The sequence below is a fragment of the Chiloscyllium punctatum genome, chromosome 18, assembly GCF_047496795.1.
Source record: "Chiloscyllium punctatum isolate Juve2018m chromosome 18, sChiPun1.3, whole genome shotgun sequence".
Taxonomy (NCBI): domain Eukaryota; kingdom Metazoa; phylum Chordata; class Chondrichthyes; order Orectolobiformes; family Hemiscylliidae; genus Chiloscyllium; species Chiloscyllium punctatum.
This window is the reverse complement of record NC_092756.1, coordinates 18,611,980-18,682,094: the sequence shown is the minus strand read 5'-3', so window position 1 is coordinate 18,682,094 and position 70,115 is coordinate 18,611,980. Positions and strand designations below refer to the sequence as shown.

The 70,115-nt window shown below is 45.8% G+C and overlaps 16 non-coding genes across 16 annotated transcripts; all 16 read left to right on the top strand.

The window, feature by feature from the left end:
* Positions 1-8,842: 8,842 nt before the first annotated feature.
* On the top strand, positions 8,843-8,915 carry trnav-cac (transfer RNA valine (anticodon CAC)). Its single transcript has one exon. It is a non-coding gene; the product is annotated as a tRNA-Val (tRNA).
* A 5,788-nt stretch (positions 8,916-14,703) lies between these two features.
* trnav-cac (transfer RNA valine (anticodon CAC)) lies at positions 14,704-14,776 on the top strand. Its single transcript has one exon. It is a non-coding gene; the product is annotated as a tRNA-Val (tRNA).
* Positions 14,777-17,637: 2,861 nt separating this feature from the next.
* trnav-cac (transfer RNA valine (anticodon CAC)) lies at positions 17,638-17,710 on the top strand. The gene has a single exon. It is a non-coding gene; the product is annotated as a tRNA-Val (tRNA).
* A 5,794-nt stretch (positions 17,711-23,504) lies between these two features.
* Positions 23,505-23,577, top strand: trnav-cac (transfer RNA valine (anticodon CAC)). The gene has a single exon. It is a non-coding gene; the product is annotated as a tRNA-Val (tRNA).
* Positions 23,578-26,438: 2,861 nt separating this feature from the next.
* trnav-cac (transfer RNA valine (anticodon CAC)) lies at positions 26,439-26,511 on the top strand. Its single transcript has one exon. It is a non-coding gene; the product is annotated as a tRNA-Val (tRNA).
* A 2,861-nt stretch (positions 26,512-29,372) lies between these two features.
* trnav-cac (transfer RNA valine (anticodon CAC)) lies at positions 29,373-29,445 on the top strand. The gene has a single exon. It is a non-coding gene; the product is annotated as a tRNA-Val (tRNA).
* Positions 29,446-32,306: 2,861 nt separating this feature from the next.
* On the top strand, positions 32,307-32,379 carry trnav-cac (transfer RNA valine (anticodon CAC)). Its single transcript has one exon. It is a non-coding gene; the product is annotated as a tRNA-Val (tRNA).
* Positions 32,380-35,238: 2,859 nt separating this feature from the next.
* Positions 35,239-35,311, top strand: trnav-cac (transfer RNA valine (anticodon CAC)). The gene has a single exon. It is a non-coding gene; the product is annotated as a tRNA-Val (tRNA).
* A 2,859-nt stretch (positions 35,312-38,170) lies between these two features.
* trnav-cac (transfer RNA valine (anticodon CAC)) lies at positions 38,171-38,243 on the top strand. The gene has a single exon. It is a non-coding gene; the product is annotated as a tRNA-Val (tRNA).
* Positions 38,244-49,898: 11,655 nt separating this feature from the next.
* On the top strand, positions 49,899-49,971 carry trnaa-ugc (transfer RNA alanine (anticodon UGC)). The gene has a single exon. It is a non-coding gene; the product is annotated as a tRNA-Ala (tRNA).
* Positions 49,972-52,831: 2,860 nt separating this feature from the next.
* trnav-cac (transfer RNA valine (anticodon CAC)) lies at positions 52,832-52,904 on the top strand. Its single transcript has one exon. It is a non-coding gene; the product is annotated as a tRNA-Val (tRNA).
* Positions 52,905-55,744: 2,840 nt separating this feature from the next.
* On the top strand, positions 55,745-55,817 carry trnaa-ugc (transfer RNA alanine (anticodon UGC)). The gene has a single exon. It is a non-coding gene; the product is annotated as a tRNA-Ala (tRNA).
* Positions 55,818-58,677: 2,860 nt separating this feature from the next.
* trnav-cac (transfer RNA valine (anticodon CAC)) lies at positions 58,678-58,750 on the top strand. Its single transcript has one exon. It is a non-coding gene; the product is annotated as a tRNA-Val (tRNA).
* Positions 58,751-61,610: 2,860 nt separating this feature from the next.
* Positions 61,611-61,683, top strand: trnaa-ugc (transfer RNA alanine (anticodon UGC)). Its single transcript has one exon. It is a non-coding gene; the product is annotated as a tRNA-Ala (tRNA).
* A 2,860-nt stretch (positions 61,684-64,543) lies between these two features.
* trnaa-ugc (transfer RNA alanine (anticodon UGC)) lies at positions 64,544-64,616 on the top strand. Its single transcript has one exon. It is a non-coding gene; the product is annotated as a tRNA-Ala (tRNA).
* Positions 64,617-67,476: 2,860 nt separating this feature from the next.
* Positions 67,477-67,549, top strand: trnav-cac (transfer RNA valine (anticodon CAC)). The gene has a single exon. It is a non-coding gene; the product is annotated as a tRNA-Val (tRNA).
* The last annotated feature ends 2,566 nt before the right edge of the window (positions 67,550-70,115 follow it).

Genomic DNA, 70,115 nt, shown 5'->3' with positions numbered 1-70,115 from the left:
GGGTTGCACATGAGTATCTTAACCTAACACTTCACACAATGATCTGATCAGTAAGTCAAACAGTGACTCGGAATTGGAACCGCAGAAAAATTCTCCAATGAAACGAACCTTTCATTCTTTCACAAATTTCTGCTGTGTGTGAATCATACAACGAACCATCATCCAGCGTTATCACTGACTTGCCAATTGTATAAGGTCAATCAACGTTCTTCAGCATTCACTGCTTCTGTACACAGCCACCTGTGCGGTGCCCAGTGTCATTTGTTATACCCAGGTCACAGTACATTTCGTCTTCCTGAGTTTATGAACTTTTTCCTGATCTGTCTGATCTCTTTAATAAACGTTTTCTATCACTTCATCCCATCCCCCCACAATTCTGAACTTATGAATAAAATAATGAGTGAGACAAAATGTTAAAAAAGTGGGAGTTTGCCACTCAGCCCATGGAGTCTGCCCCAACATTCAACGAACTCATGGTTGATCTGATAATCTTAAACTCCTTTCTGCTCACTTTCCAAGAAAAATTTTCATTATATTTCTGATTAACTATCTGGCACAGTTTAAAAACACCCAACAACACTGATGGCACAGAATTTTTGGCCACTGAGCAAAGAGATGACTTCTCATTTCTGAATTAGATGGACACTATCTAATTCTGAGATTATGTCCTCTGGTGCTCTCCTCACAGCATGGGGCAAACCACCTGCCTGAATCTACCCTGTCAAGATTCCACGAATATTGAAAGTTTATGATTGGTGTTACATAATGAGAGAGTACCCCTCCACCTCCATTGTGTCGAGGAGAATAGACCCAGCCTAACCAATCATTCCATGAAGGTCCATTTTATACAGAGTTGGCAACATCCTCGTAAATCACTGCTGTCCCCTGCAGCGTCCTTACTTATTATAAAGACAGGTGGAGAAATTTCGGTGATGAAATGGGCTGAAATTTCAGGCGCAGACGGGAATTGGAACTCGAAATCAGAAAGTGATTGGAATCGGATTGATCCACAGAAGGACCAAATACAGCGATGATAACTCTGACAAATGAGAATCTAATCATATTCGATTGACATTCAAAGGCTTCATTGTAACTGAAGTTCTCCGTGTAATCCGCCTGGGAGCGAGTATTTAGGAGAAATGGAACCTGATCACGCATATAAGAAGTTGACGACAAAAACATGTCCGTCGGTCAACTTTGTTTGATTATTAACTCAACTCTTATCTCCGTGAAGCCTACATCGTCCGCAACGCACAAATTAGATGTTGAACAGAACTCTCTCCATTTGCCTAGGTGAGTGCAGCTTCAATATCACTGAAGGAACTGGACACCCTCCACGACAATGCAGTCACTTAACTGTACATTGCTCAACGTCTGAATATTTATTCCCTTAACTGCTCAGGCACAATTTCAGCAGAGTGCACCACATAGAAGATTCACTGGAGTAAGTCAACCAGGCTTTGTTGACAGAATCTTCAAAGCTCAAAGACTGTACCGACCATAAGGACAAAGTTGAAGATGCACTGAAACGTCACCATTTATGAATTACCCTCCAAGGCACATACCAGCATGACTTGGAGAGGAAGCAGTGATAAATTCATTGAGTGGTGAAGCGGTCTTGATGGCAAAAGAGTTAGACTCGAGCCCTTCACATTTTATTTTAAAATTTTGAAAAATGTTGATTATCGCATTGACCAGACTTGTGCTCATTCCTTTAGTTGTTTCCGAAACTGGCGTTTGCTAAAAATCGAATATCATTTTCAGACTGAGGTTAACAAAGAGTCTCTCGTACTACTGATCTCCCTGTTCAACAATCTTCAGAGATCTGTGAATATCTACTCCAAAATCTCTTTGTTCCTGTACACCGCTCAGAATCCTCACTGTTATTGTTTCAATTCTCCAAATTCCTTACCACGTATTGGTCTGGATTCAAATCCATTCGTCGTTTTTCCATTCCACCTGATTGATACATCACTGCAATCCCTGATATTATTCATCACAGTCACCGACACGACCAATTGTTGCATCGTCTGTAAACATCTAAAAGTGACTCCGACAACTAAGTTTGAATTATTGATCTACATCAGGAAACAGTGGTACTCCACTGGAAACAGGCATCCAAGCATGGTTCATTGCTGGATGGGATGAACACCTGCAATAACAACAGAATCGGGCCTTTGCTATCATTCGTAAACCTGAAGGCAACTCTGCAGGATGGTTTCCTGACTGATTCCTTCTCACATAGGGGAGTGGTGAATGACCTGTCCACATTCTGACTGAGGAAGTGAGTTTACATTTCAGCGGGTAATTGAATCCCTTCCTGCAGACCCAGCCCCCATGGACCTGACTTCATGGAGGCGTCGGTATCCTTGTGTCTATATAGTTTGGATAATCAGCTGAATTTGAGACCACGCTGACACGATTCCCAATTTTCCCCATCATCCATGCATCTTTTATATCCTTCCTTATTCTCCCACGGAGTGTGGCCATCATAGTCTGAACAACAGTTGTTTTTCATCCTTAAATCTCCTTGAACTGATCCAGAAGGAATTTATGGGTAAATCGTACTATTGTTGATCTGAAGTTATATGTTGGCAAGTCTCGTTAAGGACAGCAGATTCCCCTTTTGAAGGGTCATGACTGCAAAGGCTTTCAGCAAAGTAAAACTTTTTTGTCACTCGTCCTCTGAGCGGGTTTATATTCCAGATTTTATTCATCGAATCTAATTACCAGTAGCTGCCATGCTCCAGTCTCCAAGTGTTGCTGGCCCAAATATTGCCATTACCTTTGCAGATGAAACGAAGATTGGTGGAGTAGCAGAAAGCATAGGGGACTGTCAAAGAATGAAGGAGAATATAGATAGGGCAATTGAGCGGAGAAGTGGCAGATGGAGTTGTATCCAGACAAATGTGAGTTGATGCATTTTGGGAAGTCTTATTCTAGAGCCAAGTATACAGTAAACAGAAGAGTCTTGGGTAAAATTGCTGAGAAGGTTAATGTGGGAGTTCAGGTTCTTTGTACCTGAAGGTGGCTGCACAGGTGCATCGAGTGGACAAGAAGGCATATGGCATGCTTGCTTTCATCGGTCCAGGCATTGAGTGTAAGAGCTGGAAGGTCATGCTAAAATTGTACAAGATTTTGGTTCAACCACACTTAGAATGCTGTGTACAGTTCTGGTTGCCAAATTACCAAAAACGACGTGGACGTTTAGGAGAGGGTGCAGAGAAGAATAATGAGGATGTTGCCTGGTATGGAAGATGCTAGCTCTGAAGAAAGGTTGAGTAGGTTACGTTTGTTTTCATTAGAAAAAACGAGATTGAGGGGGACCTGATTGACGTCTTCAAAATCATGAAGGGTATAGACAGTGTGGATAGAGATAAGCTTTTTCCCAAGGTGAGGGATTCAATAATGAGAGGTCACACGTTCAAGGTGAAAGTTGAAAAGTTTAAGACAGATAGTCATTGGAAGTATTTTACACCGAGGGTGATAGGTGCCTAGAACGTGTTGCCAGCAGATGTAGTAGAGGCAAGCACTGTAGATTCATTTCAGGTGCGCCTGGACAGATGCATAAGTAGGAAGTGTGCAGAGGTATACAGATGCTTTGGAATTGGGTGATAGGTTTAGACAATGGATTTGGATCAGCTCAGGCTTCGACATCCAAAGGGCGTGTTCCTGGGCTGTAAATTTTCTCTGTTATTTTTTCTTCTTTGTTCACAACTCTGTCAACTTCATGCTACATTACTGCATTTCAGAGAATGATATTCTCAATTCTAATTATTACAGAGGGAATGAGAATATGACATGTGGCTGTGTCGGAATGAAAGTGATTTACGCTGGTCTGGAGTTTTTACTGGGAGCAAGACGCTGATGCGGAGACGATGTGATCAAAAACAGCTTACTGTCAACGTAACAAAACAGCGCATTGTTCAGGAAAATTTCAGAGAATGCTTTCAATTAACCGACCTCTCGCTGAAGGCTCCAGCACGCTTCAGCTGAGCCAATCTGTCGTGCGGGTTAATGCTGGTGTTGTATCCTAATACAACAATTATGCTCTTCGTCCCCGCCTTTGACCAGGAGCACTCCCAACTTTGGCATTTCTTGCGCCTCTGTGCCGTCATAGAAGAACCATGTGATCACCTTCAAGCCAATCAATCCATTTCGATACTATGGTTGTGAGATCAATTCTCATGTAACAGCTTTTACCACATGGACCAGAGATTATTAGAAAACCAGGCTCTGGAAAAGGACACAGGGCAGCACTGAGGAAAAGAAAATTTATTCGAAAATACTTCTGTCTGTGGAATTCTACATCATTTATTTCACTTGCTCATTCAGCTCTGTCTTGTCTATTGTGTGCAGTTCTGCAATTCGCATTATAGAACGGATATGATAGCACTGGAAATGATGCAGGAGAGATTTACCAGGATATTGTCTGGGTAGAAGAGTTTCAGTTGTGAAGAGAAATTGGACAGGCTGGAATTGTTTTTCTTAGACTCGAAGAGATTGAGAGGAAACATCATTGAAATGCATAAAATAATCAGGAATATGGATGGCATAGACTGAAATCAATGTTTCTCTTTGATGGTGAGATCGATCACGGGAGGTGGGGAAGGGTGGCATAGATTTAAGGATAGAAGAGGAAAGATTTGAGTGAATGTGCAGACAAATGTCTTGAAACAGCCGTGGGTTGAAATCTGGAACTCAGCGCATGCAAAGGTTGCAGAGGCAGAAATCCGCATAACTTTCAGAAGTTTTCAGATGTGAATTTGTGATGCCAACACGTACAAGGCAATAGGCCAAGTAATTTTAAAAAGTGTTCCGATAGTTAAGCGAATGTTAATTTCCAGTATTAGCAAATAGGCTTATTTTTGCATAGAAATCCTGGGTAGTCCCACGCCTGTCACTGCGTGAGGTCGGGTTCAATTTGCTTCCAGGACAGGCGCTTTCATATTGGGAGGGCTAAGTGGGTAGAACTGCGCCATTCAGCGTCAGAACCCCGCCTTCGATTCAAGTCTTGTGTGACTGACTGTGTGGAATTTACACACTCCTGCTCTCTCTCTCTCCCGTGTGAGATTCCTCTGGCTGCTCCGATTGCTTCCCACAATGCAAATGTGTGCAATTCAGGCGAATGGCAAATGGCAAACAAAATCTGAATGGACTGTAAGTGCTGTAAATAAGAGACAAAATCAGAATTGCGGCTCGGGGAAAACAGATTGCTGAAATTCACTTTTTATGGCCCATTCTTATTATGTTCTTTCTTTGTCTCTTTGCAGCATTGTCTGGGAAGTGGTGGTGCACTCAGGCTCCAGTCTGTTTGAAAGAGTAGTTTGGAATTGCCCTGTTGTTAGTTGTGTGATTACTTTATGGTTCATGCCCCCCGACACTCTCACATTTAGCATTCATGCTCGCTGTGTCTGAAAATGCATTTGGTTTTCCAGTTTTGTTTGTGTTCCGTGTTAAATGCTTTCTGTTTTGCGATTCGCTCAATACATTACGAATTAACAGGATTTCTGAGGTAACTTCCAGCTGCAAAAATCCTCAACTGAGAATCTGGGAAACTTTCACGGAGTATGGTCAGTCGGAGCAAAAGTAAGGAAGTCGTTCGTTTCTGCAGTGTTTCACAATGCTACCTTTCCCGTGAGCAGTCGAACAGACTAAATGATTTTGCCAGACTGCGACGGTAAGCTCCGCAAAAACGTAATTCTTTAAAGCAGGTGTAAGCAACACAACGTTATTGGGGTACACCGTGTGGAAACAGATACTTCGGTGTATCTCGTCCATGCTCACCACATAGCCAAAATTAAACAAGTCCCATTAAACAACGAGCTAAAGGAAACAGAAAGGTGAAAGGTTGAATTGCTTCAACTTTCAGTGCTGGATGCCACTGAGCTGCAGCGCGGCCGACTGCGGCTTGTTTCTGTAGTGTAGTGGTCATCACGTTCGCCTTACCCGCGAACGGTCCCCAGTTCGAAACTGGGCAAAGACTGTCTTGCTCTTCAACTGCAGCCTTTGACATCGACAAATACGGAGCTTTCTTGCTTGCTTTCCCACGTGCAAACCTGCCTTCGAGTTTGCTTGAATAAATCTTCTCTCGTAGTGCAATGCAATTCCATTTAATTACTGTGCAAAGCATTGTAAAGTTTTTCTCCAACATCGTTCTGATCATATGCCATTCTGTTTGAGAGTGTAGTTACCCCCTTCTGATCCTTCCACGAAAAGCATTACCGCATTCGCATTCCTTGCGCAGGCGGCCCGGTTCAAAGACAGGGAAGAAGCTGATGTGCTGGTGTCACAGTGCACCACGGATTCTTCAACTAGTCTGTCTGTCAAATGTATCCCAAAGTCGTCTCTGAAAGACCTCATTTGGAAGGTGTCTGTCGTTATTCAACGTGCGAGAATTGGCACCAGAGGTCCTGAATCATGTTTTGGAGCAGTTCACACGTTAGTGGCTCATTCAATCAGCAACAGCAATGAAAGAAATTACACTCTCAGAGGAACCTCTGGACCTGTGCTTTCATAGCGTCGCTAGTATTAAGGTGCGCCCCGAGATCTAAGCCACGTTGGAACTGAAACGGAGGAATCGACAGAGAGGCTACAGAATGACATCGCATCCATTTGGTTTTCTTTAAATCACTGACGAGCAGGAAAATGTAAACGGGGAAGGCGAGTGGGGAAGTGAGGCAGTTGCAGCTCTGGAGAAAGTCCTTCTTTGTGATTCACTCAGCAACCAGAGACGTGACGGTGACTCAGGCGTGAGAGCTCTTCACATCATGAACAAACAGCAATCAAGGGCAGTTAGCACCTCTTCCGGAGTGGGGGTGGGGTGAGGTAATTACCTTTTGACTTCTGTTACTATGTTCAGAAACTGCCTTTTGGATTGAGGTGAACAGAAACTGCATTTCTAAAAAGCACCATGGAACTTGTTAAAATTTATTGAGTCGCTTTTTTCTCATCGATTCCCACACAGGTTTCCAACTCAGTTGGTATCCATGAGGCTCATGTCCAGGTGTGATAATCTCTGCAGCAAATTGCACGGTTAAGGTAAAAGGCAAGGAAAGTGACATCTCGAACCGGCCCCGAGGTCAGACCTTCCTTACAATGTAATCTGTCGTTCTCGGATTGTAATACTACCTCCGGTTTTAGGATGGAACATTCTTTGGGAACCTTATTCTGCAAAACAGACACAGTGCCTGAAACTATGCTGCACGGTATGATTTGGGACACGGCCTGCTCAGCTTTGTGCATTTTCCCTGTAGTCCAGTGTGTTTCATGTTCCGTGTAAACGTGTAAGTTGTCCTGTTTCGAGCAATGGGTGAAATCATTTAGCAAAGCAAGAATCGAAATTGCAGTAATGTCAAGTAGCTCATGGTAATTTGACCCAATCATAACCGATCATATATTCTCACGCACTCACAGATACATTTGTTTCTGAATCCAGTCTGAGAAGATAGACTCAGCTTACCAGTGATTTTTGTCTGGATTGATGGGCTATCGTTAACTGCTGAGAAATTGATATTGTAGACGGGCACATCCCAGCAGCTGTGCGAGTCGGAGAGGGATCATGGAACCTTTTTCACTTGAGTTTACATCTGTTGTTATGCAGGAACACAATTGGAAGTGCAAGAAAATGGACTCGCGCGCGTGTTGCTAGTGTGGCCGAGCGGTCTAAGGCGCTGGATTAAGGCTCCCGTCTCGCCCGAGGGGTCGGTTCGAATCCCACCGCTGCCGTTTCTGCGGAGCTGCTGGTTTAAATGCTGTTTCATTCCCCTGCTGCATTTGTGTTTGAAACAGAAGCAAAATGAGTTTGCTTCCCGGGGAATTTCCTGCGGTGTGGGAAAGTGCCGAATTTTCCAAAGTGTCTGTGCTGTCATGATCGTTTTCGCCTCCCGCGCGGAAAATCGCCAGCGGCTCCACTGTTGCTTTCTGTTCCAGGCAAGTTGAGCTTTTACTGGAACCGAATGGAGACTGTTGTTGCGAAACAGAGTCCTACGGTGACTCGACTCGTCGTTATTTGGTTTTCTGGCCAATGAGAAAATCGTTCCAATGTATTTCGATGTCATATGTTATTGAATTTCTCCCACTTCCTCCTTTTCCGTCCTGGAGTCATCGGAAGGGAAAGGTAATCTAATCGAGACTGTGATTGGTGAAATTCACTTTTTATGGCCCATTCTTATTATGTTCTTTCTTTGTCTCTTTGCAGCATTGTCTGGGCAGTGGTGGTGCACTCAGGCTCCAGTATGTTTGAAAGAGTAGTTTGGAATTGCCCTGTTGTTATTTGTGTGATAACTTTATGGCTCATGCCCCCGGACTGTCTCACATTTAGCATTCATGCTCGCTGTGTCTGAAAATGCATTTGGTTTTCCAGTTTTGTTTGTGTTCCGTGTTAAATGCTTTCTGTTTTGCGATTCGCTCAATACATTACGAATTAACAGGGTTTCTGAGGTAACTTCCAGCTGCAAAAATCCTCAACTGAGAATCTGGGAAACTTTCACGGAGTATGGTCAGTCGGAGCAAAAGTAAGGAAGTCGTTCGTTTCTGCAGTGTTTCACAATGCTACCTTTCCCGTGAGCCGTCGAACAGACTAAATGATTTTGCCACAGACTGCGACGGTAAGCTCCGCAAAAACGTAATTCTTTAAAGCAGGTGTAAGCAACACAACGTTACCGGGTTACACCGCGTGGAAACAGATACTTCGGTGTATCTCGTCCATGCTCACCACATAGCCAAAATTAAACAAGTCCCATGAAACAACGAGTTTACGGAAACAGAAAGGCGAAAGGTAGAATGGCTTCAACTTTCTGTGTTGGATGCCACTGAGCTGCAGCGGCGGCGACCGCGGCTTGTTTCTGTAGTGTAGTGGTCATCACGTTCGCCTCACACGCGAAAGGTCCCCAGTTCGAAACTGGGCAGAAACTGCTTTGCTCTTCAACTGCAGCCTTTCACATCGACAAGAACGGAGCTTTCTTGCTTGCTTTCCCATGTGCAAACCTGCCTTCGAATTTGCTTGAATAAATCTTCTCTCGTCGTGCAATGCAATGCGATTCCATTTAATTACCGTGCAAAGCATTGTAAAGTTTTTCTCCAACATCGTTCTGATCATATGCCATTCTGTTTGAGAGTGTAGTTACCCCCTTCTGATCCTTCCACGAAAAGCATTACCGCATTCGCATTCCTTGCGCAGGCGGCCCGGTTCAAAGACAGGGAAGAAGCTGATGTGCTGGTGTCACAGTGCACCACGGATTCTTCAACTAGTCTGTCTGTCAAATGTATCCCAAAGTCGTCTCTGAAAGACCTCATTTGGAAGGTGTCTGTCGTTATTCAAAGTGCGAGAATTGGCACCAGAGGTCCTGAATCATGTTTTGGAGCAGTTCACACGTTAGTGGCTCATTCAATCAGCAACAGCAATGAAAGAAATTACACTCTCAGAGGAACATCTGGACCTGTGCTTTCATAGCGTCGCTAGTATTAAGGTGCGCCCCGAGATCGAAGCCACGTTGGAACTGAAACGGAGGAATCGACAGAGAGGCTACAGAATGACATCGCATCCATTTGGTTTTCTTTAAATCACTGACGAGCAGGAAAATGTAAACGGGGAAGGCGAGTGGGGAAGTGAGGCAGTTGCAGCTCTGGAGAAAGTCCTTCTTTGTGATTCACTCAGCAACCAGAGACGTGACGGTGACTCAGGCGTGAGAGCTCTTCACATCATGAACAAACAGCAATCAAGGGCAGTTAGCACCTCTTCCGGACTGGGGGTGGGGTGAGGTAATTACCTTTTGACTTCTGTTACTACGTTCAGTAACTGCCTTTTGGATTGAGGTGAACAGAAACTGCATTTCTAAAAAGCACCATGGAACTTGTTAAAATTTATTGAGTCGCTTTTTTCTCATCGATTCCCACACAGGTTTCCAACTCAGTTGGTATCGATGAGGCTCATGTCCAGGTGTGATAATCTCTGCAGCAAATTGCACGGTTAAGGTAAAAGGCAAGGAAAGTGGCATCTCGAACCGGCCCCGAGGTCAGACCTTCCTCACAATGTAATCTGTCGTTCTCGGATTGTAATACTACCTCCGGTTTTAGGATGGAACATTCTTTGGGAACCTTATTCTGCAAAACAGACACAGTGCCTGAAACTATGCTGCACGGTATGATTTGGGACACGGCCTGCTCAGCTTTGTGCATTTTCCCTGTAGTCCGGTGTGTTTCATGTTCCGTGTAAACGTGTAAGTTGTCCTGTTTCGAGCAATGGGTGAAATCATTTAGCAAAGCAAGAATCGAAATTGCAGTAATGTCAAGTAGCTCATGGTAATTTGACCCAATCATAACCGATCATATATTCTCACGCACTCACAGATACATTTGTCGCTGAATCCAGTCTGAGAAGATAGACTCAGCTTACCAGTGATTTTTTTCGGGATTGATGGGCTATCGTTAACTGCTGAGAAATTGATATTGTAGACGGGCACATCCCAGCAGCTGTGCGAGTCGGAGAGGGATCATGGAACCTTTTTCACTTGAGTTGACATCTGTTGTTATGCAGGAACACAATTGGAAGTGCAAGAAAATGGACTCGCGGGCGTGTTGCTAGTGTGGCCGAGCGGTCTTAGGCGCTGGATTAAGGCTACCATCTCGCCCGAGGAGTGGGTTCGAATCCCACCGCTGCCGTTTCTGCGGAGCTGCTGATTTAAATGCTGTTTCATTCCCCTGCTGCATTTCTGTTTAAAGCAGAAGCAAAATCAGTTTGCTTCCCGGGGAACTGACTGCGGTGTGGGAAAGTGCCGAATTTTCCAAAGTGTCTGTGCTGTCATGATCGTGTTCGCCTCCCGCGCGGAAAATCGCCAGCGGCTCCACTGTTGCTTTCTGTTCCAGGCAAGTTGAGCTTTTACTGGAACCGAATGGAGACTGTTGTTGCGAAACAGAGTCCTACGGTGACTCGACTCGTCGTTATTTGGTTTTCTGGCCAATGAGAAAATCGTTCCAATGTATTTCGATGTCATATGTTATTGAATTTCTCCCACTTCCTCCTTTTCCGTCCTGGAGTCATCGGAAGGGAAAGGTAATCTAATCGAGACTGTGATTGGTGAAATTCACTTTTTATGGCCCATTCTTATTATGTTCTTTCTTTGTCTCTTTGCAGCATTGTCTGGGCAGTGGTGGTGCACTCAGGCTCCAGTATGTTTGAAAGAGTAGTTTGGAATTGCCCTGTTGTTAGTTGTGTGATTACTTTATGGTTCATGCCCCCCGACACTCTCACATTTAGCATTCATGCTCGCTGTGTCTGAAAATGCATTTGGTTTTCCAGTTTTGTTTGTGTTCCGTGTTAAATGCTTTCTGTTTTGCGATTCGCTCAATACATTACGAATTAACAGGATTTCTGAGGTAACTTCCAGCTGCAAAAATCCTCAACTGAGAATCTGGGAAACTTTCACGGAGTATGGTCAGTCGGAGCAAAAGTAAGGAAGTCGTTCGTTTCTGCAGTGTTTCACAATGCTACCTTTCCCGTGAGCAGTCGAACAGACTAAATGATTTTGCCAGACTGCGACGGTAAGCTCCGCAAAAACGTAATTCTTTAAAGCAGGTGTAAGCAACACAACGTTATTGGGGTACACCGTGTGGAAACAGATACTTCGGTGTATCTCGTCCATGCTCACCACATAGCCAAAATTAAACAAGTCCCATTAAACAACGAGCTAAAGGAAACAGAAAGGTGAAAGGTTGAATTGCTTCAACTTTCAGTGCTGGATGCCACTGAGCTGCAGCGCGGCCGACTGCGGCTTGTTTCTGTAGTGTAGTGGTCATCACGTTCGCCTTACCCGCGAACGGTCCCCAGTTCGAAACTGGGCAAAGACTGTCTTGCTCTTCAACTGCAGCCTTTGACATCGACAAATACGGAGCTTTCTTGCTTGCTTTCCCACGTGCAAACCTGCCTTCGAGTTTGCTTGAATAAATCTTCTCTCGTAGTGCAATGCAATTCCATTTAATTACTGTGCAAAGCATTGTAAAGTTTTTCTCCAACATCGTTCTGATCATATGCCATTCTGTTTGAGAGTGTAGTTACCCCCTTCTGATCCTTCCACGAAAAGCATTACCGCATTCGCATTCCTTGCGCAGGCGGCCCGGTTCAAAGACAGGGAAGAAGCTGATGTGCTGGTGTCACAGTGCACCACGGATTCTTCAACTAGTCTGTCTGTCAAATGTATCCCAAAGTCGTCTCTGAAAGACCTCATTTGGAAGGTGTCTGTCGTTATTCAACGTGCGAGAATTGGCACCAGAGGTCCTGAATCATGTTTTGGAGCAGTTCACACGTTAGTGGCTCATTCAATCAGCAACAGCAATGAAAGAAATTACACTCTCAGAGGAACCTCTGGACCTGTGCTTTCATAGCGTCGCTAGTATTAAGGTGCGCCCCGAGATCTAAGCCACGTTGGAACTGAAACGGAGGAATCGACAGAGAGGCTACAGAATGACATCGCATCCATTTGGTTTTCTTTAAATCACTGACGAGCAGGAAAATGTAAACGGGGAAGGCGAGTGGGGAAGTGAGGCAGTTGCAGCTCTGGAGAAAGTCCTTCTTTGTGATTCACTCAGCAACCAGAGACGTGACGGTGACTCAGGCGTGAGAGCTCTTCACATCATGAACAAACAGCAATCAAGGGCAGTTAGCACCTCTTCCGGAGTGGGGGTGGGGTGAGGTAATTACCTTTTGACTTCTGTTACTATGTTCAGAAACTGCCTTTTGGATTGAGGTGAACAGAAACTGCATTTCTAAAAAGCACCATGGAACTTGTTAAAATTTATTGAGTCGCTTTTTTCTCATCGATTCCCACACAGGTTTCCAACTCAGTTGGTATCCATGAGGCTCATGTCCAGGTGTGATAATCTCTGCAGCAAATTGCACGGTTAAGGTAAAAGGCAAGGAAAGTGACATCTCGAACCGGCCCCGAGGTCAGACCTTCCTTACAATGTAATCTGTCGTTCTCGGATTGTAATACTACCTCCGGTTTTAGGATGGAACATTCTTTGGGAACCTTATTCTGCAAAACAGACACAGTGCCTGAAACTATGCTGCACGGTATGATTTGGGACACGGCCTGCTCAGCTTTGTGCATTTTCCCTGTAGTCCAGTGTGTTTCATGTTCCGTGTAAACGTGTAAGTTGTCCTGTTTCGAGCAATGGGTGAAATCATTTAGCAAAGCAAGAATCGAAATTGCAGTAATGTCAAGTAGCTCATGGTAATTTGACCCAATCATAACCGATCATATATTCTCACGCACTCACAGATACATTTGTTTCTGAATCCAGTCTGAGAAGATAGACTCAGCTTACCAGTGATTTTTGTCTGGATTGATGGGCTATCGTTAACTGCTGAGAAATTGATATTGTAGACGGGCACATCCCAGCAGCTGTGCGAGTCGGAGAGGGATCATGGAACCTTTTTCACTTGAGTTTACATCTGTTGTTATGCAGGAACACAATTGGAAGTGCAAGAAAATGGACTCGCGCGCGTGTTGCTAGTGTGGCCGAGCGGTCTAAGGCGCTGGATTAAGGCTCCCGTCTCGCCCGAGGGGTCGGTTCGAATCCCACCGCTGCCGTTTCTGCGGAGCTGCTGGTTTAAATGCTGTTTCATTCCCCTGCTGCATTTGTGTTTGAAACAGAAGCAAAATGAGTTTGCTTCCCGGGGAATTTCCTGCGGTGTGGGAAAGTGCCGAATTTTCCAAAGTGTCTGTGCTGTCATGACCGTTTTCGCCTCCCGCGCGGAAAATCGCCAGCGGCTCCACTGTTGCTTTCTGTTCCAGGCAAGTTGAGCTTTTACTGGAACCGAATGGAGACTGTTGTTGCGAAACAGAGTCCTACGGTGACTCGACTCGTCGTTATTTGGTTTTCTGGCCAATGAGAAAATCGTTCCAATGTATTTCGATGTCATATGTTATTGAATTTCTCCCACTTCCTCCTTTTCCGTCCTGGAGTCATCGGAAGGGAAAGGTAATCTAATCGAGACTGTGATTGGTGAAATTCACTTTTTATGGCCCATTCTTATTATGTTCTTTCTTTGTCTCTTTGCAGCATTGTCTGGGCAGTGGTGGTGCACTCAGGCTCCAGTATGTTTGAAAGAGTAGTTTGGAATTGCCCTGTTGTTATTTGTGTGATAACTTTATGGCTCATGCCCCCGGACTGTCTCACATTTAGCATTCATGCTCGCTGTGTCTGAAAATGCATTTGGTTTTCCAGTTTTGTTTGTGTTCCGTGTTAAATGCTTTCTGTTTTGCGATTCGCTCAATACATTACGAATTAACAGGGTTTCTGAGGTAACTTCCAGCTGCAAAAATCCTCAACTGAGAATCTGGGAAACTTTCACGGAGTATGGTCAGTCGGAGCAAAAGTAAGGAAGTCGTTCGTTTCTGCAGTGTTTCACAATGCTACCTTTCCCGTGAGCCGTCGAACAGACTAAATGATTTTGCCACAGACTGCGACGGTAAGCTCCGCAAAAACGTAATTCTTTAAAGCAGGTGTAAGCAACACAACGTTACCGGGTTACACCGCGTGGAAACAGATACTTCGGTGTATCTCGTCCATGCTCACCACATAGCCAAAATTAAACAAGTCCCATGAAACAACGAGTTTACGGAAACAGAAAGGCGAAAGGTAGAATGGCTTCAACTTTCTGTGTTGGATGCCACTGAGCTGCAGCGGCGGCGACCGCGGCTTGTTTCTGTAGTGTAGTGGTCATCACGTTCGCCTCACACGCGAAAGGTCCCCAGTTCGAAACTGGGCAGAAACTGCTTTGCTCTTCAACTGCAGCCTTTCACATCGACAAGAACGGAGCTTTCTTGCTTGCTTTCCCATGTGCAAACCTGCCTTCGAATTTGCTTGAATAAATCTTCTCTCGTCGTGCAATGCAATGCGATTCCATTTAATTACCGTGCAAAGCATTGTAAAGTTTTTCTCCAACATCGTTCTGATCATATGCCATTCTGTTTGAGAGTGTAGTTACCCCCTTCTGATCCTTCCACGAAAAGCATTACCGCATTCGCATTCCTTGCGCAGGCGGCCCGGTTCAAAGACAGGGAAGAAGCTGATGTGCTGGTGTCACAGTGCACCACGGATTCTTCAACTAGTCTGTCTGTCAAATGTATCCCAAAGTCGTCTCTGAAAGACCTCATTTGGAAGGTGTCTGTCGTTATTCAAAGTGCGAGAATTGGCACCAGAGGTCCTGAATCATGTTTTGGAGCAGTTCACACGTTAGTGGCTCATTCAATCAGCAACAGCAATGAAAGAAATTACACTCTCAGAGGAACATCTGGACCTGTGCTTTCATAGCGTCGCTAGTATTAAGGTGCGCCCCGAGATCGAAGCCACGTTGGAACTGAAACGGAGGAATCGACAGAGAGGCTACAGAATGACATCGCATCCATTTGGTTTTCTTTAAATCACTGACGAGCAGGAAAATGTAAACGGGGAAGGCGAGTGGGGAAGTGAGGCAGTTGCAGCTCTGGAGAAAGTCCTTCTTTGTGATTCACTCAGCAACCAGAGACGTGACGGTGACTCAGGCGTGAGAGCTCTTCACATCATGAACAAACAGCAATCAAGGGCAGTTAGCACCTCTTCCGGACTGGGGGTGGGGTGAGGTAATTACCTTTTGACTTCTGTTACTACGTTCAGTAACTGCCTTTTGGATTGAGGTGAACAGAAACTGCATTTCTAAAAAGCACCATGGAACTTGTTAAAATTTATTGAGTCGCTTTTTTCTCATCGATTCCCACACAGGTTTCCAACTCAGTTGGTATCGATGAGGCTCATGTCCAGGTGTGATAATCTCTGCAGCAAATTGCACGGTTAAGGTAAAAGGCAAGGAAAGTGGCATCTCGAACCGGCCCCGAGGTCAGACCTTCCTCACAATGTAATCTGTCGTTCTCGGATTGTAATACTACCTCCGGTTTTAGGATGGAACATTCTTTGGGAACCTTATTCTGCAAAACAGACACAGTGCCTGAAACTATGCTGCACGGTATGATTTGGGACACGGCCTGCTCAGCTTTGTGCATTTTCCCTGTAGTCCGGTGTGTTTCATGTTCCGTGTAAACGTGTAAGTTGTCCTGTTTCGAGCAATGGGTGAAATCATTTAGCAAAGCAAGAATCGAAATTGCAGTAATGTCAAGTAGCTCATGGTAATTTGACCCAATCATAACCGATCATATATTCTCACGCACTCACAGATACATTTGTCGCTGAATCCAGTCTGAGAAGATAGACTCAGCTTACCAGTGATTTTTTTCGGGATTGATGGGCTATCGTTAACTGCTGAGAAATTGATATTGTAGACGGGCACATCCCAGCAGCTGTGCGAGTCGGAGAGGGATCATGGAACCTTTTTCACTTGAGTTGACATCTGTTGTTATGCAGGAACACAATTGGAAGTGCAAGAAAATGGACTCGCGGGCGTGTTGCTAGTGTGGCCGAGCGGTCTTAGGCGCTGGATTAAGGCTACCATCTCGCCCGAGGAGTGGGTTCGAATCCCACCGCTGCCGTTTCTGCGGAGCTGCTGATTTAAATGCTGTTTCATTCCCCTGCTGCATTTCTGTTTAAAGCAGAAGCAAAATCAGTTTGCTTCCCGGGGAACTGACTGCGGTGTGGGAAAGTGCCGAATTTTCCAAAGTGTCTGTGCTGTCATGATCGTGTTCGCCTCCCGCGCGGAAAATCGCCAGCGGCTCCACTGTTGCTTTCTGTTCCAGGCAAGTTGAGCTTTTACTGGAACCGAATGGAGACTGTTGTTGCGAAACAGAGTCCTACGGTGACTCGACTCGTCGTTATTTGGTTTTCTGGCCAATGAGAAAATCGTTCCAATGTATTTCGATGTCATATGTTATTGAATTTCTCCCACTTCCTCCTTTTCCGTCCTGGAGTCATCGGAAGGGAAAGGTAATCTAATCGAGACTGTGATTGGTGAAATTCACTTTTTATGGCCCATTCTTATTATGTTCTTTCTTTGTCTCTTTGCAGCATTGTCTGGGCAGTGGTGGTGCACTCAGGCTCCAGTATGTTTGAAAGAGTAGTTTGGAATTGCCCTGTTGTTATTTGTGTGATAACTTTATGGCTCATGCCCCCGGACTGTCTCACATTTAGCATTCATGCTCGCTGTGTCTGAAAATGCATTTGGTTTTCCAGTTTTGTTTGTGTTCCGTGTTAAATGCTTTCTGTTTTGCGATTCGCTCAATACATTACGAATTAACAGGGTTTCTGAGGTAACTTCCAGCTGCAAAAATCCTCAACTGAGAATCTGGGAAACTTTCACGGAGTATGGTCAGTCGGAGCAAAAGTAAGGAAGTCGTTCGTTTCTGCAGTGTTTCACAATGCTACCTTTCCCGTGAGCCGTCGAACAGACTAAATGATTTTGCCACAGACTGCGACGGTAAGCTCCGCAAAAACGTAATTCTTTAAAGCAGGTGTAAGCAACACAACGTTACCGGGTTACACCGCGTGGAAACAGATACTTCGGTGTATCTCGTCCATGCTCACCACATAGCCAAAATTAAACAAGTCCCATGAAACAACGAGTTAACGGAAACAGAAAGGCGAAAGGTAGAATGGCTTCAACTTTCTGTGTTGGATGCCACTGAGCTGCAGCGGCTGCGACCGCGGCTTGTTTCTGTAGTGTAGTGGTCATCACGTTCGCCTCACACGCGAAAGGTCCCCAGTTCGAAACTGGGCAGAAACTGCTTTGCTCTTCAACTGCAGCCTTTGACATCGACAAGAACGGAGCTTTCTTGCTTGCTTTCCCATGTGCAAACCTGCCTTCAAATTTGCTTCAATAAATCTTCTCTCGTCGTGCAATGCAATGCGATTCCATTTAATTACCGTGCAAAGCATTGTAAAGTTTTTCTCCAACATCGTTCTGATCATATGCCATTCTGTTTGAGCGTGTAGTTACCCCCTTCTGATCCTTCCACGAAAAGCATTACCGCATTCGCATTCCTTGCGCAGGCGGCCCGGTTCAAAGACAGGGAAGAAGCTGATGTGCTGGTGTCACAGTGCACCACGGATTCTTCAACTAGTCTGTCTGTCAAATGTATCCCAAAGTCGTCTCTGAAAGACCTCATTTGGAAGGTGTCTGTCGTTATTCAAAGTGCGAGAATTGGCACCAGAGGTCCTGAATCATGTTTTGGAGCAGTTCACACGTTAGTGGCTCATTCAATCAGCAACAGCAATGAAAGAAATTACACTCTCAGAGGAACATCTGGACCTGTGCTTTCATAGCGTCGCTAGTATTAAGGTGCGCCCCGAGATCGAAGCCACGTTGGAACTGAAACGGAGGAATCGACAGAGAGGCTACAGAATGACATCGCATCCATTTGGTTTTCTTTAAATCACTGACGAGCAGGAAAATGTAAACGGGGAAGGCGAGTGGGGAAGTGAGGCAGTTGCAGCTCTGGAGAAAGTCCTTCTTTGTGATTCACTCAGCAACCAGAGACGTGACGGTGACTCAGGCGTGAGAGCTCTTCACATCGTGAACAAACAGCAATCAAGGGCAGTTAGCACCTCTTCCGGACTGGGGGTGGGGTGAGGTAATTACCTTTTGACTTCTGTTACTACGTTCAGTAACTGCCTTTTGGATTGAGGTGAACAGAAACTGCATTTCTAAAAAGCACCATGGAACTTGTTAAAATTTATTGAGTCGCTTTTTTCTCATCGATTCCCACACAGGTTTCCAACTCAGTTGGTATCGATGAGGCTCATGTCCAGGTGTGATAATCTCTGCAGCAAATTGCACGGTTAAGGTAAAAGGCAAGGAAAGTGGCATCTCGAACCGGCCCCGAGGTCAGACCTTCCTCACAATGTAATCTGTCGTTCTCGGATTGTAATACTACCTCCGGTTTTAGGATGGAACATTCTTTGGGAACCTTATTCTGCAAAACAGACACAGTGCCTGAAACTATGCTGCACGGTATGATTTGGGACACGGCCTGCTCAGCTTTGTGCATTTTCCCTGTAGTCCGGTGTGTTTCATGTTCCGTGTAAACGTGTAAGTTGTCCTGTTTCGAGCAATGGGTGAAATCATTTAGCAAAGCAAGAATCGAAATTGCAGTAATGTCAAGTAGCTCATGGTAATTTGACCCAATCATAACCGATCATATATTCTCACGCACTCACAGATACATTTGTCGCTGAATCCAGTCTGAGAAGATAGACTCAGCTTACCAGTGATTTTTTTCGGGATTGATGGGCTATCGTTAACTGCTGAGAAATTGATATTGTAGACGGGCACATCCCAGCAGCTGTGCGAGTCGGAGAGGGATCATGGAACCTTTTTCACTTGAGTTGACATCTGTTGTTATGCAGGAACACAATTGGAAGTGCAAGAAAATGGACTCGCGGGCGTGTTGCTAGTGTGGCCGAGCGGTCTTAGGCGCTGGATTAAGGCTACCATCTCGCCCGAGGAGTGGGTTCGAATCCCACCGCTGCCGTTTCTGCGGAGCTGCTGATTTAAATGCTGTTTCATTCCCCTGCTGCATTTCTGTTTAAAGCAGAAGCAAAATCAGTTTGCTTCCCGGGGAACTGACTGCGGTGTGGGAAAGTGCCGAATTTTCCAAAGTGTCTGTGCTGTCGTGATCGTGTTCGCTTCCCGCACGGAAAATCGCCAGCGGCTCCACTGTTGCTTTCTGTTCCAGGCAAGTTGAGCTTTTACTGGAACCGAATGGAGACTATTGTTGCGAAACAGAGTCCTACGGTGACTCGACTCGTCGTTATTTGGTTTTCTGGCCAATGAGAAAATCGTTCCAATGTATTTCGATGTCATATGTTATTGAATTTCTCCCACTTCCTCCTTTTCCGTCCTGGAGTCATCGGAAGGGAAAGGTAATCTAATTGAGACTGTGATTGGTGAAATTCACTTTTTATGGCCCATTCTTATTATGTTCTTTCTTTGTCTCTTTGCAGCATTGTCCGGGCAGTGGTGGTGCACTCAGGCTCCAGTATGTTTGAAAGAGTAGTTTGGAATTGCCCTGTTGTTATTTGTGTGATTACTGTATGGCTCATGCCCCCGGACTGTCTCACATTTAGCATTCCTGCTCGCTGTGTCTGAAAATGCATTTGGTTTTCCAGTTTTGTTTGTGTTCCGTGTTAAATGCTTTCTGTTTTGCGATTCGCTCAATACATTACGAATTAACAGGGTTTCTGAGGTAACTTCCAGCTGCAAAAATCCTCAACTGAGAATCTGGGAAACTTTCACGGAGTATGGTCAGTCGGAGCAAAAGTAAGGAAGTCGTTCGTTTCTGCAGTGTTTCACAATGCTACCTTTCCCGTGAGCCGTCGAACAGACTAAATGATTTTGCCACAGACTGCGACGGTAAGCTCCGCAAAAACGTAATTCTTTAAAGCAGGTGTAAGCAACACAACGTTACCGGGTTACACCGCGTGGAAACAGATACTTCGGTGTATCTCGTCCATGCTCACCACATAGCCAAAATTAAACAAGTCCCATGAAACAACGAGTTAACGGAAACAGAAAGGCGAAAGGTAGAATGGCTTCAACTTTCTGTGTTGGATGCCACTGAGCTGCAGCGGCTGCGACCGCGGCTTGTTTCTGTAGTGTAGTGGTCATCACGTTTGCCTCACACGTGAAAGGTCCCCAGTTCGAAACTGGGCAGAAACTGCTTTGCTCTTCAACTGCAGCCTTTGACATCGACAAGAACGGAGCTTTCTTGCTTGCTTTCCCATGTGCAAACCTGCCTTCGAATTTGCTTGAATAAATCTTCTCTCGTCGTGCAATGCAATGCGATTCCATTTAATTACCGTGCAAAGCGTTGTAAAGTTTTTCTCCAACATCGTTCTGATCATATGCCATTCTGTTTGAGAGAGTAGTTACCCCCTTCTGATCCTTCCACGAAAAGCATTACCGCATTCGCATTCCTTGCGCAGGCGGCCCGGTTCAAAGACAGGGAAGAAGCTGATGTGCTGGTGTCACAGTGCACCACGGATTCTTCAACTAGTCTGTCTGTCAAATGTATCCCAAAGTCGTCTCTGAAAGACCTCATTTGGAAGGTGTCTGTCGTTATTCAACGTGCGAGAATTGGCACCAGAGGTCCTGAATCATGTTTTGGAGCAGTTCACACGTTAGTGGCTCATTCAATCAGCAACAGCAATGAAAGAAATTACACTCTCAGAGGAACATCTGGACCTGTGCTTTCATAGCGTCGCTAGTATTAAGGTGCGCCCCGAGATCTAAGCCACGTTGGAACTGAAACGGAGGAATCGACAGAGAGGCTACAGAATGACATCGCATCCATTTGGTTTTCTTTAAATCACTGACGAGCAGGAAAATGTAAACGGGGAAGGCGAGTGGGGAAGTGAGGCAGTTGCAGCTCTGGAGAAAGTCCTTCTTTGTGATTCACTCAGCAACCAGAGACGTGACGGTGACTCAGGCGTGAGAGCTCTTTACATCATGAACAAACAGCAATCAAGGGCAGTTAGCACCTCTTCCGGACTGGGGGTGGGGTGAGGTAATTACCTTTTGACTTCTGTTACTATGTTCAGAAACTGCCTTTTGGATTGAGGTGAACAGAAACTGCATTTCTAAAAAGCACCATGGAACTTGTTAAAATTTATTGAGTCGCTTTTTTCTCATCGATTCCCACACAGGTTTCCAACTCAGTTGGTATCCATGAGGCTCATGTCCAGGTGTGATAATCTCTGCAGCAAATTGCACGGTTAAGGTAAAAGGCAAGGAAAGTGGCATCTCGAACCGGCCCCGAGGTCAGACCTTCCTTACAATGTAATTGTCGTTCTCGAATTGTAATACTACCTCCGGTTTTAGGATGGAACATTCTTTGGGAACCTTATTCTGCAAAACAGACACAGTGCCTGAAACTATGCTGCACGGTATGATTTGGGACACGGCCTGCTCAGCTTTGTGCATTTTCCCTGTAGTCCGGTGTGTTTCATGTTCCGTGTAAACGTGTAAGTTGTCCTGTTTCGAGCAATGGGTGAAATCATTTAGCAAAGCAAGAATCGAAATTGCAGTAATGTCAAGTAGCTCATGGTAATTTGACCCAATCATAACCGATCATATATTCTCACGCACTCACAGATACATTTGTCGCTGAATCCAGTCTGAGAAGATAGACTCAGCTTACCAGTGATTTTTTTCGGGATTGATGGGCTATCGTTAACTGCTGAGAAATTGATATTGTAGACGGGCACATCCCAGCAGCTGTGCGAGTCGGAGAGGGATCATGGAACCTTTTTCACTTGAGTTGACATCTGTTGTTATGCAGGAACACAATTGGAAGTGCAAGAAAATGGACTCGCGGGCGTGTTGCTAGTGTGGCCGAGCGGTCTTAGGCGCTGGATTAAGGCTACCGTGTCGCCCGAGGGGTGGGTTCGAATCCCACCGCTGCCGTTTCTGCGGAGCTGCTGATTTAAATGCTGTTTCATTCCCCTGCTGCATTTCTGTTTGAAACAGAAGCAAAATGAGTTTCCTTCCCGGGGAATTGACTGCGGTGTGGGAAAGTGCCGAATTTTCCAAAGTGTCTGTGCTGTCATGATCGTGTTCGCCTCCCGCGCGGAAAATCGCCAGCGGCTCCACTGTTGCTTTCTGTTCCAGGCAAGTTGAGCTTTTACTGGAACCGAATGGAGACTGTTGTTGCGAAACAGAGTCCTACGGTGACTCGACTCGTCGTTATTTGGTTTTCTGGCCAATGAGAAAATCGTTCCAATGTATTTCGATGTCATATGTTATTGAATTTCTCCCACTTCCTCCTTTTCCGTCCGGGAGTCATCGGAAGGGAAAGGTAATCTAATCGAGACTGTGATTGGTGAAATTCACTTTTTATGGCCCATTCTTATTATGTTCTTTCTTTGTCTCTTTGCAGCATTGTCTGGGCAGTGGTGGTGCACTCAGGCTCCAGTATGTTTGAAAGAGTAGTTTGGAATTGCCCTGTTGTTATTTGTGTGATAACTTTATGGCTCATGCCCCCGGACTGTCTCACATTTAGCATTCATGCTCGCTGTGTCTGAAAATGCATTTGGTTTTCCAGTTTTGTTTGTGTTCCGTGTTAAATGCTTTCTGTTTTGCGATTCGCTCAATACATTACGAATTAACAGGGTTTCTGAGGTAACTTCCAGCTGCAAAAATCCTCAACTGAGAATCTGGGAAACTTTCACGGAGTATGGTCAGTCGGAGCAAAAGTAAGGAAGTCGTTCGTTTCTGCAGTGTTTCACAATGCTACCTTTCCCGTGAGCCGTCGAACAGACTAAATGATTTTGCCACAGACTGCGACGGTAAGCTCCGCAAAAACGTAATTCTTTAAAGCAGGTGTAAGCAACACAACGTTACCGGGTTACACCGCGTGGAAACAGATACTTCGGTGTATCTCGTCCATGCTCACCACATAGCCAAAATTAAACAAGTCCCATGAAACAACGAGTTTACGGAAACAGAAAGGCGAAAGGTAGAATGGCTTCAACTTTCTGTGTTGGATGCCACTGAGCTGCAGCGGCTGCGACCGCGGCTTGTTTCTGTAGTGTAGTGGTCATCACGTTCGCCTCACACGCGAAAGGTCCCCAGTTCGAAACTGGGCAGAAACTGCTTTGCTCTTCAACTGCAGCCTTTGACATCGACAAGAACGGAGCTTTCTTGCTTGCTTTCCCATGTGCAAACCTGCCTTCGAATTTGCTTCAATAAATCTTCTCTCGTCGTGCAATGCAATGCGATTCCATTTAATTACTGTGCAAAGCATTGTAAAGTTTTTCTCCAACATCGTTCTGATCATATGCCATTCTGTTTGAGAGTGTAGTTACCCCCTTCTGATCCTTCCACGAAAAGCATTACCGCATTCGCATTCCTTGCGCAGGCGGCCCGGTTCAAAGACAGGGAAGAAGCTGATGTGCTGGTGTCACAGTGCACCACGGATTCTTCAACTAGTCTGTCTGTCAAATGTATCCCAAAGTCGTCTCTGAAAGACCTCATTTGGAAGGTGTCTGTCGTTATTCAACGTGCGAGAATTGGCACCAGAGGTCCTGAATCATGTTTTGGAGCAGTTCACACGTTAGTGGCTCATTCAATCAGCAACAGCAATGAAAGAAATTACACTCTCAGAGGAACATCTGGACCTGTGCTTTCATAGCGTCGCTAGTATTAAGGTGCGCCCCGAGATCTAAGCCACGTTGGAACTGAAACGGAGGAATCGACAGAGAGGCTACAGAATGACATCGCATCCATTTGCTTTTCTTTAAATCACTGACGAGCAGGAAAATGTAAACGGGGAAGGCGAGTGGGGAAGTGAGGCAGTTGCAGCTCTGGAGAAAGTCCTTCTTTGTGATTCACTCAGCAACCAGAGACGTGACGGTGACTCAGGCGTGAGAGCTCTTCACATCATGAACAAACAGCAATCAAGGGCAGTTAGCACCTCTTCCGGACTGGGGGTGGGGTGAGGTAATTACCTTTTGACTTCTGTTACTATGTTCAGAAACTGCCTTTTGGATTGAGGTGAACAGAAACTGCATTTCTAAAAAGCACCATGGAACTTGTTAAAATTTATTGAGTCGCTTTTTTCTCATCGATTCCCACACAGGTTTCCAACTCAGTTGGTATCCATGAGGCTCATGTCCAGGTGTGATAATCTCTGCAGCAAATTGCACGGTTAAGGTAAAAGGCAAGGAAAGTGGCATCTCGAACCGGCCCCGAGGTCAGACCTTCCTTACAATGTAATCTGTCGTTCTCGGATTGTAATACTACCTCCGGTTTTAGGATGGAACATTCTTTGGGAACCTTATTCTGCAAAACAGACACAGTGCCTGAAACTATGCTGCACGGTATGATTTGGGAAACGGCCTGCTCAGCTTTGTGCATTTTCCCTGTAGTCCGGTGTGTTTCATGTTCCGTGTAAACGTGTAAGTTGTCCTGTTTCGAGCAATGGGTGAAATCATTTAGCAAAGCAAGAATCGAAATTGCAGTAATGTCAAGTAGCTCATGGTAATTTGACCCAATCATAACCGATCATATATTCTCACGCACTCACAGATACATTTGTTTCTGAATCCAGTCTGAGAAGATAGACTCAGCTTACCAGTGATTTTTGTCTGGATTGATGGGCTATCGTTAACTGCTGAGAAATTGATATTGTAGACGGGCACATCCCAGCAGCTGTGCGAGTCGGAGAGGGATCATGGAACCTTTTTCACTTGAGTTTACATCTGTTGTTATGCAGGAAAACAATTGGAAGTGCAAGAAAATGGCGTCGCGCGCGTGTTGCTAGTGTGGCCGAGCGGTCTAAGGCGCTGGATTAAGGCTCCCGTCTCGCCCGAGGGGTGGGTTCGAATCCCACCGCTGCCGTTTCTGCGGAGCTGCTGGTTTAAATGCTGTTTCATTCCCCTGCTGCATTTCTGTTTGAAACAGAAGCAAAATGAGTTTGCTTCCCGGGGAATTTCCTGCGGTGTGGGAAAGTGCCGAATTTTCCAAAGTGTCTGTGCTGTCGTGATCGTGTTCGCCTCCCGCGCGGAAAATCGCCAGCGGCTCCACTGTTGCTTTCTGTTCCAGGCAAGTTGAGCTTTTACTGGAACCGAATGGAGACTGTTGTTGCGAAACAGAGTCCTACGGTGACTCGACTCGTCGTTATTTGGTTTTCTGGCCAATGAGAAAATCGTTCCAATGTATTTCGATGTCATATGTTATTGAATTTCTCCCACTTCCTCCTTTTCCGTCCTGGAGTCATCGGAAGGGAAAGGTAATCTAATCGAGACTGTGATTGGTGAAATTCACTTTTTATGGCCCATTCTTATTATGTTCTTTCTTTGTCTCTTTGCAGCATTGTCTGGGCAGTGGTGGTGCACTCAGGCTCCAGTATGTTTGAAAGAGTAGTTTGGAATTGCCCTGTTGTTATTTGTGTGATAACTTTATGGCTCATGCCCCCGGACTGTCTCACATTTAGCATTCATGCTCGCTGTGTCTGAAAATGCATTTGGTTTTCCAGTTTTGTTTGTGTTCCGTGTTAAATGCTTTCTGTTTTGCGATTCGCTCAATACATTACGAATTAACAGGGTTTCTGAGGTAACTTCCAGCTGCAAAAATCCTCAACTGAGAATCTGGGAAACTTTCACGGAGTATGGTCAGTCGGAGCAAAAGTAAGGAAGTCGTTCGTTTCTGCAGTGTTTCACAATGCTACCTTTCCCGTGAGCCGTCGAACAGACTAAATGATTTTGCCACAGACTGCGACGGTAAGCTCCGCAAAAACGTAATTCTTTAAAGCAGGTGTAAGCAACACAACGTTACCGGGTTACACCGCGTGGAAACAGATACTTCGGTGTATCTCGTCCATGCTCACCACATAGCCAAAATTAAACAAGTCCCATGAAACAACGAGTTAACGGAAACAGAAAGGCGAAAGGTAGAATGGCTTCAACTTTCTGTGTTGGATGCCACTGAGCTGCAGCGGCTGCGACCGCGGCTTGTTTCTGTAGTGTAGTGGTCATCACGTTCGCCTCACACGCGAAAGGTCCCCAGTTCGAAACTGGGCAGAAACTGCTTTGCTCTTCAACTGCAGCCTTTGACATCGACAAGAACGGAGCTTTCTTGCTTGCTTTCCCATGTGCAAACCTGCCTTCGAATTTGCTTCAATAAATCTTCTCTCGTCGTGCAATGCAATGCGATTCCATTTAATTACTGTGCAAAGCATTGTAAAGTTTTTCTCCAACATCGTTCTGATCATATGCCATTCTGTTTGAGAGTGTAGTTACCCCCTTCTGATCCTTCCACGAAAAGCATTACCGCATTCGCATTCCTTGCGCAGGCGGCCCGGTTCAAAGACAGGGAAGAAGCTGATGTGCTGGTGTCACAGTGCACCACGGATTCTTCAACTAGTCTGTCTGTCAAATGTATCCCAAAGTCGTCTCTGAAAGACCTCATTTGGAAGGTGTCTGTCGTTATTCAACGTGCGAGAATTGGCACCAGAGGTCCTGAATCATGTTTTGGAGTAGTTCACACGTTAGTGGCTCATTCAATCAGCAACAGCAATGAAAGAAATTACACTCTCAGAGGAACATCTGGACCTGTGCTTTCATAGCGTCGCTAGTATTAAGGTGCGCCCCGAGATCTAAGCCACGTTGGAACTGAAACGGAGGAATCGACAGAGAGGCTACAGAATGACATCGCATCCATTTGCTTTTCTTTAAATCACTGACGAGCAGGAAAATGTAAACGGGGAAGGCGAGTGGGGAAGTGAGGCAGTTGCAGCTCTGGAGAAAGTCCTTCTTTGTGATTCACTCAGCAACCAGAGACGTGACGGTGACTCAGGCGTGAGAGCTCTTCACATCATGAACAAACAGCAATCAAGGGCAGTTAGCACCTCTTCCGGACTGGGGGTGGGGTGAGGTAATTACCTTTTGACTTCTGTTACTATGTTCAGAAACTGCCTTTTGGATTGAGGTGAACAGAAACTGCATTTCTAAAAAGCACCATGGAACTTGTTAAAATTTATTGAGTCGCTTTTTTCTCATCGATTCCCACACAGGTTTCCAACTCAGTTGGTATCCATGAGGCTCATGTCCAGGTGTGATAATCTCTGCAGCAAATTGCACGGTTAAGGTAAAAGGCAAGGAAAGTGGCATCTCGAACCGGCCCCGAGGTCAGACCTTCCTTACAATGTAATCTGTCGTTCTCGGATTGTAATACTACCTCCGGTTTTAGGATGGAACATTCTTTGGGAACCTTATTCTGCAAAACAGACACAGTGCCTGAAAATATGCTGCACGGTATGATTTGGGAAACGGCCTGCTCAGCTTTGTGCATTTTCCCTGTAGTCCGGTGTGTTTCATGTTCCGTGTAAACGTGTAAGTTGTCCTGTTTCGAGCAATGGGTGAAATCATTTAGCAAAGCAAGAATCGAAATTGCAGTAATGTCAAGTAGCTCATGGTAATTTGACCCAATCATAACCGATCATATATTCTCACGCACTCACAGATACATTTGTTTCTGAATCCAGTCTGAGAAGATAGACTCAGCTTACCAGTGATTTTTGTCTGGATTGATGGGCTATCGTTAACTGCTGAGAAATTGATATTGTAGACGGGCACATCCCAGCAGCTGTGCGAGTCGGAGAGGGATCATGGAACCTTTTTCACTTGAGTTTACATCTGTTGTTATGCAGGAAAACAATTGGAAGTGCAAGAAAATGGACTCGCGCGCGTGTTGCTAGTGTGGCCGAGCGGTCTAAGGCGCTGGATTAAGGCTCCCCTCTCGCCCGAGGGGTGGGTTCGAATCCCACCGCTGCCGTTTCTGCGGAGCTGCTGGTTTAAATGCTGTTTCATTCCCCTGCTGCATTTCTGTTTGAAACAGAAGCAAAATGAGTTTGCTTCCCGGGGAATTTCCTGCGGTGTGGGAAAGTGCCGAATTTTCCAAAGTGTCTGTGCTGTCGTGATCGTGTTCGCCTCCCGCGTGGAAAATCGCCAGCGGCTCCACTGTTGCTTTCTGTTCCAGGCAAGTTGAGCTTTTACTGGAACCGAATGGAGACTGTTGTTGCGAAACAGAGTCCTACGGTGACTCGACTCGTCGTTATTTGGTTTTCTGGCCAATGAGAAAATCGTTCCAATGTATTTCGATGTCATATGTTATTGAATTTCTCCCACTTCCTCCTTTTCCGTCCTGGAGTCATCGGAAGGGAAAGGTAATCTAATCGAGACTGTGATTGGTGAAATTCACTTTTTATGGCCCATTCTTATTATGTTCTTTCTTTGTCTCTTTGCAGCATTGTCTGGGCAGTGGTGGTGCACTCAGGCTCCAGTATGTTTGAAAGAGTAGTTTGGAATTGCCCTGTTGTTATTTGTGTGATAACTTTATGGCTCATGCCCCCGGACTGTCTCACATTTAGCATTCATGCTCGCTGTGTCTGAAAATGCATTTGGTTTTCCAGTTTTGTTTGTGTTCCGTGTTAAATGCTTTCTGTTTTGCGATTCGCTCAATACATTACGAATTAACAGGGTTTCTGAGGTAACTTCCAGCTGCAAAAATCCTCAACTGAGAATCTGGGAAACTTTCACGGAGTATGGTCAGTCGGAGCAAAAGTAAGGAAGTCGTTCGTTTCTGCAGTGTTTCACAATGCTACCTTTCCCGTGAGCCGTCGAACAGACTAAATGATTTTGCCACAGACTGCGACGGTAAGCTCCGCAAAAACGTAATTCTTTAAAGCAGGTGTAAGCAACACAACGTTACCGGGTTACACCGCGTGGAAACAGATACTTCGGTGTATCTCGTCCATGCTCACCACATAGCCAAAATTAAACAAGTCCCATGAAACAACGAGTTAACGGAAACAGAAAGGCGAAAGGTAGAATGGCTTCAACTTTCTGTGTTGGATGCCACTGAGCTGCAGCGGCTGCGACCGCGGCTTGTTTCTGTAGTGTAGTGGTCATCACGTTCGCCTCACACGCGAAAGGTCCCCAGTTCGAAACTGGGCAGCAACTGCTTTGCTGTTCAACTGCAGCCTTTGACATCGACAAGAACGGAGCTTTCTTGCTTGCTTTCCCATGTGCAAACCTGCCTTCGAATTTGCTTGAATAAATCTTCTCTCGTCGTGCAATGCAATGCGATTCCATTTAATTACTGTGCAAAGCATTGTAAAGTTTTTCTCCAACATCGTTCTGATCATATGCCATTCTGTTTGAGAGTGTAGTTACCCCCTTCTGATCCTTCCACGAAAAGCATTACCGCATTCGCATTCCTTGCGCAGGCGGCCCGGTTCAAAGACAGGGAAGAAGCTGATGTGCTGGTGTCACAGTGCACCACGGATTCCTCAACTAGTCTGTCTGTCAAATGTATCCCAAAGTCGTCTCTGAAAGACCTCATTTGGAAGGTGTCTGTCGTTATTCAACGTGCGAGAATTGGCACCAGAGGTCCTGAATCATGTTTTGGAGCAGTTCACACGTTAGTGGCTCATTCAATCAGCAACAGCAATGAAAGAAATTACACTCTCAGAGGAACCTCTGGACCTGTGCTTTCATAGCGTCGCTAGTATTAAGGTGCGCCCCGAGATCTAAGCCACGTTGGAACTGAAACGGAGGAATCGACAGAGAGGCTACAGAATGACATCGCATCCATTTGGTTTTCTTTAAATCACTGACGAGCAGGAAAATGTAAACGGGGAAGGCGAGTGGGGAAGTGAGGCAGTTGCAGCTCTGGAGAAAGTCCTTCTTTGTGATTCACTCAGCAACCAGAGACGTGACGGTGACTCAGGCGTGAGAGCTCTTCACATCATGAACAAACAGCAATCAAGGGCAGTTAGCACCTCTTCCGGACTGGGGGTGGGGTGAGGTAATTACCTTTTGACTTCTGTTACTATGTTCAGAAACTGCCTTTTGGATTGAGGTGAACAGAAACTGCATTTCTAAAAAGCACCATGGAACTTGTTAAAATTTATTGAGCCGCTTTTTTCTCATCGATTCCCACACAGGTTTCCAACTCAGTTGGTATCCATGAGGCTCATGTCCAGGTGTGATAATCTCTGCAGCAAATTGCACGGTTAAGGTAAAAGGCAAGGAAAGTGGCATCTCGAACCGGCCCCGAGGTCAGACCTTCCTCACAATGTAATCTGTCGTTCTCGGATTGTAATACTACCTCCGGTTTTAGGATGGAACATTCTTTGGGAACCTTATTCTGCAAAACAGACACAGTGACTGAAACTATGCTGCACGGTATGATTTGGGACACGGCCTGCTCAGCTTTGTGCATTTTCCCTGTAGTCCGGTGTGTTTCATGTTCCGTGTAAACGTGTAAGTTGTCCTGTTTCGAGCAATGTGTGAAATCATTTAGCAAAGCAAGAATCGAAATTGCAGTAATGTCAAGTAGCTCATGGTAATTTGACCCAATCATAACCGATCATATATTCTCACGCACTCACAGATACATTTGTTTCTGAATCCAGTCTGAGAAGATAGACTCAGCTTACCAGTGATTTTTGTCTGGATTGATGGGCTATCGTTAACTGCTGAGAAATTGATATTGTAGACGGGCACATCCCAGCAGCTGTGCGAGTCGGAGAGGGATCATGGAACCTTTTTCACTTGAGTTGACATCTGTTGTTATGCAGGAACACAATTGGAAGTGCAAGAAAATGGACTCGCCGGCGTGTTGCTAGTGTGGCCGAGCGGTCTTAGGCGCTGGATTAAGGCTCCCGTCTCGCCCGAGGAGTGGGCTCGAATCCCAGCGCTGCCGTTTCTGCGGAGCTGTTGGTTTAAATGCTGTTTCATTCCCCTGCTGCATTTCTGTTTAAAACAGAAGCAAAATGAGTTTGCTTCCCGGGGAATTGACTGCGGTGTGGGAAAGTGCCGAATTTTCCAAAGTGTCTGTGCTGTCGTGATCGTGTTCGCTTCCCGCACGGAAAATCGCCAGCGGCTCCACTGTTGCTTTCTGTTCCAGGGTAGTTGAGCTTTTACTGGAACCGAATGGAGACTGTTGTTGCGAAACAGAGTCCTACGGTGACTCGACTCGTCGTTATTTGGTTTTCTGGCCAATGAGAAAATCGTTCCAATGTATTTCGATGTCATATGTTATTGAATTTCTCCCACTTCCTCCTTTTCCGTCCTGGAGTCATCGGAAGGGAAAGGTAATCTAATCGAGACTGTGATTGGTGAAATTCACTTTTTATGGGCCATTCTTATTATGTTCTTTCTTTGTCTCTTTGCAGCATTGTCTGGGCAGTGGTGGTGCACTCAGGCTCCAGTATGTTTGAAAGAGTAGGTTGGAATTGCCCTGTTGTTATTTGTGTGATTACTTTATGGCTCATGCCCCCGGACTGTCTCACATTTAGCATTCATGCTCGCTGTGTCTGAAAATGCATTTGGTTTTCCAGTTTTGTTTGTGTTCCGTGTTAAATGCTTTCTGTTTTGCGATTCGCTCAATACATTACGAATTAACAGGGTTTCTGAGGTAACTTCCAGCTGCAAAAATCCTCAACTGAGAATCTGGGAAACTTTCACGGAGTATGGTCAGTCGGAGCAAAAGTAAGGAAGTCGTTCGTTTCTGCAGTGTTTCACAATGCTACCTTTCCCGTGAGCCGTCGAACAGACTAAATGATTTTGCCACAGACTGCGACGGTAAGCTCCGCAAAAACGTAATTCTTTAAAGCAGGTGTAAGCAACACAACGTTACCGGGTTACACCGCGTGGAAACAGATACTTCGGTGTATCTCGTCCATGCTCACCACATAGCCAAAATTAAACAAGTCCCATGAAACAACGAGTTAACGGAAACTGAAAGGCGAAAGGTAGAATGGCTTCAACTTTCTGTGTTGGATGCCACTGAGCTGCAGCGGCTGCGACCGCGGCTTGTTTCTGTAGTGTAGTGGTCATCACGTTCGCCTCACACGCGAAAGGTCCCCAGTTCGAAACTGGGCAGAAACTGCTTTGCTCTTCAACTGCAGCCTTTGACATCGACAAGAACGGAGCTTTCTTGCTTGCTTTCCCATGTGCAAACCTGCCTTCGAATTTGCTTGAATAAATCATCTCTCGTCGTGCAATGCAATGCGATTCCATTTAATTACTGTGCAAAGCATTGTAAAGTTTTTCTCCAACATCGTTCTGATCATATGCCATTCTGTTTGAGAGTGTAGTTACCCCCTTCTGATCCTTCCACGAAAAGCATTACCGCATTCGCATTCCTTGCGCAGGCGGCCCGGTTCAAAGACAGGGAAGAAGCTGATGTGCTGGTGTCACAGTGCACCACGGATTCTTCAACTAGTCTGTCTGTCAAATGTATCCCAAAGTCGTCTCTGAAAGACCTCATTTGGAAGGTGTCTGTCGTTATTCAATGTGCGAGAATTGGCACCAGAGGTCCTGAATCATGTTTTGGAGCAGTTCACACGTTAGTGGCTCATTCAATCAGCAACAGCAATGAAAGAAATTACACTCTCAGAGGAACATCTGGACCTGTGCTTTCATAGCGTCGCTAGTATTAAGGTGCGCCCCGAGATCTAAGCCACGTTGGAACTGAAACGGAGGAATCGACAGAGAGGTTACAGAATGACATCGCATCCATTTGGTTTTCTTTAAATCACTGACGAGCAGGAAAATGTAAACGGGGAAGGCGAGTGGGGAAGTGAGGCAGTTGCAGCTCTGGAGAAAGTCCTTCTTTGTGATTCACTCAGCAACCAGAGACGTGACGGTGACTCAGGCGTGAGAGCTCTTCACATCATGAACAAACAGCAATCAAGGGCAGTTAGCACCTCTTCCGGACTGGGGGTGGGGTGAGGTAATTACCTTTTGACTTCTGTTACTATGTTCAGAAACTGCCTTTTGGATTGAGGTGAACAGAAACTGCATTTCTAAAAAGCACCATGGAACTTGTTAAAATTTATTGAGTCGCTTTTTCTCATCGATTCCCACACAGGTTTCCAACTCAGTTGGTATCCATGAGGCTCATGTCCAGGTGTGATAATCTCTGCAGCAAATTGCACGGTTATGTAAAAGGCAAGGAAAGTGGCATCTCGAACCGGCCCCGAGGTCAGACCTTCCTCACAATGTAATCTGTCGTTCTCGGATTGTAATACTACCTCCGCTTTTAGGATGGAACATTCTTTGGGAACCTTATTCTGCAAAACAGACACAGTGACTGAAACTATGCTGCACGGTATGATTTGGGACACGGCCTGCTCAGCTTTGTGCATTTTCCCTGTAGTCCGGTGTGTTTCATGTTCCGTGTAAACGTGTAAGTTGTCCTGTTTCGAGCAATGGGTGAAATCATTTAGCAAAGCAAGAATCGAAATTGCAGTAATGTCAAGTAGCTCATGGTAATTTGACCCAATCATAACCGATCATATATTCTCACGCACTCACAGATACATTTGTAGCTGAATCCAGTCTGAGAAGATAGACTCAGCTTACCAGTGATTTTTGTCTGGATTGATGGGCTATCGTTAACTGCTGAGAAATTGATATTGTAGACGGGCACATCCCAGCAGCTGTGCGAGTCGGAGAGGGATCATGGAACCTTTTTCACTTGAGTTGACATCTGTTGTTATGCAGGAACACAATTGGAAGTGCAAGAAAATGCACTCGCGGGCGTGTTGCTAGTGTTTCCGAGCGGTCTTAGGCGCTGGATTAAGGCTTCCGTCTCGTCCGAGAGGTGGGTTCGAATCCCAGCGCTGCCGTTTCTGCGGAGCTGCTGGTTTAAATGCTGTTTCATTCCCCTGCTGCATTTCTGTTTAAAACAGAAGTAAAATGAGTTTGCTTCCCGGGGAATTGACTGCGGTGTGGGAAAGTGCCGAATTTTCCAAAGTGTCTGTGCTGTCTTGATCGTGTTCGCTTCCCGCACGGAAAATCGCCAGCGGCTCCACTGTTGCTTTCTGTTCCAGGCAAGTTGAGCTTTTACTGGAACCGAATGGAGACTGTTGTTGCGAAACAGAGTCCTACGGTGACTCGACTCGTCGTTATTTGGTTTTCTGGCCAATGAGAAAATCGTTCCAATGTATTTCGATGTCATATGTTATTGAATTTCTCCCACTTCCTCCTTTTCCGTCCTGGAGTCATCGGAAGGGAAAGGTAATCTAATCGAGACTGTGATTGGTGAAATTCACTTTTTATGGCCCATTCTTATTATGTTCTTTCTTTGTCTCTTTGCAGCATTGTCTGGGCAGTGGTGGTGCACTCAGGCTCCAGTATGTTTGAAAGAGTAGGTTGGAATTGCCCTGTTGTTATTTGTGTGATTACTTTATGGCTCATGCCCCCGGACTGTCTCACATTTAGCATTCATGCTCGCTGTGTCTGAAAATGCATTTGGTTTTCCAGTTTTGTTTGTGTTCCGTGTTAAATGCTTTCTGTTTTGCGATTCGCTCAATACATTACGAATTAACAGGGTTTCTGAGGTAACTTCCAGCTGCAAAAATCCTCAACTGAGAATCTGGGAAACTTTCACGGAGTATGGTCAGTCGGAGCAAAAGTAAGGAAGTCGTTCGTTTCTGCAGTGTTTCACAATGCTACCTTTCCCGTGAGCCGTCGAACAGACTAAATGATTTTGCCACAGACTGCGACGGTAAGCTCCGCAAAAACGTAATTCTTTAAAGCAGGTGTAAGCAACACAACGTTACCGGGTTACACCGCGTGGAAACAGATACTTCGGTGTATCTCGTCCATGCTCACCACATAGCCAAAATTAAACAAGTCCCATGAAACAACGAGTTAACGGAAACTGAAAGGCGAAAGGTAGAATGGCTTCAACTTTCTGTGTTGGATGCCACTGAGCTGCAGCGGCTGCGACCGCGGCTTGTTTCTGTAGTGTAGTGGTCATCACGTTCGCCTCACACGCGAAAGGTCCCCAGTTCGAAACTGGGCAGAAACTGCTTTGCTCTTCAACTGCAGCCTTTGACATCGACAAGAACGGAGCTTTCTTGCTTGCTTTCCCATGTGCAAACCTGCCTTCGAATTTGCTTGAATAAATCATCTCTCGTCGTGCAATGCAATGCGATTCCATTTAATTACTGTGCAAAGCATTGTAAAGTTTTTCTCCAACATCGTTCTGATCATATGCCATTCTGTTTGAGAGTGTAGTTACCCCCTTCTGATCCTTCCACGAAAAGCATTACCGCATTCGCATTCCTTGCGCAGGCGGCCCGGTTCAAAGACAGGGAAGAAGCTGATGTACTGGTGTCACAGTGCACCACGGATTCCTCAACTAGTCTGTCTGTCAAATGTATCCCAAAGTCGTCTCTGAAAGACCTCATTTGGAAGGTGTCTGTCGTTATTCAACGTGCGAGAATTGGCACCAGAGGTCCTGAATCATGTTTTGGAGCAGTTCACACGTTAGTGGCTCATTCAATCAGCAACAGCAATGAAAGAAATTACACTCTCAGAGGAACATCTGGACCTGTGCTTTCATAGCGTCGCTAGTATTAAGGTGCGCCCCGAGATCTAAGCCACGTTGGAACTGAAACGGAGGAATCGACAGAGAGGCTACAGAATGACATCGCATCCATTTGGTTTTCTTTAAATCACTGACGAGCAGGAAAATGTAAACGGGGAAGGCGAGTGGGGAAGTGAGGCAGTTGCAGCTCTGGAGAAAGTCCTTCTTTGTGATTCACTCAGCAACCAGAGACGTGACGGTGACTCAGGCGTGAGAGCTCTTCACATCATGAACAAACAGCAATCAAGGGCAGTTAGCACCTCTTCCGGACTGGGGGTGGGGTGAGGTAATTACCTTTTGACTTCTGTTACTATGTTCAGAAACTGCCTTTTGGATTGAGGTGAACAGAAACTGCATTTCTAAAAAGCACCATGGAACTTGTTAAAATTTATTGAGTCGCTTTTTCTCATCGATTCCCACACAGGTTTCCAACTCAGTTGGTATCCATGAGGCTCATGTCCAGGTGTGATAATCTCTGCAGCAAATTGCACGGTTATGTAAAAGGCAAGGAAAGTGGCATCTCGAACCGGCCCCGAGGTCAGACCTTCCTCACAATGTAATCTGTCGTTCTCGGATTGTAATACTACCTCCGGTTTTAGGATGGAACATTCTTTGGGAACCTTATTCTGCAAAACAGACACAGTGACTGAAACTATGCTGCACGGTATGATTTGGGACACGGCCTGCTCAGCTTTGTGCATTTTCCCTGTAGTCCGGTGTGTTTCATGTTCCGTGTAAACGTGTAAGTTGTCCTGTTTCGAGCAATGGGTGAAATCATTTAGCAAAGCAAGAATCGAAATTGCAGTAATGTCAAGTAGCTCATGGTAATTTGACCCAATCATAACCGATCATATATTCTCACGCACTCACAGATACATTTGTAGCTGAATCCAGTCTGAGAAGATAGACTCAGTTTACCAGTGATTTTTGTCTGGATTGATGGGCTATCGTTAACTGCTGAGAAATTGATATTGTAGACGGGCACATCCCAGCAGCTGTGCGAGTCGGAGAGGGATCATGGAACCTTTTTCACTTGAGTTGACATCTGTTGTTATGCAGGAACACAATTGGAAGTGCAAGAAAATGGACTCGCGGGCGTGTTGCTAGTGTGGCCGAGCGGTCTTAGGCGCTGGATTAAGGCTTCCGTCTCGCCCGAGGGGTGGGTTCGAATCCCAGCGCTGCCGTTTCTGCGGAGCTGCTGGTTTAAATGCTGTTTCATTCCCCTGCTGCATTTCTGTTTAAAACAGAAGTAAAATGAGTTTGCTTCCCGGGGAATTGACTGCGGTGTGGGAAAGTGCCGAATTTTCCAAAGTGTCTGTGCTGTCGTGATCGTGTTCGCTTCCCGCACGGAAAATCGCCAGCGGCTCCACTGTTGCTTTCTGTTCCAGGCAAGTTGAGCTTTTACTGGAACCGAATGGAGACTGTTGTTGCGAAACAGAGTCCTACGGTGACTCGACTCGTCGTTATTTGGTTTTCTGGCCAATGAGAAAATCGTTCCAATGTATTTCGATGTCATATGTTATTGAATTTCTCCCACTTCCTCCTTTTCCGTCCTGGAGTCATCGGAAGGGAAAGGTAATCTAATCGAGACTGTGATTGGTGAAATTCACTTTTTATGGCCCATTCTTATTATGTTCTTTCTTTGTCTCTTTGCAGCATTGTCTGGGCAGTGGTGGTGCACTCAGGCTCCAGTATGTTTGAAAGAGTAGGTTGGAATTGCCCTGTTGTTATTTGTGTGATTACTTTATGGCTCATGCCCCCGGACTGTCTCACATTTAGCATTCATGCTCGCTGTGTCTGAAAATGCATTTGGTTTTCCAGTTTTGTTTGTGTTCCGTGTTAAATGCTTTCTGTTTTGCGATTCGCTCAATACATTACGAATTAACAGGGTTTCTGAGGTAACTTCCAGCTGCAAAAATCCTCAACTGAGAATCTGGGAAACTTTCACGGAGTATGGTCAGTCGGAGCAAAAGTAAGGAAGTCGTTCGTTTCTGCAGTGTTTCACAATGCTACCTTTCCCGTGAGCCGTCGAACAGACTAAATGATTTTGCCACAGACTGCGACGGTAAGCTCCGCAAAAACGTAATTCTTTAAAGCAGGTGTAAGCAACACAACGTTACCGGGTTACACCGCGTGGAAACAGATACTTCGGTGTATCTCGTCCATGCTCACCACATAGCCAAAATTAAACAAGTCCCATGAAACAACGAGTTAACGGAAACAGAAAGGCGAAAGGTAGAATGGCTTCAACTTTCTGTGTTGGATGCCACTGAGCTGCAGCGGCTGCGACCGCGGCTTGTTTCTGTAGTGTAGTGGTCATCACGTTCGCCTCACACGCGAAAGGTCCCCAGTTCGAAACTGGGCAGAAACTGCTTTGCTCTTCAACTGCAGCCTTTGACATCGACAAGAACGGAGCTTTCTTGCTTGCTTTCCCATGTGCAAACCTGCCTTCGAATTTGCTTGAATAAATCTTCTCTCGTCGTGCAATGCAATGCGATTCCATTTAATTACTGTGCAAAGCATTGTAAAGTTTTTCTCCAACATCGTTCTGATCATATGCCATTCTGTTTGAGAGTGTAGTTACCCCCTTCTGATCCTTCCACGAAAAGCATTACCGCATTCGCATTCCTTGCGCAGGCGGCCCGGTTCAAAGACAGGGAAGAAGCTGATGTGCTGGTGTCACAGTGCACCACGGATTCCTCAACTAGTCTGTCTGTCAAATGTATCCCAAAGTCGTCTCTGAAAGACCTCATTTGGAAGGTGTCTGTCGTTATTCAACGTGCGAGAATTGGCACCAGAGGTCCTGAATCATGTTTTGGAGCAGTTCACACGTTAGTGGCTCATTCAATCAGCAACAGCAATGAAAGAAATTACACTCTCAGAGGAACATCTGGACCTGTGCTTTCATAGCGTCGCTAGTATTAAGGTGCGCCCCGAGATCTAAGCCACGTTGGAACTGAAACGGAGGAATCGACAGAGAGGCTACAGAATGACATCGCATCCATTTGGTTTTCTTTAAATCACTGACGAGCAGGAAAATGTAAACGGGGAAGGCGAGTGGGGAAGTGAGGCAGTTGCAGCTCTGGAGAAAGTCCTTCTTTGTGATTCACTCAGCAACCAGAGACGTGACGGTGACTCAGGCGTGAGAGCTCTTCACATCATGAACAAACAGCAATCAAGGGCAGTTAGCACCTCTTCCGGACTGGGGGTGGGGTGAGGTAATTACCTTTTGACTTCTGTTACTATGTTCAGAAACTGCCTTTTGGATTGAGGTGAACAGAAACTGCATTTCTAAAAAGCACCATGGAACTTGTTAAAATTTATTGAGTCGCTTTTTCTCATCGATTCCCACACAGGTTTCCAACTCAGTTGGTATCCATGAGGCTCATGTCCAGGTGTGATAATCTCTGCAGCAAATTGCACGGTTAAGTAAAAGGCAAGGAAAGTGGCATCTCGAACCGGCCCCGAGGTCAGACCTTCCTCACAATGTAATCTGTCGTTCTCGGATTGTAATACTACCTCCGCTTTTAGGATGGAACATTCTTTGGGAACCTTATTCTGCAAAACAGACACAGTGACTGAAACTATGCTGCACGGTATGATTTGGGACACGGCCTGCTCAGCTTTGTGCATTTTCCCTGTAGTCCGGTGTGTTTCATGTTCCGTGTAAACGTGTAAGTTGTCCTGTTTCGAGCAATGGGTGAAATCATTTAGCAAAGCAAGAATCGAAATTGCAGTAATGTCAAGTAGCTCATGGTAATTTGACCCAATCATAACCGATCATATATTCTCACGCACTCACAGATACATTTGTAGCTGAATCCAGTCTGAGAAGATAGACTCAGCTTACCAGTGATTTTTGTCTGGATTGATGGGCTATCGTTAACTGCTGAGAAATTGATATTGTAGACGGGCACATCCCAGCAGCTGTGCGAGTCGGAGAGGGATCATGGAACCTTTTTCACTTGAGTTGACATCTGTTGTTATGCAGGAACACAATTGGAAGTGCAAGAAAATGGACTCGCGGGCGTGTTGCTAGTGTGGCCGAGCGGTCTTAGGCGCTGGATTAAGGCTTCCGTCTCGCCCGAGGAGTGGGTTCGAATACCAGCGCTGCCGTTTCTGCGGAGCTGCTGGTTTAAATGCTGTTTCATTCCCCTGCTGCATTTCTGTTTAAAACAGAAGTAAAATGAGTTTGCTTCCCGGGGAATTGACTGCGGTGTGGGAAAGTGCCGAATTTTCCAAAGTGTCTGTGCTGTCGTGATCGTGTTCGCTTCCCGCACGGAAAATCGCCAGCGGCTCCACTGTTGCTTTCTGTTCCAGGCAAGTTGAGCTTTTACTGGAACCGAATGGAGACTGTTGTTGCGAAACAGAGTCCTACGGTGACTCGACTCGTCGTTATTTGGTTTTCTGGCCAATGAGAAAATCGTTCCAATGTATTTCGATGTCATATGTTATTGAATTTCTCCCACTTCCTCCTTTTCCGTCCTGGAGTCATCGGAAGGGAAAGGTAATCTAATCGAGACTGTGATTGGTGAAATTCACTTTTTATGGCCCATTCTTATTATGTTCTTTCTTTGTCTCTTTGCAGCATTGTCTGGGCAGTGGTGGTGCACTCAGGCTCCAGTATGTTTGAAAGAGTAGGTTGGAATTGCCCTGTTGTTATTTGTGTGATTACTTTATGGCTCATGCCCCCGGACTGTCTCACATTTAGCATTCATGCTCGCTGTGTCTGAAAATGCATTTGGTTTTCCAGTTTTGTTTGTGTTCCGTGTTAAATGCTTTCTGTTTTGCGATTCGCTCAATACATTACGAATTAACAGGGTTTCTGAGGTAACTTCCAGCTGCAAAAATCCTCAACTGAGAATCTGGGAAACTTTCACGGAGTATAGTCAGTCGGAGCAAAAGTAAGGAAGTCGTTCGTTTCTGCAGTGTTTCACAATGCTACCTTTCCCGTGAGCCGTCGAACAGACTAAATGATTTTGCCACAGACTGCGACGGTAAGCTCCGCAAAAACGTAATTCTTTAAAGCAGGTGTAAGCAACACAACGTTACCGGGTTACACCGCGTGGAAACAGATACTTCGGTGTATCTCGTCCATGCTCACCACATAGCCAAAATTAAACAAGTCCCATGAAACAACGAGTTAACGGAAACAGAAAGGCGTAAGGTAGAATGGCTTCAACTTTCTGTGTTGGATGCCACTGAGCTGCAGCGGCTGCGACCGCGGCTTGTATCTGTAGTGTAGTGGTCATCACGTTCGCCTCACACGCGAAAGGTCCCCAGTTCGAAACTGGGCAGAAACTGCTTTGCTCTTCAACTGCAGCCTTTGACATCGACAAGAACGGAGCTTTCTTGCTTGCTTTCCCATGTGCAAACCTGCCTTCGAATTTGCTTGAATAAATCATCTCTCGTCGTGCAATGCAATGCGATTCCATTTAATTACTGTGCAAAGCATTGTAAAGTTTTTCTCCAACATCGTTCTGATCATATGCCATTCTGTTTGAGAGTGTAGTTACCCCCTTCTGATCCTTCCACGAAAAGCATTACCGCATTCGCATTCCTTGCGCAGGCGGCCCGGTTCAAAGACAGGGAAGAAGCTGATGTGCTGGTGTCACAGTGCACCACGGATTCCTCAACTAGTCTGTCTGTCAAATGTATCCCAAAGTCGTCTCTGAAAGACCTCATTTGGAAGGTGTCTGTCGTTATTCAACGTGCGAGAATTGGCACCAGAGGTCCTGAATCATGTTTTGGAGCAGTTCACACGTTAGTGGCTCATTCAATCAGCAACAGCAATGAAAGAAATTACACTCTCAGAGGAACATCTGGACCTGTGCTTTCATAGCGTCGCTAGTATTAAGGTGCGCCCCGAGATCTAAGCCACGTTGGAACTGAAACGGAGGAATCGACAGAGAGGCTACAGAATGACATCGCATCCATTTGCTTTTCTTTAAATCACTGACGAGCAGGAAAATGTAAACGGGGAAGGCGAGTGGGGAAGTGAGGCAGTTGCAGCTCTGGAGAAAGTCCTTCTTTGTGATTCACTCAGCAACCAGAGACGTGACGGTGACTCAGGCGTGAGAGCTCTTCACATCATGAACAAACAGCAATCAAGGGCAGTTAGCACCTCTTCCGGACTGGGGGTGGGGTGAGGTAATTACCTTTTGACTTCTGTTACTATGTTCAGAAACTGCCTTTTGGATTGAGGTGAACAGAAACTGCATTTCTAAAAAGCACCATGGAACTTGTTAAAATTTATTGAGTCGCTTTTTCTCATCGATTCCCACACAGGTTTCCAACTCAGTTGGTATCCATGAGGCTCATGTCCAGGTGTGATAATCTCTGCAGCAAATTGCACGGTTATGTAAAAGGCAAGGAAAGTGGCATCTCGAACCGGCCCCGAGGTCAGACCTTCCTCACAATGTAATCTGTCGTTCTCGGATTGTAATACTACCTCCGGTTTTAGGATGGAACATTCTTTGGGAACCTTATTCTGCAAAACAGACACAGTGACTGAAACTATGCTGCACGGTATGATTTGGGACACGGCCTGCTCAGCTTTGTGCATTTTCCCTGTAGTCCGGTGTGTTTCATGTTCCGTGTAAACGTGTAAGTTGTCCTGTTTCGAGCAATGGGTGAAATCATTTAGCAAAGCAAGAATCGAAATTGCAGTAATGTCAAGTAGCTCATGGTAATTTGACCCAATCATAACCGATCATATATTCTCACGCACTCACAGATACATTTGTAGCTGAATCCAGTCTGAGAAGATAGACTCAGTTTACCAGTGATTTTTGTCTGGATTGATGGGCTATCGTTAACTGCTGAGAAATTGATATTGTAGACGGGCACATCCCAGCAGCTGTGCGAGTCGGAGAGGGATCATGGAACCTTTTTCACTTGAGTTGACATCTGTTGTTATGCAGGAACACAATTGGAAGTGCAAGAAAATGGACTCGCGGGCGTGTTGCTAGTGTGGCCGAGCGGTCTTAGGCGCTGGATTAAGGCTTCCGTCTCGCCCGAGGGGTGGGTTCGAATCCCAGCGCTGCCGTTTCTGCGGAGCTGCTGGTTTAAATGCTGTTTCATTCCCCTGCTGCATTTCTGTTTAAAACAGAAGTAAAATGAGTTTGCTTCCCGGGGAATTGACTGCGGTGTGGGAAAGTGCCGAATTTTCCAAAGTGTCTGTGCTGTCGTGATCGTGTTCGCTTCCCGCACGGAAAATCGCCAGCGGCTCCACTGTTGCTTTCTGTTCCAGGCAAGTTGAGCTTTTACTGGAACCGAATGGAGACTGTTGTTGCGAAACAGAGTCCTACGGTGACTCGACTCGTCGTTATTTGGTTTTCTGGCCAATGAGAAAATCGTTCCAATGTATTTCGATGTCATATGTTATTGAATTTCTCCCACTTCCTCCTTTTCCGTCCTGGAGTCATCGGAAGGGAAAGGTAATCTAATCGAGACTGTGATTGGTGAAATTCACTTTTTATGGCCCATTCTTATTATGTTCTTTCTTTGTCTCTTTGCAGCATTGTCTGGGCAGTGGTGGTGCACTCAGGCTCCAGTATGTTTGAAAGAGTAGGTTGGAATTGCCCTGTTGTTATTTGTGTGATTACTTGATGGCTCATGCCCCCGGACTGTCTCACATTTAGCATTCATGCTCGCTGTGTCTGAAAATGCATTTGGTTTTCCAGTTTTGTTTGTGTTCCGTGTTAAATGCTTTCTGTTTTGCGATTCGCTCAATACATTACGAATTAACAGGGTTTCTGAGGTAACTTCCAGCTGCAAAAATCCTCAACTGAGAATCTGGGAAACTTTCACGGAGTATGGTCAGTCGGAGCAAAAGTAAGGAAGTCGTTCGTTTCTGCAGTGTTTCACAATGCTACCTTTCCCGTGAGCCGTCGAACAGACTAAATGATTTTGCCACAGACTGCGACGGTAAGCTCCGCAAAAACGTAATTCTTTAAAGCAGGTGTAAGCAACACAACGTTACCGGGTTACACCGCGTGGAAACAGATACTTCGGTGTATCTCGTCCATGCTCACCACATAGCCAAAATTAAACAAGTCCCATGAAACAACGAGTTAACGGAAACAGAAAGGCGAAAGGTAGAATGGCTTCAACTTTCTGTGTTGGATGCCACTGAGCTGCAGCGGCTGCGACCGCGGCTTGTTTCTGTAGTGTCGTGGTCATCACGTTCGCCTCACACGCGAAAGGTCCCCAGTTCGAAACTGGGCAGAAACTGCTTTGCTCTTCAACTGCAGCCTTTGACATCGACAAGAACGGAGCTTTCTTGCTTGCTTTCCCATGTGCAAACCTGCCTTCGAATTTGCTTGAATAAATCTTCTCTCGTCGTGCAATGCAATGCGATTCCATTTAATTACCGTGCAAAGCATTGTAAAGTTTTTCTCCAACATCGTTCTGATCATATGCCATTCTGTTTGAGAGTGTAGTTACCCCCTTCTGATCCTTCCACGAAAAGCATTACCGCATTCGCATTCCTTGCGCAGGCGGCCCGGTTCAAAGACAGGGAAGAAGCTGATGTGCTGGTGTCACAGTGCACCACGGATTCTTCAACTAGTCTGTCTGTCAAATGTATCCCAAAGTCGTCTCTGAAAGACCTCATTTGGAAGGTGTCTGTCGTTATTCAACGTGCGAGAATTGGCACCAGAGGTCCTGAATCATGTTTTGGAGCAGTTCACACGTTAGTGGCTCATTCAATCAGCAACAGCAATGAAAGAAATTACACTCTCAGAGGAACATCTGGACCTGTGCTTTCATAGCGTCGCTAGTATTAAGGTGCGCCCCGAGATCTAAGCCACGTTGGAACTGAAACGGAGGAATCGACAGAGAGGCTACAGAATGACATCGCATCCATTTGGTTTTCTTTAAATCACTGACGAGCAGGAAAATGTAAACGGGGAAGGCGAGTGGGGAAGTGAGGCAGTTGCAGCTCTGGAGAAAGTCCTTCTTTGTGATTCACTCAGCAACCAGAGACGTGACGGTGACTCAGGCGTGAGAGCTCTTCACATCATGAACAAACAGCAATCAAGGGCAGTTAGCACCTCTTCCGGACTGGGGGTGGGGTGAGGTAATTACCTTTTGACTTCTGTTACTATGTTCAGAAACTGCCTTTTGGATTGAGGTGAACAGAAACTGCATTTCTAAAAAGCACCATGGAACTTGTTAAAATTTATTGAGTCGCTTTTTCTCATCGATTCCCACACAGGTTTCCAACTCAGTTGGTATCCATGAGGCTCATGTCCAGGTGTGATAATCTCTGCAGCAAATTGCACGGTTAAGTAAAAGGCAAGGAAAGTGGCATCTCGAACCGGCCCCGAGGTCAGACCTTCCTCACAATGTAATCTGTCGTTCTCGGATTGTAATACTACCTCCGCTTTTAGGATGGAACATTCTTTGGGAACCTTATTCTGCAAAACAGACACAGTGACTGAAACTATGCTGCACGGTATGATTTGGGACACGGCCTGCTCAGCTTTGTGCATTTTCCCTGTAGTCCGGTGTGTTTCATGTTCCGTGTAAACGTGTAAGTTGTCCTGTTTCGAGCAATGGGTGAAATCATTTAGCAAAGCAAGAATCGAAATTGCAGTAATGTCAAGTAGCTCATGGTAATTTGACCCAATCATAACCGATCATATATTCTCACGCACTCACAGATACATTTGTAGCTGAATCCAGTCTGAGAAGATAGACTCAGCTTACCAGTGATTTTTGTCTGGATTGATGGGCTATCGTTAACTGCTGAGAAATTGATATTGTAGACGGGCACATCCCAGCAGCTGTGCGAGTCGGAGAGGGATCATGGAACCTTTTTCACTTGAGTTGACATCTGTTGTTATGCAGGAACACAATTGGAAGTGCAAGAAAATGGACTCGCGGGCGTGTTGCTAGTGTGGCCGAGCGGTCTTAGGCGCTGGATTAAGGCTTCCGTCTCGCCCGAGGGGTGGGGTCGAATCCCAGCGCTGCCGTTTCTGCGGAGCTGCTGGTTTAAATGCTGTTTCATTCCCCTGCTGCATTTCTGTTTAAAACAGAAGTAAAATGAGTTTGCTTCCCGGGGAATTGACTGCGGTGTGGGAAAGTGCCGAATTTTCCAAAGTGTCTGTGCTGTCGTGATCGTGTTCGCTTCCCGCACGGAAAATCGCCAGCGGCTCCACTGTTGCTTTCTGTACCAGGCAAGTTGAGCTTTTACTGGAACCGAATGGAGACTGTTGTTGCGAAACAGAGTCCTACGGTGACTCGACTCGTCGTTATTTGGTTTTCTGGCCAATGAGAAAATCGTTCCAATGTATTTCGATGTCATATGTTATTGAATTTCTCCCACTTCCTCCTTTTCCGTCCTGGAGTCATCGGAAGGGAAAGGTAATCTAATCGAGACTGTGATTGGTGAAATTCACTTTTTATGGCCCATTCTTATTATGTTCTTTCTTTGTCTCTTTGCAGCATTGTCTGGGCAGTGGTGGTGCACTCAGGAATCAGTATGTTTGAAAGAGTAGGTTGGAATTGCCCTGTTGTTATTTGTGTGATTACTTTATGGCTCATGCCCCCGGACTGTCTCACATTTAGCATTCATGCTCGCTGTGTCTGAAAATGCATTTGGTTTTCCAGTTTTGTTTGTGTTCCGTGTTAAATGCTTTCTGTTTTGCGATTCGCTCAATACATTACGAATTAACAGGGTTTCTGAGGTAACTTCCAGCTGCAAAAATCCTCAACTGAGAATCTGGGAAACTTTCACGGAGTATAGTCAGTCGGAGCAAAAGTAAGGAAGTCGTTCGTTTCTGCAGTGTTTCACAATGCTACCTTTCCCGTGAGCCGTCGAACAGACTAAATGATTTTGCCACAGACTGCGACGGTAAGCTCCGCAAAAACGTAATTCTTTAAAGCAGGTGTAAGCAACACAACGTTACCGGGTTACACCGCGTGGAAACAGATACTTCGGTGTATCTCGTCCATGCTCACCACATAGCCAAAATTAAACAAGTCCCATGAAACAACGAGTTAACGGAAACAGAAAGGCGTAAGGTAGAATGGCTTCAACTTTCTGTGTTGGATGCCACTGAGCTGCAGCGGCTGCGACCGCGGCTTGTATCTGTAGTGTAGTGGTCATCACGTTCGCCTCACACGCGAAAGGTCCCCAGTTCGAAACTGGGCAGAAACTGCTTTGCTCTTCAACTGCAGCCTTTGACATCGACAAGAACGGAGCTTTCTTGCTTGCTTTCCCATGTGCAAACCTGCCTTCGAATTTGCTTGAATAAATCATCTCTCGTCGTGCAATGCAATGCGATTCCATTTAATTACTGTGCAAAGCATTGTAAAGTTTTTCTCCAACATCGTTCTGATCATATGCCATTCTGTTTGAGAGTGTAGTTACCCCCTTCTGATCCTTCCACGAAAAGCATTACCGCATTCGCATTCCTTGCGCAGGCGGCCCGGTTCAAAGACAGGGAAGAAGCTGATGTGCTGGTGTCACAGTGCACCACGGATTCTTCAACTAGTCTGTCTGTCAAATGTATCCCAAAGTCGTCTCTGAAAGACCTCATTTGGAAGGTGTCTGTCGTTATTCAATGTGCGAGAATTGGCACCAGAGGTCCTGAATCATGTTTTGGAGCAGTTCACACGTTAGTGGCTCATTCAATCAGCAACAGCAATGAAAGAAATTACACTCTCAGAGGAACATCTGGACCTGTGCTTTCATAGCGTCGCTAGTATTAAGGTGCGCCCCGAGATCTAAGCCACGTTGGAACTGAAACGGAGGAATCGACAGAGAGGCTACAGAATGACATCGCATCCATTTGGTTTTCTTTAAATCACTGACGAGCAGGAAAATGTAAACGGGGAAGGCGAGTGGGGAAGTGAGGCAGTTGCAGCTCTGGAGAAAGTCCTTCTTTGTGATTCACTCAGCAACCAGAGATGTGACGGTGACTCAGGCGTGAGAGCTCTTCACATCATGAACAAACAGCAATCAAGGGCAGTTAGCACCTCTTCCGGACTGGGGGTGGGGTGAGGTAATTACCTTTTGACTTCTGTTACTATGTTCAGAAACTGCCTTTTGGATTGAGGTGAACAGAAACTGCATTTCTAAAAAGCACCATGGAACTTGTTAAAATTTATTGAGTCGCTTTTTCTCATCGATTCCCACACAGGTTTCCAACTCAGTTGGTATCCATGAGGCTCATGTCCAGGTGTGATAATCTCTGCAGCAAATTGCACGGTTATGTAAAAGGCAAGGAAAGTGGCATCTCGAACCGGCCCCGAGGTCAGACCTTCCTCACAATGTAATCTGTCGTTCTCGGATTGTAATACTACCTCCGGTTTTAGGATGGAACATTCTTTGGGAACCTTATTCTGCAAAACAGACACAGTGACTGAAACTATGCTGCACGGTATGATTTGGGACACGGCCTGCTCAGCTTTGTGCATTTTCCCTGTAGTCCGGTGTGTTTCATGTTCCGTGTAAACGTGTAAGTTGTCCTGTTTCGAGCAATGGGTGAAATCATTTAGCAAAGCAAGAATCGAAATTGCAGTAATGTCAAGTAGCTCATGGTAATTTGACCCAATCATAACCGATCATATATTCTCACGCACTCACAGATACATTTGTAGCTGAATCCAGTCTGAGAAGATAGACTCAGCTTACCAGTGATTTTTGTCTGGATTGATGGGCTATCGTTAACTGCTGAGAAATTGATATTGTAGACGGGCACAACCCAGCAGCTGTGCGAGTCGGAGAGGGATCATGGAACCTTTTTCACTTGAGTTGACATCTGTTGTTATGCAGGAACACAATTGGAAGTGCAAGAAAATGCACTCGCGGGCGTGTTGCTAGTGTTTCCGAGCGGTCTTAGGCGCTGGATTAAGGCTTCCGTCTCGTCCGAGAGGTGGGTTCGAATCCCAGCGCTGCCGTTTCTGCGGAGCTGCTGGTTTAAATGCTGTTTCATTCCCCTGCTGCATTTCTGTTTAAAACAGAAGTAAAATGAGTTTGCTTCCCGGGGAATTGACTGCGGTGTGGGAAAGTGCCGAATTTTCCAAAGTGTCTGTGCTGTCGTGATCGTGTTCGCTTCCCGCACGGAAAATCGCCAGCGGCTCCACTGTTGCTTTCTGTTCCAGGCAAGTTGAGCTTTTACTGGAACCGAATGGAGACTGTTGTTGCGAAACAGAGTCCTACGGTGACTCGACTCGTCGTTATTTGGTTTTCTGGCCAATGAGAAAATCGTTCCAATGTATTTCGATGTCATATGTTATTGAATTTCTCCCACTTCCTCCTTTTCCGTCCTGGAGTCATCGGAAGGGAAAGGTAATCTAATCGAGACTGTGATTGGTGAAATTCACTTTTTATGGCCCATTCTTATTATGTTCTTTCTTTGTCTCTTTGCAGCATTGTCTGGGCAGTGGTGGTGCACTCAGGCTCCAGTATGTTTGAAAGAGTAGGTTGGAATTGCCCTGTTGTTATTTGTGTGATTACTTTATGGCTCATGCCCCCGGACTGTCTCACATTTAGCATTCATGCTCGCTGTGTCTGAAAATGCATTTGGTTTTCCAGTTTTGTTTGTGTTCCGTGTTAAATGCTTTCTGTTTTGCGATTCGCTCAATACATTACGAATTAACAGGGTTTCTGAGGTAACTTCCAGCTGCAAAAATCCTCAACTGAGAATCTGGGAAACTTTCACGGAGTATGGTCAGTCGGAGCAAAAGTAAGGAAGTCGTTCGTTTCTGCAGTGTTTCACAATGCTACCTTTCCCGTGAGCCGTCGAACAGACTAAATGATTTTGCCACAGACTGCGACGGTAAGCTCCGCAAAAACGTAATTCTTTAAAGCAGGTGTAAGCAACACAACGTTACCGGGTTACACCGCGTGGAAACAGATACTTCGGTGTATCTCGTCCATGCTCACCACATAGCCAAAATTAAACAAGTCCCATGAAACAACGAGTTAACGGAAACAGAAAGGCGAAAGGTAGAATGGCTTCAACTTTCTGTGTTGGATGCCACTGAGCTGCAGCGGCTGCGACCGCGGCTTGTTTCTGTAGTGTAGTGGTCATCACGTTCGCCTTGCACGCGAAAGGTCCCCAGTTCGAAACTGGGCAGAAACTGCTTTGCTCTTCAACTGCAGCCTTTGACATCGACAAGAACGGAGCTTTCTTGCTTGCTTTCCCATATGCAAACCTGCCTTCGAATTTGCTTGAATAAATCTTCTCTCGTCGTGCAATGCAAGGCGATTCCATTTAATTACTGTGCAAAGCATTGTAAAGTTTTTCTCCAACATCGTTCTGATCATATGCCATTCTGTTTGAGAGTGTAGTTACCCCCTTCTGATCCTTCCGCGAAAAGCATTACCGCATTCGCATTCCTTGCGCAGGCGGCCCGGTTCAAAGACAGGGAAGAAGCTGATGTGCTGGTGTCACAGTGCACCACGGATTCCTCAACTAGTCTGTCTGTCAAATGTATCCCAAAGTTGTCTCTGAAAGACCTCATTTGGAAGGTGTCTGTCGTTATTCAACGTGCGAGAATTGGCACCAGACGTCCTGAATCATGTTTTGGAGCAGTTCACACGTTAGAGGCTCATTCAATCAGCAACAGCAATGAAAGAAATTACACTCTCAGAGGAACCTCTGGACCTGTGCTTTCATAGCGTCGCTAGTATTAAGGTGCACCCCGAGATCTAAGCCACGTTGGAACTGAAACGGAGGAATCGACAGAGAGGCTACAGAATGACATCGCATCCATTTGGTTTTCTTTAAATCACTGACGAGCAGGAAAATGTAAACGGGGAAGGCGAGTGGGGAAGTGAGGCAGTTGCAGCTCTGGAGAAAGTCCTTCTTTGTGATTCACTCAGCAACCAGAGACGTGACGGTGACTCAGGCGTGAGAGCTCTTCACATCGTGAACAAACAGCAATCAAGGGCAGTTAGCACCTCTTCCGGAGTGGGGGTGGGGTGAGGTAATTACCTTTTGACTTCTGTTACTATGTTCAGAAACTGCCTTTTGGATTGAGGTGAACAGAAACTGCATTTCTAAAAAGCACCATGGAACTTGTTAAAATTTATTGAGTCGCTTTTTCTCATCGATTCCCACACAGGTTTCCAACTCAGTTGGTATCCATGAGGCTCATGTCCAGGTGTGATAATCTCTGCAGCAAATTGCACGGTTAAGGTAAAAGGCAAGGAAAGTGGCATCTCGAACCGGCCCCGAGGTCAGACCTTCCTCACAATGTAATCTGTCGTTCTCGGATTGTAATACTACCTCCGGTTTTAGGATGGAACATTCTTTGGGAACCTTATTCTGCAAAACAGACACAGTGCCTGAAACTATGGTGCACGGTATGATTTGGGACACGGCCTGCTCAGCTTTGTGCATTTTCCCTGTAGTCCGGTGTGTTTCATGTTCCGTGTAAACGTGTAAGTTGTCCTGTTTCGAGCAATGGGTGAAATCATTTAGCAAAGCAAGAATCGAAATTGCAGTAATGTCAAGTAGCTCATGGTAATTTGACCCAATCATAACCGATCATATATTCTCACGCACTCACGGATACATTTGTAGCTGAATCCAGTCTGAGAAGATAGACTCAGCTTATCAGTGATTTTTGTCTGGATTGATGGGCTATCGTTAACTGCTGAGAAATTGATATTGTAGACGGGCACATCCCAGCAGCTGTGCGAGTCGGAGAGAGATCATGGAACCTTTTTCACTTGAGTTTACATCTGTTGTTATGCAGGAACACAATTGGAAGTGCAAGAAAATGGACTCGCGGGCGTGTTGCTAGTGTGGCCGAGCGGTCTTAGGCGCTGGATTAAGGCTGCCGTCTCGCCCGAGGAGTGGGTTCGAATCCCACCGCTGCCGTTTCTGCGGAGCTGCTGGTTTAAATGCTGTTTCATTCCCCTGCTGCATTTCTGTTTAAAACAGAAGAAAAATGAGTTTGCTTCCCGGGGGATTGCCTGCGGTGTGGGAAAGTGCCGAATTTTCCAAAGTGTCTGTGCTGTCATGATCGTGTTCGTCTCCCGCGCGGAAAATCGCCAGCGGCTCCACTGTTGCTTTCTGTTCCAGGCAAGTTGAGCTTTTACTGGAACCGAATGGAGACTGTTGTTGCGAAACAGAGTCCTACGGTGACTCGACTCGTCGTTATTTGGTTTTCTGGCCAATGAGAAAATCGTTCCAATGTATTTCGATGTCATATGTTATTGAATTTCTCCCACTTCCTCCTTTTCCGTCCTGGAGTCATCGGAAGGGAAAGGTAATCTAATCGAGACTGTGATTGGTGAAATTCACTTTTTATGGCCCATTCTTATTATGTTCTTTCTTTGTCTCTTTGCAGCATTGTCTGGGCAGTGGTGGTGCACTCAGGCTCCAGTATGTTTGAAAGAGTAGTTTGGAATTGCCCTGTTGTTATTTGTGTGATTACTTGATGGCTCATGCCCCCGGACTGTCTCACATTTAGCATTCATGCTCGCTGTGTCTGAAAATGCATTTGGTTTTCCAGTTTTGTTTGTGTTCCGTGTTAAATGCTTTCTGTTTTGCGATTCGCTCAATACATTACGAATTAACAGGGTTTCTGAGGTAACTTCCAGCTGCAAAAATCCTCAACTGAGAATCTGGGAAACTTTCACGGAGTATGGTCAGTCGGAGCAAAAGTAAGGAAGTCGTTCGTTTCTGCAGTGTTTCACAATGCTACCTTTCCCGTGAGCCGTCGAACAGACTAAATGATTTTGCCACAGACTGCGACGGTAAGCTCCGCAAAAACGTAATTCTTTAAAGCAGGTGTAAGCAACACAACGTTACCGGGTTACACCGCGTGGAAACAGATACTTCGGTGTATCTCGTCCATGCTCACCACATAGCCAAAATTAAACAAGTCCCATGAAACAACGAGTTAACGGAAACTGAAAGGCGAAAGGTAGAATGGCTTCAACTTTCTGTGTTGGATGCCACTGAGCTGCAGCGGCTGCGACCGCGGCTTGTTTTTGTAGTGTAGTGGTCATCACGTTCGCCTCACACGCGAAAGGTCCCCAGTTCGAAACTGGGCAGAAACTGCTTTGCTCTTCAACTGCAGCCTTTGACATCGACAAGAACGGAGCTTTCTTGCTTGCTTTCCCATATGCAAACCTGCCTTCGAATTTGCTTGAATAAATCTTCTCTCGTCGTGCAATGCAAGGCGATTCCATTTAATTACTGTGCAAAGCATTGTAAAGTTTTTCTCCAACATCGTTCTGATCATATGCCATTCTGTTTGAGAGTGTAGTTACCCCCTTCTGATCCTTCCGCGAAAAGCATTACCGCATTCGCATTCCTTGCGCAGGCGGCCCGGTTCAAAGACAGGGAAGAAGCTGATGTGCTGGTGTCACAGTGCACCACGGATTCTTCAACTAGTCTGTCTGTCAAATGTATCCCAAAGTTGTCTCTGAAAGACCTCATTTGGAAGGTGTCTGTCGTTATTCAACGTGCGAGAATTGGCACCAGACGTCCTGAATCATGTTTTGGAGCAGTTCACACGTTAGTGGCTCATTCAATCAGCAACAGCAATGAAAGAAATTACACTCTCAGAGGAACCTCTGGACCTGTGCTTTCATAGCGTCGCTAGTATTAAGGTGCACCCCGAGATCTAAGCCACGTTGGAACTGAAACGGAGGAATCGACAGAGAGGCTACAGAATGACATCGCATCCATTTGGTTTTCTTTAAATCACTGACGAGCAGGAAAATGTAAACGGGGAAGGCGAGTGGGGAAGTGAGGCAGTTGCAGCTCTGGAGAAAGTCCTTCTTTGTGATTCACTCAGCAACCAGAGACGTGACGGTGACTCAGGCGTGAGAGCTCTTCACATCGTGAACAAACAGCAATCAAGGGCAGTTAGCACCTCTTCCGGAGTGGGGGTGGGGTGAGGTAATTACCTTTTGACTTCTGTTACTATGTTCAGAAACTGCCTTTTGGATTGAGGTGAACAGAAACTGCATTTCTAAAAAGCACCATGGAACTTGTTAAAATTTATTGAGTCGCTTTTTCTCATCGATTCCCACACAGGTTTCCAACTCAGTTGGTATCCATGAGGCTCATGTCCAGGTGTGATAATCTCTGCAGCAAATTGCACGGTTAAGGTAAAAGGCAAGGAAAGTGGCATCTCGAACCGGCCCCGAGGTCAGACCTTCCTCACAATGTATTCTGTCGTTCTCGGATTGTAATACTACCTCCGGTTTTAGGATGGAACATTCTTTGGGAACCTTATTGTGCAAAACAGACACATTGCCTGAAACTATTGTGCACGGTATGATTTGGGACACGGCCTGCTCAGCTTTGTGCATTTTCCCTGTAGTCCGGTGTGTTTCATGTTCCGTGTAAACGTGTAAGTTGTCCTGTTTCGAGCAATGGGTGAAATCATTTAGCAAAGCAAGAATCGAAATTGCAGTAATGTCAAGTAGCTCATGGTAATTTGACCCAATCATAACCGATCATATATTCTCACGCACTCACAGATACATTTGTAGCTGAATCCAGTCTGTGAAGATAGACTCAGCTTATCAGTGATTTTTGTCTGGATTGATGGGCTATCGTTAACTGCTGAGAAATTGATATTGTAGACGGGCACATCCCAGCAGCTGTGCGAGTCGGAGAGAGATCATGGAACCTTTTTCACTTGAGTTTACATCTGTTGTTATGCAGGAACACAATTGGAAGTGCAAGAAAATGGACTCGCGGGCGTGTTGCTAGTGTGGCCGAGCGGTCTTAGGCGCTGGATTAAGGCTGCCGTCTCGCCCGAGGAGTGGGTTCGAATCCCACCGCTGCCGTTTCTGCGGAGCTGCTGGTTTAAATGCTGTTTCATTCCCCTGCTGCATATCTGTTTAAAACAGAAGAAAAATGAGTTTGCTTCCCGGGGGATTGCCTGCGGTGTGGGAAAGTGCCGAATTTTCCAAAGTGTCTGTGCTGTCATGATCGTGTTCGTCTCCCGCGCGGAAAATCGCCAGCGGCTCCACTGTTGCTTTCTGTTCCAGGCAAGTTGAGCTTTTACTGGAACCGAATGGAGACTGTTGTTGCGAAACAGAGTCCTACGGTGACTCGACTCGTCGTTATTTGGTTTTCTGGCCAATGAGAAAATCGTTCCAATGTATTTCGATGTCATATGTTATTGAATTTCTCCCACTTCCTCCTTTTCCGTCCTGGAGTCATCGGAAGGGAAAGGTAATCTAATCGAGACTGTGATTGGTGAAATTCACTTTTTATGGCCCATTCTTATTATGTTCTTTCTTTGTCTCTTTGCAGCATTGTCTGGGCAGTGGTGGTGCACTCAGGCTCCAGTATGTTTGAAAGAGTAGTTTGGAATTGCCCTGTTGTTATTTGTGTGATTACTTGATGGCTCATGCCCCCGGACTGTCTCACATTTAGCATTCATGCTCGCTGTGTCTGAAAATGCATTTGGTTTTCCAGTTTTGTTTGTGTTCCGTGTTAAATGCTTTCTGTTTTGCGATTCGCTCAATACATTACGAATTAACAGGGTTTCTGAGGTAACTTCCAGCTGCAAAAAAAACTTTCACGGAGTATGGTCAGTCGGAGCAAAAGTAAGGAAGTCGTTCGTTTCTGCAGTGTTTCACAATGCTACCTTTCCCGTGAGCCGTCGAACAGACTAAATGATTTTGCCACAGACTGCGACGGTAAGCTCCGCAAAAACGTAATTCTTTAAAGCAGGTGTAAGCAACACAACGTTACCGGGTTACACCGCGTGGAAACAGATACTTCGGTGTATCTCGTCCATGCTCACCACATAGCCAAAATTAAACAAGTCCCATGAAACAACGAGTTAACGGAAACAGAAAGGCGAAAGGTAGAATGGCTTCAACTTTCTGTGTTGGATGCCACTGAGCTGCAGCGGCTGCGACCGCGGCTTGTTTCTGTAGTGTAGTGGTCATCACGTTCGCCTTGCACGCGAAAGGTCCCCAGTTCGAAACTGGGCAGAAACTGCTTTGCTCTTCAACTGCAGCCTTTGACATCGACAAGAACGGAGCTTTCTTGCTTGCTTTCCCATATGCAAACCTGCCTTCGAATTTGCTTGAATAAATCTTCTCTCGTCGTGCAATGCAAGGCGATTCCATTTAATTACTGTGCAAAGCATTGTAAAGTTTTTCTCCAACATCGTTCTGATCATATGCCATTCTGTTTGAGAGTGTAGTTACCCCCTTCTGATCCTTCCGCGAAAAGCATTACCGCATTCGCATTCCTTGCGCAGGCGGCCCGGTTCAAAGACAGGGAAGAAGCTGATGTGCTGGTGTCACAGTGCACCACGGATTCCTCAACTAGTCTGTCTGTCAAATGTATCCCAAAGTTGTCTCTGAAAGACCTCATTTGGAAGGTGTCTGTCGTTATTCAACGTGCGAGAATTGGCACCAGACGTCCTGAATCATGTTTTGGAGCAGTTCACACGTTAGTGGCTCATTCAATCAGCAACAGCAATGAAAGAAATTACACTCTCAGAGGAACCTCTGGACCTGTGCTTTCATAGCGTCGCTAGTATTAAGGTGCACCCCGAGATCTAAGCCACGTTGGAACTGAAACGGAGGAATCGACAGAGAGGCTACAGAATGACATCGCATCCATTTGGTTTTCTTTAAATCACTGACGAGCAGGAAAATGTAAACGGGGAAGGCGAGTGGGGAAGTGAGGCAGTTGCAGCTCTGGAGAAAGTCCTTCTTTGTGATTCACTCAGCAACCAGAGACGTGACGGTGACTCAGGCGTGAGAGCTCTTCACATCGTGAACAAACAGCAATCAAGGGCAGTTAGCACCTCTTCCGGAGTGGGGGTGGGGTGAGGTAATTACCTTTTGACTTCTGTTACTATGTTCAGAAACTGCCTTTTGGATTGAGGTGAACAGAAACTGCATTTCTAAAAAGCACCATGGAACTTGTTAAAATTTATTGAGTCGCTTTTTCTCATCGATTCCCACACAGGTTTCCAACTCAGTTGGTATCCATGAGGCTCATGTCCAGGTGTGATAATCTCTGCAGCAAATTGCACGGTTAAGGTAAAAGGCAAGGAAAGTGGCATCTCGAACCGGCCCCGAGGTCAGACCTTCCTCACAATGTAATCTGTCGTTCTCGGATTGTAATACTACCTCCGGTTTTAGGATGGAACATTCTTTGGGAACCTTATTCTGCAAAACAGACACAGTGCCTGAAACTATGGTGCACGGTATGATTTGGGACACGGCCTGCTCAGCTTTGTGCATTTTCCCTGTAGTCCGGTGTGTTTCATGTTCCGTGTAAACGTGTAAGTTGTCCTGTTTCGAGCAATGGGTGAAATCATTTAGCAAAGCAAGAATCGAAATTGCAGTAATGTCAAGTAGCTCATGGTAATTTGACCCAATCATAACCGATCATATATTCTCACGCACTCACGGATACATTTGTAGCTGAATCCAGTCTGAGAAGATAGACTCAGCTTATCAGTGATTTTTGTCTGGATTGATGGGCTATCGTTAACTGCTGAGAAATTGATATTGTAGACGGGCACATCCCAGCAGCTGTGCGAGTCGGAGAGAGATCATGGAACCTTTTTCACTTGAGTTTACATCTGTTGTTATGCAGGAACACAATTGGAAGTGCAAGAAAATGCACTCGCGGGCGTGTTGCTAGTGTGGCCGAGCGGTCTTAGGCGCTGGATTAAGGCTGCCGTCTCGCCCGAGGAGTGGGTTCGAATCCCACCGCTGCCGTTTCTGCGGAGCTGCTGGTTTAAATGCTGTTTCATTCCCCTGCTGCATTTCTGTTTAAAACAGAAGAAAAATGAGTTTGCTTCCCGGGGGATTGCCTGCGGTGTGGGAAAGTGCCGAATTTTCCAAAGTGTCTGTGCTGTCATGATCGTGTTCGTCTCCCGCGCGGAAAATCGCCAGCGGCTCCACTGTTGCTTTCTGTTCCAGGCAAGTTGAGCTTTTACTGGAACCGAATGGAGACTGTTGTTGCGAAACAGAGTCCTACGGTGACTCGACTCGTCGTTATTTGGTTTTCTGGCCAATGAGAAAATCGTTCCAATGTATTTCGATGTCATATGTTATTGAATTTCTCCCACTTCCTCCTTTTCCGTCCTGGAGTCATCGGAAGGGAAAGGTAATCTAATCGAGACTGTGATTGGTGAAATTCACTTTTTATGGCCCATTCTTATTATGTTCTTTCTTTGTCTCTTTGCAGCATTGTCTGGGCAGTGGTGGTGCACTCAGGCTCCAGTATGTTTGAAAGAGTAGTTTGGAATTGCCCTGTTGTTATTTGTGTGATTACTTGATGGCTCATGCCCCCGGACTGTCTCACATTTAGCATTCATGCTCGCTGTGTCTGAAAATGCATTTGGTTTTCCAGTTTTGTTTGTGTTCCGTGTTAAATGCTTTCTGTTTTGCGATTCGCTCAATACATTACGAATTAACAGGGTTTCTGAGGTAACTTCCAGCTGCAAAAATCCTCAACTGAGAATCTGGGAAACTTTCACGGAGTATGGTCAGTCGGAGCAAAAGTAAGGAAGTCGTTCGTTTCTGCAGTGTTTCACAATGCTACCTTTCCCGTGAGCCGTCGAACAGACTAAATGATTTTGCCACAGACTGCGACGGTAAGCTCCGCAAAAACGTAATTCTTTAAAGCAGGTGTAAGCAACACAACGTTACCGGGTTACACCGCGTGGAAACAGATACTTCGGTGTATCTCGTCCATGCTCACCACATAGCCAAAATTAAACAAGTCCCATGAAACAACGAGTTAACGGAAACAGAAAGGCGAAAGGTAGAATGGCTTCAACTTTCTGTGTTGGATGCCACTGAGCTGCAGCGGCTGCGACCGCGGCTTGTTTCTGTAGTGTAGTGGTCATCACGTTCGCCTCACACGCGAAAGGTCCCCAGTTCGAAACTGGGCAGAAACTGCTTTGCTCTTCAACTGCAGCCTTTGACATCGACAAGAACGGAGCTTTCTTGCTTGCTTTCCCATATGCAAACCTGCCTTCGAATTTGCTTGAATAAATCTTCTCTCGTCGTGCAATGCAAGGCGATTCCATTTAATTACTGTGCAAAGCATTGTAAAGTTTTTCTCCAACATCGTTCTGATCATATGCCATTCTGTTTGAGAGTGTAGTTACCCCCTTCTGATCCTTCCGCGAAAAGCATTACCGCATTCGCATTCCTTGCGCAGGCGGCCCGGTTCAAAGACAGGGAAGAAGCTGATGTGCTGGTGTCACAGTGCACCACGGATTCCTCAACTAGTCTGTCTGTCAAATGTATCCCAAAGTCGTCTCTGAAAGACCTCATTTGGAAGGTGTCTGTCGTTATTCAACGTGCGAGAATTGGCACCAGAGGTCCTGAATCATGTTTTGGAGCAGTTCACACGTTAGTGGCTCATTCAATCAGCAACAGCAATGAAAGAAATTACACTCTCAGAGGAACATCTGGACCTGTGCTTTCATAGCGTCGCTAGTATTAAGGTGCGCCCCGAGATCTAAGCCACGTTGGAACTGAAACGGAGGAATCGACAGAGAGGCTACAGAATGACATCGCATCCATTTGGTTTTCTTTAAATCACTGACGAGCAGGAAAATGTAAACGGGGAAGGCGAGTGGGGAAGTGAGGCAGTTGCAGCTCTGGAGAAAGTCCTTCTTTGTGATTCACTCAGCAACCAGAGACGTGACGGTGACTCAGGCGTGAGAGCTCTTCACATCGTGAACAAACAGCAATCAAGGGCAGTTAGCACCTCTTCCGGAGTGGGGGTGGGGTGAGGTAATTACCTTTTGACTTCTGTTACTATGTTCAGAAACTGCCTTTTGGATTGAGGTGAACAGAAACTGCATTTCTAAAAAGCACCATGGAACTTGTTAAAATTTATTGAGTCGCTTTTTCTCATCGATTCCCACACAGGTTTCCAACTCAGTTGGTATCCATGAGGCTCATGTCCAGGTGTGATAATCTCTGCAGCAAATTGCACGGTTAAGGTAAAAGGCAAGGAAAGTGGCATCTCGAACCGGCCCCGAGGTCAGACCTTCCTCACAATGTAATCTGTCGTTCTCGGATTGTAATACTACCTCCGGTTTTAGGATGGAACATTCTTTGGGAACCTTATTCTGCAAAACAGACACAGTGCCTGAAACTATGGTGCACGGTATGATTTGGGACACGGCCTGCTCAGCTTTGTGCATTTTCCCTGTAGTCCGGTGTGTTTCATGTTCCGTGTAAACGTGTAAGTTGTCCTGTTTCGAGCAATGGGTGAAATCATTTAGCAAAGCAAGAATCGAAATTGCAGTAATGTCAAGTAGCTCATGGTAATTTGACCCAATCATAACCGATCATATATTCTCACGCACTCACGGATACATTTGTAGCTGAATCCAGTCTGAGAAGATAGACTCAGCTTATCAGTGATTTTTGTCTGGATTGATGGGCTATCGTTAACTGCTGAGAAATTGATATTGTAGACGGGCACATCCCAGCAGCTGTGCGAGTCGGAGAGAGATCATGGAACCTTTTTCACTTGAGTTTACATCTGTTGTTATGCAGGAACACAATTGGAAGTGCAAGGAAATGGACTCGCGGGCGTGTTGCTAGTGTGGCCGAGCGGTCTTAGGCGCTGGATTAAGGCTGCCGTCTCGCCCGAGGAGTGGGTTCGAATCCCACCGCTGCCGTTTCTGCGGAGCTGCTGGTTTAAATGCTGTTTCATTCCCCTGCTGCATATCTGTTTAAAACAGAAGAAAAATGAGTTTGCTTCCCGGGGGATTGCCTGCGGTGTGGGAAAGTGCCGAATTTTCCAAAGTGTCTGTGCTGTCATGATCGTGTTCGTCTCCCGCGCGGAAAATCGCCAGCGGCTCCACTGTTGCTTTCTGTTCCAGGCAAGTTGAGCTTTTACTGGAACCGAATGGAGACTGTTGTTGCGAAACAGAGTCCTACGGTGACTCGACTCGTCGTTATTTGGTTTTCTGGCCAATGAGAAAATCGTTCCAATGTATTTCGATGTCATATGTTATTGAATTTCTCCCACTTCCTCCTTTTCCGTCCTGGAGTCATCGGAAGGGAAAGGTAATCTAATCGAGACTGTGATTGGTGAAATTCACTTTTTATGGCCCATTCTTATTATGTTCTTTCTTTGTCTCTTTGCAGCATTGTCTGGGCAGTGGTGGTGCACTCAGGCTCCAGTATGTTTGAAAGAGTAGTTTGGAATTGCCCTGTTGTTATTTGTGTGATTACTTGATGGCTCATGCCCCCGGACTGTCTCACATTTAGCATTCATGCTCGCTGTGTCTGAAAATGCATTTGGTTTTCCAGTTTTGTTTGTGTTCCGTGTTAAATGCTTTCTGTTTTGCGATTCGCTCAATACATTACGAATTAACAGGGTTTCTGAGGTAACTTCCAGCTGCAAAAATCCTCAACTGAGAATCTGGGAAACTTTCACGGAGTATGGTCAGTCGGAGCAAAAGTAAGGAAGTCGTTCGTTTCTGCAGTGTTTCACAATGCTACCTTTCCCGTGAGCCGTCGAACAGACTAAATGATTTTGCCACAGACTGCGACGGTAAGCTCCGCAAAAACGTAATTCTTTAAAGCAGGTGTAAGCAACACAACGTTACCGGGTTACACCGCGTGGAAACAGATACTTCGGTGTATCTCGTCCATGCTCACCACATAGCCAAAATTAAACAAGTCCCATGGAACAACGAGTTAACGGAAACAGAAAGGCGAAAGGTAGAATGGCTTCAACTTTCTGTGTTGGATGCCACTGAGCTGCAGCGGCTGCGACCGCGGCTTGTTTCTGTAGTGTAGTGGTCATCACGTTCGCCTTGCACGCGAAAGGTCCCCAGTTCGAAACTGGGCAGAAACTGCTTTGCTCTTCAACTGCAGCCTTTGACATCGACAAGAACGGAGCTTTCTTGCTTGCTTTCCCATATGCAAACCTGCCTTCGAATTTGCTTGAATAAATCTTCTCTCGTCGTGCAATGCAAGGCGATTCCATTTAATTACTGTGCAAAGCATTGTAAAGTTTTTCTCCAACATCGTTCTGATCATATGCCATTCTGTTTGAGAGTGTAGTTACCCCCTTCTGATCCTTCCGCGAAAAGCATTACCGCATTCGCATTCCTTGCGCAGGCGGCCCGGTTCAAAGACAGGGAAGAAGCTGATGTGCTGGTGTCACAGTGCACCACGGATTCCTCAACTAGTCTGTCTGTCAAATGTATCCCAAAGTCGTCTCTGAAAGACCTCATTTGGAAGGTGTCTGTCGTTATTCAACGTGCGAGAATTGGCACCAGAGGTCCTGAATCATGTTTTGGAGCAGTTCACACGTTAGAGGCTCATTCAATCAGCAACAGCAATGAAAGAAATTACACTCTCAGAGGAACCTCTGGACCTGTGCTTTCATAGCGTCGCTAGTATTAAGGTGCACCCCGAGATCTAAGCCACGTTGGAACTGAAACGGAGGAATCGACAGAGAGGCTACAGAATGACATCGCATCCATTTGGTTTTCTTTAAATCACTGACGAGCAGGAAAATGTAAACGGGGAAGGCGAGTGGGGAAGTGAGGCAGTTGCAGCTCTGGAGAAAGTCCTTCTTTGTGATTCACTCAGCAACCAGAGACGTGACGGTGACTCAGGCGTGAGAGCTCTTCACATCGTGAACAAACAGCAATCAAGGGCAGTTAGCACCTCTTCCGGAGTGGGGGTGGGGTGAGGTAATTACCTTTTGACTTCTGTTACTATGTTCAGAAACTGCCTTTTGGATTGAGGTGAACAGAAACTGCATTTCTAAAAAGCACCATGGAACTTGTTAAAATTTATTGAGTCGCTTTTTCTCATCGATTCCCACACAGGTTTCCAACTCAGTTGGTATCCATGAGGCTCATGTCCAGGTGTGATAATCTCTGCAGCAAATTGCACGGTTAAGGTAAAAGGCAAGGAAAGTGGCATCTCGAACCGGCCCCGAGGTCAGACCTTCCTCACAATGTAATCTGTCGTTCTCGGATTGTAATACTACCTCCGGTTTTAGGATGGAACATTCTTTGGGAACCTTATTCTGCAAAACAGACACAGTGCCTGAAACTATGGTGCACGGTATGATTTGGGACACGGCCTGCTCAGCTTTGTGCATTTTCCCTGTAGTCCGGTGTGTTTCATGTTCCGTGTAAACGTGTAAGTTGTCCTGTTTCGAGCAATGGGTGAAATCATTTAGCAAAGCAAGAATCGAAATTGCAGTAATGTCAAGTAGCTCATGGTAATTTGACCCAATCATAACCGATCATATATTCTCACGCACTCACGGATACATTTGTAGCTGAATCCAGTCTGAGAAGATAGACTCAGCTTATCAGTGATTTTTGTCTGGATTGATGGGCTATCGTTAACTGCTGAGAAATTGATATTGTAGACGGGCACATCCCAGCAGCTGTGCGAGTCGGAGAGAGATCATGGAACCTTTTTCACTTGAGTTTACATCTGTTGTTATGCAGGAACACAATTGGAAGTGCAAGAAAATGGACTCGCGGGCGTGTTGCTAGTGTGGCCGAGCGGTCTAAGGCGCTGGATTAAGGCTGCCGTCTCGCCCGAGGAGTGGGTTCGAATCCCACCGCTGCCGTTTCTGCGGAGCTGCTGGTTTAAATGCTGTTTCATTCCCCTGCTGCATTTCTGTTTAAAACAGAAGAAAAATGAGTTTGCTTCCCGGGGGATTGCCTGCGGTGTGGGAAAGTGCCGAATTTTCCAAAGTGTCTGTGCTGTCATGATCGTGTTCGTCTCCCGCGCGGAAAATCGCCAGCGGCTCCACTGTTGCTTTCTGTTCCAGGCAAGTTGAGCTTTTACTGGAACCGAATGGAGACTGTTGTTGCGAAACAGAGTCCTACGGTGACTCGACTCGTCGTTATTTGGTTTTCTGGCCAATGAGAAAATCGTTCCAATGTATTTCGATGTCATATGTTATTGAATTTCTCCCACTTCCTCCTTTTCCGTCCTGGAGTCATCGGAAGGGAAAGGTAATCTAATCGAGACTGTGATTGGTGAAATTCACTTTTTATGGCCCATTCTTATTATGTTCTTTCTTTGTCTCTTTGCAGCATTGTCTGGGCAGTGGTGGTGCACTCAGGCTCCAGTATGTTTGAAAGAGTAGTTTGGAATTGCCCTGTTGTTATTTGTGTGATTACTTGATGGCTCATGCCCCCGGACTGTCTCACATTTAGCATTCATGCTCGCTGTGTCTGAAAATGCATTTGGTTTTCCAGTTTTGTTTGTGTTCCGTGTTAAATGCTTTCTGTTTTGCGATTCGCTCAATACATTACGAATTAACAGGGTTTCTGAGGTAACTTCCAGCTGCAAAAATCCTCAACTGAGAATCTGGGAAACTTTCACGGAGTATGGTCAGTCGGAGCAAAAGTAAGGAAGTCGTTCGTTTCTGCAGTGTTTCACAATGCTACCTTTCCCGTGAGCCGTCGAACAGACTAAATGATTTTGCCACAGACTGCGACGGTAAGCTCCGCAAAAACGTAATTCTTTAAAGCAGGTGTAAGCAACACAACGTTACCGGGTTACACCGCGTGGAAACAGATACTTCGGTGTATCTCGTCCATGCTCACCACATAGCCAAAATTAAACAAGTCCCATGGAACAACGAGTTAACGGAAACAGAAAGGCGAAAGGTAGAATGGCTTCAACTTTCTGTGTTGGATGCCACTGAGCTGCAGCGGCTGCGACCGCGGCTTGTTTCTGTAGTGTAGTGGTCATCACGTTCGCCTTGCACGCGAAAGGTCCCCAGTTCGAAACTGGGCAGAAACTGCTTTGCTCTTCAACTGCAGCCTTTGACATCGACAAGAACGGAGCTTTCTTGCTTGCTTTCCCATATGCAAACCTGCCTTCGAATTTGCTTGAATAAATCTTCTCTCGTCGTGCAATGCAAGGCGATTCCATTTAATTACTGTGCAAAGCATTGTAAAGTTTTTCTCCAACATCGTTCTGATCATATGCCATTCTGTTTGAGAGTGTAGTTACCCCCTTCTGATCCTTCCGCGAAAAGCATTACCGCATTCGCATTCCTTGCGCAGGCGGCCCGGTTCAAAGACAGGGAAGAAGCTGATGTGCTGGTGTCACAGTGCACCACGGATTCTTCAACTAGTCTGTCTGTCAAATGTATCCCAAAGTCGTCTCTGAAAGACCTCATTTGGAAGGTGTCTGTCGTTATTCAACGTGCGAGAATTGGCACCAGAGGTCCTGAATCATGTTTTGGAGCAGTTCACACGTTAGAGGCTCATTCAATCAGCAACAGCAATGAAAGAAATTACACTCTCAGAGGAACCTCTGGACCTGTGCTTTCATAGCGTCGCTAGTATTAAGGTGCACCCCGAGATCTAAGCCACGTTGGAACTGAAACGGAGGAATCGACAGAGAGGCTACAGAATGACATCGCATCCATTTGGTTTTCTTTAAATCACTGACGAGCAGGAAAATGTAAACGGGGAAGGCGAGTGGGGAAGTGAGGCAGTTGCAGCTCTGGAGAAAGTCCTTCTTTGTGATTCACTCAGCAACCAGAGACGTGACGGTGACTCAGGCGTGAGAGCTCTTCACATCGTGAACAAACAGCAATCAAGGGCAGTTAGCACCTCTTCCGGAGTGGGGGTGGGGTGAGGTAATTACCTTTTGACTTCTGTTACTATGTTCAGAAACTGCCTTTTGGATTGAGGTGAACAGAAACTGCATTTCTAAAAAGCACCATGGAACTTGTTAAAATTTATTGAGTCGCTTTTTCTCATCGATTCCCACACAGGTTTCCAACTCAGTTGGTATCCATGAGGCTCATGTCCAGGTGTGATAATCTCTGCAGCAAATTGCACGGTTAAGGTAAAAGGCAAGGAAAGTGGCATCTCGAACCGGCCCCGAGGTCAGACCTTCCTCACAATGTAATCTGTCGTTCTCGGATTGTAATACTACCTCCGGTTTTAGGATGGAACATTCTTTGGGAACCTTATTCTGCAAAACAGACACAGTGCCTGAAACTGTGGTGCACGGTATGATTTGGGACACGGCCTGCTCAGCTTTGTGCATTTTCCCTGTAGTCCGGTGTGTTTCATGTTCCGTGTAAACGTGTAAGTTGTCCTGTTTCGAGCAATGGGTGAAATCATTTAGCAAAGCAAGAATCGAAATTGCAGTAATGTCAAGTAGCTCATGGTAATTTGACCCAATCATAACCGATCATATATTCTCACGCACTCACAGATACATTTGTAGCTGAATCCAGTCTGTGAAGATAGACTCAGCTTATCAGTGATTTTTGTCTGGATTGATGGGCTATCGTTAACTGCTGAGAAATTGATATTGTAGACGGGCACATCCCAGCAGCTGTGCGAGTCGGAGAGAGATCATGGAACCTTTTTCACTTGAGTTTACATCTGTTGTTATGCAGGAACACAATTGGAAGTGCAAGAAAATGGACTCGCGGGCGTGTTGCTAGTGTGGCCGAGCGGTCTAAGGCGCTGGATTAAGGCTGCCGTCTCGCCCGAGGAGTGGGTTCGAATCCCACCGCTGCCGTTTCTGCGGAGCTGCTGGTTTAAATGCTGTTTCATTCCCCTGCTGCATTTCTGTTTAAAACAGAAGAAAAATGAGTTTGCTTCCCGGGGGATTGCCTGCGGTGTGGGAAAGTGCCGAATTTTCCAAAGTGTCTGTGCTGTCATGATCGTGTTCGTCTCCCGCGCGGAAAATCGCCAGCGGCTCCACTGTTGCTTTCTGTTCCAGGCAAGTTGAGCTTTTACTGGAACCGAATGGAGACTGTTGTTGCGAAACAGAGTCCTACGGTGACTCGACTCGTCGTTATTTGGTTTTCTGGCCAATGAGAAAATCGTTCCAATGTATTTCGATGTCATATGTTATTGAATTTCTCCCACTTCCTCCTTTTCCGTCCTGGAGTCATCGGAAGGGAAAGGTAATCTAATCGAGACTGTGATTGGTGAAATTCACTTTTTATGGCCCATTCTTATTATGTTCTTTCTTTGTCTCTTTGCAGCATTGTCTGGGCAGTGGTGGTGCACTCAGGCTCCAGTATGTTTGAAAGAGTAGTTTGGAATTGCCCTGTTGTTATTTGTGTGATTACTTGATGGCTCATGCCCCCGGACTGTCTCACATTTAGCATTCATGCTCGCTGTGTCTGAAAATGCATTTGGTTTTCCAGTTTTGTTTGTGTTCCGTGTTAAATGCTTTCTGTTTTGCGATTCGCTCAATACATTACGAATTAACAGGGTTTCTGAGGTAACTTCCAGCTGCAAAAATCCTCAACTGAGAATCTGGGAAACTTTCACGGAGTATGGTCAGTCGGAGCAAAAGTAAGGAAGTCGTTCGTTTCTGCAGTGTTTCACAATGCTACCTTTCCCGTGAGCCGTCGAACAGACTAAATGATTTTGCCACAGACTGCGACGGTAAGCTCCGCAAAAACGTAATTCTTTAAAGCAGGTGTAAGCAACACAACGTTACCGGGTTACACCGCGTGGAAACAGATACTTCGGTGTATCTCGTCCATGCTCACCACATAGCCAAAATTAAACAAGTCCCATGAAACAACGAGTTAACGGAAACAGAAAGGCGAAAGGTAGAATGGCTTCAACTTTCTGTGTTGGATGCCACTGAGCTGCAGCGGCTGCGACCGCGGCTTGTTTCTGTAGTGTAGTGGTCATCACGTTCGCCTCACACGCGAAAGGTCCCCAGTTCGAAACTGGGCAGAAACTGCTTTGCTCTTCAACTGCAGCCTTTGACATCGACAAGAACGGAGCTTTCTTGCTTGCTTTCCCATGTGCAAACCTGCCTTCGAATTTGCTTGAATAAATCTTCTCTCGTCGTGCAATGCAAGGCGATTCCATTTAATTACTGTGCAAAGCATTGTAAAGTTTTTCTCCAACATCGTTCTGATCATATGCCATTCTGTTTGAGAGTGTAGTTACCCCCTTCTGATCCTTCCGCGAAAAGCATTACCGCATTCGCATTCCTTGCGCAGGCGGCCCGGTTCAAAGACAGGGAAGAAGCTGATGTGCTGGTGTCACAGTGCACCACGGATTCCTCAACTAGTCTGTCTGTCAAATGTATCCCAAAGTCGTCTCTGAAAGACCTCATTTGGAAGGTGTCTGTCGTTATTCAACGTGCGAGAATTGGCACCAGAGGTCCTGAATCATGTTTTGGAGCAGTTCACACGTTAGTGGCTCATTCAATCAGCAACAGCAATGAAAGAAATTACACTCTCAGAGGAACATCTGGACCTGTGCTTTCATAGCGTCGCTAGTATTAAGGTGCGCCCCGAGATCTAAGCCACGTTGGAACTGAAACGGAGGAATCGACAGAGAGGCTACAGAATGACATCGCATCCATTTGGTTTTCTTTAAATCACTGACGAGCAGGAAAATGTAAACGGGGAAGGCGAGTGGGGAAGTGAGGCAGTTGCAGCTCTGGAGAAAGTCCTTCTTTGTGATTCACTCAGCAACCAGAGACGTGACGGTGACTCAGGCGTGAGAGCTCTTCACATCGTGAACAAACAGCAATCAAGGGCAGTTAGCACCTCTTCCGGAGTGGGGGTGGGGTGAGGTAATTACCTTTTGACTTCTGTTACTATGTTCAGAAACTGCCTTTTGGATTGAGGTGAACAGAAACTGCATTTCTAAAAAGCACCATGGAACTTGTTAAAATTTATTGAGTCGCTTTTTCTCATCGATTCCCACACAGGTTTCCAACTCAGTTGGTATCCATGAGGCTCATGTCCAGGTGTGATAATCTCTGCAGCAAATTGCACGGTTAAGGTAAAAGGCAAGGAAAGTGGCATCTCGAACCGGCCCCGAGGTCAGACCTTCCTCACAATGTATTCTGTCGTTCTCGGATTGTAATACTACCTCCGGTTTTAGGATGGAACATTCTTTGGGAACCTTATTGTGCAAAACAGACACATTGCCTGAAACTATTGTGCACGGTATGATTTGGGACACGGCCTGCTCAGCTTTGTGCATTTTCCCTGTAGTCCGGTGTGTTTCATGTTCCGTGTAAACGTGTAAGTTGTCCTGTTTCGAGCAATGGGTGAAATCATTTAGCAAAGCAAGAATCGAAATTGCAGTAATGTCAAGTAGCTCATGGTAATTTGACCCAATCATAACCGATCATATATTCTCACGCACTCACAGATACATTTGTAGCTGAATCCAGTCTGTGAAGATAGACTCAGCTTATCAGTGATTTTTGTCTGGATTGATGGGCTATCGTTAACTGCTGAGAAATTGATATTGTAGACGGGCACATCCCAGCAGCTGTGCGAGTCGGAGAGAGATCATGGAACCTTTTTCACTTGAGTTTACATCTGTTGTTATGCAGGAACACAATTGGAAGTGCAAGAAAATGGACTCGCGGGCGTGTTGCTAGTGTGGCCGAGCGGTCTAAGGCGCTGGATTAAGGCTGCCGTCTCGCCCGAGGAGTGGGTTCGAATCCCACCGCTGCCGTTTCTGCGGAGCTGCTGGTTTAAATGCTGTTTCATTCCCCTGCTGCATTTCTGTTTAAAACAGAAGAAAAATGAGTTTGCTTCCCGGGGGATTGCCTGCGGTGTGGGAAAGTGCCGAATTTTCCAAAGTGTCTGTGCTGTCATGATCGTGTTCGTCTCCCGCGCGGAAAATCGCCAGCGGCTCCACTGTTGCTTTCTGTTCCAGGCAAGTTGAGCTTTTACTGGAACCGAATGGAGACTGTTGTTGCGAAACAGAGTCCTACGGTGACTCGACTCGTCGTTATTTGGTTTTCTGGCCAATGAGAAAATCGTTCCAATGTATTTCGATGTCATATGTTATTGAATTTCTCCCACTTCCTCCTTTTCCGTCCTGGAGTCATCGGAAGGGAAAGGTAATCTAATCGAGACTGTGATTGGTGAAATTCACTTTTTATGGCCCATTCTTATTATGTTCTTTCTTTGTCTCTTTGCAGCATTGTCTGGGCAGTGGTGGTGCACTCAGGCTCCAGTATGTTTGAAAGAGTAGTTTGGAATTGCCCTGTTGTTATTTGTGTGATTACTTGATGGCTCATGCCCCCGGACTGTCTCACATTTAGCATTCATGCTCGCTGTGTCTGAAAATGCATTTGGTTTTCCAGTTTTGTTTGTGTTCCGTGTTAAATGCTTTCTGTTTTGCGATTCGCTCAATACATTACGAATTAACAGGGTTTCTGAGGTAACTTCCAGCTGCAAAAATCCTCAACTGAGAATCTGGGAAACTTTCACGGAGTATGGTCAGTCGGAGCAAAAGTAAGGAAGTCGTTCGTTTCTGCAGTGTTTCA